Raw genomic sequence first — 72,089 nt, 5'->3', positions numbered from 1 at the left:
CCGGAATTGCTTGGAAACTTACCAGTATAAGTATTTAGAATAAATGACATTGTTCCTCTGGAAATATATCTATTCTCTTTCCAGCCTTAGAAAAAAGTAGATGTAAACAAACCCACCTGATTGCAAGTCAGTCGATGACCGGTGATTGGTTGTTGGTCTCACTGCACTAGTATCCTACCGCAATATAATCCCAACTAAAATAATAATTTTGAATAAAGATACCTGAATTTATCCTGCTTTTGTGATAAGAAACGCAATATATATAATATTTAATAACAGATGTAGCTTTATTTCAACCATACCTGTACTTGGACATATAACATTTACTGCGCATGCGTATGCGTTCGCGCGCTCATTTCAAATTGTAGAATGCAGAGTTTCAGGGCGACCATGAGTGACAATAATCCATCTTCATCTCGTGTTATAGAACATAAAAGAGGACACCAGGAACAGAGGCAATCTCGTTTTATATAACGATGCGAGAAAATACATATTTCCAGCATAGCAGTAGTCAATGTCAGTGCGTTAATTATTTACCAACCAACCGAAGCCTTATACTTCGGAAATTATGTGACGACAATAAGCTAGCAGACGATCTTGCTCTTCACGTCTCTAGCTGCTGAAGCACGTGTACACCGCGGAGCAATACATTTCGCTTTGTTTACGTCTACTTTGTTCTAAGGCTGGAAAAACTTTAGTACTTCCTCTTCCAACTGAGCATTTTGAGATAGTGATTTTCATTTGTTTCTAAGTTTGACCAAGCACGTAATAAGGAGATGATAACAGAAACTATGGGTTATTAAATGTTTCCTTTACAATTATATAAAATAAAATGACTTTTTGTTTATTGCATGACGTCACATAAATTGACACCTGCACCATCTCGAATGCATTAAAATAAGACACTGTCTAAGGTGATAAAAGCAAAATGTTTAGAGGTTATATAAGAATTATTGCTTTGATAAATAGCATGCAAGGGAGTATTTGGCAGAATGGAAGTATATGAGTGGTTACATTTTTCTTTCTTCTTCGTGATAGTGCATCTTTTCGTTTTGTTTTTTATGGAGGCTCCAGGGACTGGAATAACCTGTTTTGTAGCGACCATGACCTCCAGTTACTTTTGGCTCATTTTATTTATTTATTTTAAGACGTGCAGTTCTTCATCGTATTTAATTTCTAACTAAGCCGATTCAATTTTGCAGTTTCATCATGCTGGTTTGAAAAGCCGTTTTGCGGTATAGTCATTATATGTGCATATACGTATGAAAAACTTCGAACAAAATAGACCTGTCCTAACTTGTCCATAGGCTGTATTAATTACCAATATATAGCCTACAGATGAATGTGGTTATAAGATGTTTCGTCATGATCGAAAAGAAAATCTATTGGACAACAAACTAAAACAACTATCCTTGAATCATTTATGCTATATTAGTCATGTGATATAACCTTTTCGTTTCGCAAAACGAAGGAATAGAAGTGGTATATCATTAATAACGTTATTACAGCACTTTCTTTTATTGCTATTATTGATTGCACAACCTTCCACCAAGAAAGGATGTTTCTTCCAATAGATGGTTCGTGGAATAATCGACCTTGAATCATGGAAGCATTATTGTTACAATAGTTGTGTTAGTGAATACAGGATGTCTCTCACAAACTTTTTAAAAAACATTTTTTATGCTTTAGGGACACGATCTGTTGTTTACTATCCCTTTTCCTGGCAATTATATGAACTTGGTAGATCTTATTCCTATCATGTATATTTATTTGTTTATTGTTCGTGGAGTAAAAAAAAAAAAAAATACTGAAAGAAAAAGAAATATTGAAGACGTTATCTATTCTAATTCATATTTATTTTGAAGATAAAACTTACGATCTACAGATCAATCCCAGGGGACTCTTAATTCCAAGGATGTTATAAAATAGAGGATCTGCCCATACAACAAAATCGTGAAGCCATACGTCACAGCTTCGCCACACCTACTCTGCCCACTCCGTGCCACTAAGATCGCAATGTTTCGAACCAACAATCATGGCGGAAACGAGACTAGCCAATCAGACGTGCCGGCTTAGAAGATGCTCAGTTTTTTTTTTTTTTTTGGCTTCATTCAGTTCGTATGATTAAGATAGGTATAGGCAGATCCTCTATTTTATAACATCCTTGCTTAATTCAACCTTTCTGCTTTCATTTTTCCCAGGATACTTTGCGTTCGTCAACGTTACGTGGAGGTATCGCCAAGGATGTTATAAAATAGAGGATCTGCCTTTACTTGTGAAAGGTTATTCCGGGTAATTTTTTCTTACTCCTATTTGTATACCCATACGTGCAACCTGTAACCATTGAATAACATAAATCTGGAGCAACGACTTAAATAAAAATAAACGACAGACACACTACATGTCTACATATGAAGATCGCATTGTGTTTAGAGCCAACTTATATGGTGAAAACGAGAGTAGCTAATCAGATGAGCCAATGTTAGTTTTTTTCTTTTCTTTTTGCTCCATTCAGTGAATAGGATGAAGATACATATGGGCAGATCATCTATTTTATAACATCCTTGGTTATCGCGAGATATCGTTCAAGAGAACAAGTGAAATACTGCATACGCAATTGCGCTAGTTGGTATACTGTTTCAAGATGGGCAAAAATCTCTCCATATGACGTCACGGACAGGGAGCCAATTAGAATGCTAAACGCGAACTAGGGGCTAACTGTTATTTTATTTACCTTGAGATCAATCGTCTCATTTACTATATCAAATAAACTTACATAAATACTGAACATGTTCTGTAATATCACTCCAGTGTAGAGGAAAACTTTCAGAAAAGAGGTGGCTAGTCTTTGACTGGGAAGAGTAGTCTAGTAGCTTAGCAGCATAAAAGGGCCGAATTGTGCAAAATGTGATACCAACATACCACTTTCAGGGATGATAGACCTATTAATAAGAAGTAAATCCTGATATAGACCCAAATCGGCGGGGGTCTTGTTTTAGGTATATGACGTCATCAATATGGCCGCCAATGAATTTCGACTTAACTGAGTTTAAAAATGTATAACTCCATTACCATTGAAGGCAGAAGCTTCCTTTTACCTTTATTTTGCAGAGAATACATTGTACCTTTATTGTCATTATAAATACTTGCCTTATATTGCCGCCATTTTTAAATATGGCGTCTCAAACTGGAAAAATGTTTATTTTCAAAACGATTTTCTATGTTTTATAGCAAATAACTTTGAAACTGCTATGATTATGGGAAAATACTTTGATATAATCGTCAAAGGTCATTTCAATAGCTTTCGAACGCAACCGGAATCATTGATGTATCTCAACAAATAACCGAGATAATCAATTTTTTGTAGGACTAAATGTCGAACTTTCTAGTATAATGTTCGAATGTATCCGTAGATGTAGTTATATGGCATTTGTAGTTCCATTGGCCCTTTGATAATAGGAACATAGTATCGCTACCAGTATGTTCCTTTTAACGTGGAGAATAGCAAATCACAAGTGTTTATCTTTTGTCCGTGCTGAAAACCCTTTATAATGTCATAAATCCAAGATGGCCGCCGCGCTTTATCTCCGGTGAAAATTTCTCGCCACAGAAAAATAATAGAAACATGCAACAAAAGCCAATCTCTTTCTTTGAATGTGAAAAAATCTTGACATAACATGTGATTGACTCTTCTTTGTGTCTAGAAGCCAGTATATGACGTCATAAACACAGTATGGCGCCATGGCTTACATACGGATTATGAAAATTATTTATTTCCCGCATTAGAGAAACGATAGAAACGTACAACTACCAATATCTTTTTTCATATGTAGAATCAAAAAGTAACATAAGTTATTGTGTTTTCTTTGAGGCGAAAGTATATGACGTCATAAACCCAAGATTGCCTTCGACTCTTAAATATGCATGAAGAAAACTGTGCCTTTCTCACCTAAGAAAGGTGATAGAAACGTGCAAAGCAACTATTTTTTCTCCTTAAATAAGTTAAATCATGAAGTAACAGAAAGGTGTATCGTGTTTGCGCCCAAAGGTTAGTATTTGTCTTGTTTAAGTATATGACATCGTTTGAAAAACTAACAAAGCTGAAATTATGCATTATTCGAAAATAAATTTGAAATATATTCTCTTTAATACTAATTGTCCGAAAGTGAATATTTTTCATGTTATTAAACAAAGAATTATGCGCTATATGAAAGTATAAGGCTTGCACTAGTATTTGCGCTAAATGAATATTTCAAGGAATATGGGAACTGTGCATTTCGAAAGACATATTTTACATTTAAAATATTTTTAATTGAATGTAATTGTCCATTGAGAATGTAATTGTCTGAAAATTATGCTTTTCATATTATTTTACAAAATAGCTCGAGGCAAAAGGCGTCACGTTTTCAAACCACCACCCAGCTTAATTTGATATTTTTGGAGTTTGTATTAAAATGTTTATGAAACAGACTTAATGTATAAATTTAACAGTATATCAGCGAGAGATAAATTTGCAACACAATAAACAGTTATACAATTAAATATGTTAAGAATTTGGAAGAGAAAATATTTGTGAGATAGTATGACTATTTCTTAACATCTGAAACGAACTTCAGAGAACTAGGGGAAGTAATTTTTGTTAATAACATTTCTTATTTAGACAAGATCAACTCACAATAAAATGATCTACTCTATCACACTGTCCATCGCAGGTACACAACAAAGTGCACACTAACCCCAAGTTTTGACACTTGCAAGAATATTGACAAGGAGTCTTTGCAACCACAGCGAATAAGTTCCCTACAGTGCGCAGAAACTTCTGGAAGTAAGGACCACAGAGGATAATAACCACGATCTTCCTCCTTCCAACCCGTTTACAAATTTCGGGTATTATGGGCACTTTCTGGAGAGCTTGAGACCAGTAATACCCGGCCTGTAGGGCAGCTCGCAGACAGTGTTGAAATATGGCTGTCTATGTAGGTGCGATCCCTTCGTAAGAACAATTCTTTTTCGTCATTAATCTTTGTCGACAGTCTTTAACATTTAGTAAAGAACTAGAGCGATCGTACAGGAGTACGGTGAAGCGTTGAAGAGCTGCAAAGTCCTGAGCTGAAATTTCAGCAGGAGTAACTGAAAGTTTAATAAATATATCCGTTATTTCAGGGAATTCTTGCCATACCTGCCAAGCTGTCTTCTTGCCATGACCACCAAAAGCGGACACTGTGTCACACCCTGCAAATGCGTACCAAAAGAGCAGGGCTTTTGAGTGAGACTCTCCTAGGCTTGTTGCAATTTCGTGGACAGGAATATATCTCTTATTTTTACCACTCCCATATTCAATCCACAAGAGTTATACATTGAGCTCAAAGAATAAAGCAACGGCAATAACAACATCAGAAGCGACAGTTTTAATTGAGATTTTCTTATGTCCGTGGTTGCTGGCATGCAATGCATGCAAGAACATGCGTGTGTCTGCTTCTTATTATTTGCAGGGCATAAGGCTTATCACGTCCATATTAGAGTTTGCTGATTGCGGTATCATCACATGCACACACAATCTCTCTCTTACCACCAGAATCACTTATGTTCTGTGAGTGTTTACACAGAAGTCAAAATAAATCAGTTTTGTTTTCAGAATTATTCAAAAACAATGCCCATTTTTTGGGAGTCAGTGTGGAGTCTTTCACAAGTATTCTTGGTCCTTTTCCTCGTTGGTCTCATTCTTTTTTTTTCAGACTGTCGGGATCATAATTGTCAAAGACTATGTCTATTCTGACGACATCACTCGCAAACTTTTCTAAAAATGGTCGAAATGTGTTAGTGTAATACATAGAAAACGTCTGTCCCGGAATAGGCTTCAGCATGTGAGCTAATACTGCTTCATCAAATATAACACACGATACACTAGGTACATCGTATTGTGATGTTCCAAGTGGTTCTAAGCAAGAAATAATATCTGATTTTGCTCCCTTGCGCAATTCACCATTTGAAGAGAGTGACGGAGGGTACGAAAGGTTTTCGTGAGCAAAGAAATCTTTGATGTTTCCACCTCGACTTTGACAAGCTATGTATAAGCGAGAAAACAGGTTACAGTAACTCCTTAAAATTGACTCCTTGAGTCCTTTCTTCGTTCCTTCCTTTTGCGATGTGTGAAAAAGCGAAAGTTTATTTCTTTTAATCGGTTCTCTTAAAGGCGTCTGGCATTCGATGAGCCGTTTCCGAACAAATGTTTGTCCTGTTGCTTTACCAATTCTTCTGCTTTGAAGACAGACTCAGCTGCTTTCTCATCCATAACAGCATATGTGGCAACGCATATTACGGCACCATTTTCTTGAGCAAATGTATTTCTGTCATCATCTTCACATGCATTTATTAAAGCTTTCACATGTTTTTTGAACCTAGAGGAAAAAGCGTCTGTATCTTCATGATGACTGTGATAATCTGAATCGTCACTTATTTCTGCCTCTTTCTCAAGTTCGGTTAGTAATCCTGCAAAAACTGGACCCGAAACCATCCAACGCAGAAGAGCACATTCATTATCAAATAGACCAATGGCACCTCCTTCACATTTTAGATCCTTATTACATTGTTCATGTAACAGGTCGTGGGACATGTACGAATATTTACTGTTAGTCTTTCTTTCCACAAAATTACCTTTCTGAAATTCATCATATACTTATGGGTTTCGTACATTCAATTCTCCCAAAGATTTTACGAATACTGACATCCAACGGACATAATTGATATGATCCAAGGCGAACATCCAGGGACAAATCTGATCCAATGCACTACAATAGGAGAAGAATTTCACCGATCGAATAAAATCAATTGTCCAGCAAATAAAAAAGAAATGATTCAAGGTTCATGGCCGTGTAGCAAAATTTGAATTGGGCCGAGAAAAATAAATCATATAATATTATGCATTACACATATTTAAGAGTTGACGGCAATCTTGGGTTTATGACGTCATATACTCGCCTTTCCACTGAAAGAAAAGACAAAACTTATGTCTTTATGATTCTACATATGAAAAAAAATATTGATGGTTGTTGCACGTTTCTATCGTTTCTCTAATGCGAGAAATAAATAATTTTCATAATCCATATGTAAGCCATGGCGCCATACTGTGTTTATGACGTCATATACTGGCTTGTAGACACAAAGAAGAGTCAATCACATGTTATGACAAGATTTTTTCACATCCAAAGAAAGAGATTGGCTTTTGTTGCATGTTTCTATTATTTTTCTGTGGCGAGAAATTTTCACCGGAGATAAAGCGCGGCCGCCATCTTGGATTTATGACGTTATAAAGGGTTTTCAGCACGGACAAAAGATAAACACTTGTGATTTGCTATTCTCCACGTTAAAAGGAACATACTGGTAGCGATACTATGTTCCTATTATCAAAGGGCCAATGGAACTACAAATGCCATATAACTACATCTACGGATACATTCGAACATTGTTCTAGAAAGTTCGACATTTAGTCCTACAAAAAATTGATTATCTCGGTTATTTGTTGAGATACATCAATGATTCCGGTTGCGTTCGAAAGCTATTGAAATGGCCTTTGACGATTATATCAAAGTATTTTCCCATAATCATAGCAGTTTCAAAGTTATTTGCTATAAAACATAGAAAATCGTTTTGAAAATAAACATTTTTCCAGTTTGAGACGCCATATTTAAAAATGGCGGCAATATAAGGCAAGTATTTATAATGACAATAAAGGTACAATGTATTCTCTGCAAAATAAAGGTAAAAGAAAGTTTCTACCTTCAATGGTAATGGAGTTATACATTTTTAAACTCAGTTAAGTCGAAATTCATTGGCGGCCATATTGATGACGTCATATACCTAAAACAAGACCCCCGCCGATTTGGGTCTATATCAGGATTTACTTCTTATTAATAGGTCTATCATCCCTGAAAGTAGTATGTTGGTATCACATTTTGCATGATCCAGTCGCTAAGCTACTAGACTAGAGGGGGAATGGCGCGAAATTTTGGCTCGAATTGATGACCTAACATTTTAGTTTGACAATAGACATTAGCATATTTGCATATGTTAGATCTAGGTGAGAAAAATGGTGACCAGACTGAAAATTTCGAGCCCTCTATACGTAGATATATAAGTAAACAACAGCCTTAAAAGCTACCACCGTAGGCGGGAGATCTGCTACTGAATCCTGGTAGAAACTTCCAGGAGAGCGATCCCATCAGTAACGGATTGTGATAGGAGGGCCGTGGTAATCCACGAATCAGGTGTATCCTGATGAACCACCGCTGTTCCCAATGCTATAATTTTAATGTGAAGAAATTCAAGATGCATATATAGGTGACCAGTAGCGTATTTAAGGTTGCTCCCGGGCTTAAGCCCCCCGGAAATTTTATTTACTATTTTAAAGTAAATGAAATATCTTGCAGAATTCTCACATTTCCAGGAATAAAGTTAACGAAGCCCCCCCCCCCCCCCCCCCGAAACAGAATCGTAAATACTCCACTGTAAGTGGCGGAGGTGTAACCAATATGTGGCAGTGAGGTCATAAATATAAGGTACTCACTGACGAATTAGCTTATGGCTAAAACACAAGGGAGGTCAATGTTTCATACATCCCCTTCAAAATCACAACGAATAGTCTAGTGGCTAGCGAGCGCTTCTTTGGTGAACGGGATTCCGGTGGAAAACCTAGAAATTTGAACGTATTGCTGTGGCTCGAATTCCACTTTAACTATAGGTTCACGTTACATGCAACGTCAGTTCTTTAAAAAAAAAAAAAAAAAAAAAAAAAAAAACGATGCTCAACTGCAATCCATCCAACGGACCACAATATTAACCATTTCCATAGCAACTATAAAGAATGCGGCTCAAAAAGTGATTCCAAACACTTTGCATTCATTTGTTCTGTGCACATCTAATAATAATTTCGGAAGCAAATGAAAGGAAAGGAATGTTACGCTTGGGTCTTATTGTGCCCCAGTAGAGGTTTTTCAGGAAATGTTTAAATTATACCGTTACAAGCTAAAGAAAGAAATCTTATCTATTGTGCTAATTCTTGTAAAGAACATTCGTCCCTTAGCTTAGAGTTATAGTTTAAATTTTTACCGGTTTGACTTCCCTCAAGAACCGCCATTGCTGCATACACTATATTCTAACCGTTATTGTTATGACCAAAAGGATCCAGAGCAGAGCAACCAACTAAAACAAAAGACAAATAAAATTAAAAGACTTTTTTTTTTATTCTTTAACGAAAATCCATTAAAATTTTAATTAATTTCCATGCAGTGACATTTAAGCAAAAAAATAAAAATAAAATAACCATTATTATAAAAGGAAGTTCCATTAGCTAAACCGATACGAATTGTTATTCACCATAAGTAATGATGGAGCCAATAAGTATCTTCTGAAAAACTTAACCATTATCAAAGGACTTTGTTCGTTGAGTGAATTTTGAAGTTCAAGCCTTCCTTGGGATATAGCAACAGAAGAGGAGAAGGGTCTCCCTGAGAAGAAGTTAGTGGAAAAGACAGTTCAGAACAGCAGCTTCTGAGATGAAATCCCAAAGAGAATGAACTTGCAACCTCTTCTGCAGGAAATTCCATTCATCGCTAATTGACTCTCTCTGTCTTCTCCTATTTTGCGTCTATCCTCCATCATACCATCCATTTCCGTAACTCCGGAAAACAAAAGAAAGGAAAAGAGAAAGTAAAAGAAGATCCCGAAAGGCACATGGAAACCTGGAAAGTATTTATTCAAGAAATTTCGGATTTTGAGAAACTCAGTGAAGTGTGAAAATTTCATTAAGTTAGCAAATAACCGCAAAACCCCGCCGCATACGAGCAGTTGCCTTTCAGTTCAGAAATGAGAAAAAGACGTTCAACGCGAGAGAGAGAAAATTGAGGGTTATAGCCAATGGGAATGCAAGGTACCTTCTATCTTGGGTTCTGTTGAATATAATGCAACTTTCTCCTTCAGCCATCTGTTCAAAGCAGAGACGAAAAGCAGTCAGTTAGAAGACAAACGTTAACTTTTAGTGGCAACCGCATTGCAAAGTATGGTTTAGCTCTATACCGGTATTCGAGACGAAAGAATACCTAATTGGTATTCTATGCGAATAATTCATCTCCGTGAATAAACCTTCGCTTCAACTGTTGTGGTCTATGGTTTTTATGCTTACCTAACTTCTCAATCAAGAGATCTTTATACTCATATTAACATGTGGTCTAGCATTAATTTCCTGTGTTCTCTGTATGTATTGCGCCACAAGAGCTCACCGCTGTAGTTAAAACAAGAGGAGTTATTGAAACAATTTGAAACCAAAAATACACACAAGTGTTGCATCTGATATATAATTAACTCCACTATCAACTTGGTTAAATTTATTCCCACAGCAAGAGCTTCCTAGTTATTGTTGTTGCCACGTTACTGTACAAACCTGTAGAATGACCAACAAAAAAAGAAGAGAGGCAAACATTTTTCTGTTGGTCGTAATTAAATAACAGCGATGGGTAACACCATTAACAAAATTGAAAATGCATTTGTTTCACTAGTATATTCTGTAGGCTAAAAGAAACCCGAATAATTAATGAAAGTGAATTGGTGGAATGAGAAAGTGGTTAGAAACGGAAGAACTCCAAGGAAAACCCATGGTGACGATGTTGTCCGCCACAAACGCATGTGGCCCAGGATCGAACCAGAACCCCTCGCACTGAAGTTGAGCGTTCTGCCACTAAGCCATCGTAACCTCTAATAAAATTTATTTTATAAATAAAAAAATCAATACTAGTAGTAATCGATGCTTGTTAATTTAATGCAAATCGTGCTATTCATGTTACGCGTCACTATAATCTTACAGAAAAATTTTCAGCGTGCGTACACAAAGATTCACATTGGTGCCTGAACTGGTAGCATGGTCCTATAATCCAGCTCCTTTGGAGGAACGACCTATATATTGTGAAGCATTATATTGCGCGATCTGTGTATTGGCCAACGACATTAGACTCAAGAGCTGATCGTATTTCGGATATCACGTTAAAAAGTAGGTCTCGTCCTTTATAATCTCGGTGTTGCGTAAAGACACAAAACACAAAAACTTAACTCAAATTGAACTCGCATTGATAAGCAGTCATATGTGAACCGTCCCTTATATTTCAGTGTTGCAAAGGACACAAAACACAAAAATCTAACTCAAACTGAACGCACATTGATCAACAGTCATATGTGAACCGTCCCTTATAATCCCAGTGTTGCATAAGGATACAAAACACAAAAACTAAACTTAAACTGAACGCACATTGATAAGCAAAGTCATATGTGAACCGTACCTTATAATCTCAGTGTTGTATAAGGTTACAAAACACACACACACACAAAAATAACTCAAACTGAACGCACATTGATAAGCAAAGTGTATTTATAAAACAGCAAATATAGTTCTGTGCATGAACATCTAGACGAAAATATATGGACATTCTTAACCCTTATTATGAAAGCAAGACAACTCAGTCACAGTAATTCCTAAATACACAGTCAAAGCTAATAGTTGTCGCTAATTGCGGTGCCTACTACATGACGCCAATAAATATCACTAACATATAGGCAATTTGTAGACGAGCCATAGCCTTGGGTGAATAACTAATTACTTTAAATCCAATTATGCATCATTAGAAAAAAAATAGAACAGTGAACGATGAAAAATTGATAAGGATATATTGTCATTTTTTAAAATTTTTTTTTTGTAATGGAAGATTACCAAGCTAGAGAAATAAACAAATTAACATAATACGTATTATTATCGAATATAATAATACAACGCCACACGTAGAATAGCGGCAGTGGGTAGTAATCATAATATGGAAAATGAGAAACTAAATTTGCTAGGTTTTGTTACGAACCTTGGCAACCATGCTGGTGAAGAAGTAATATGACAGACAAAATAGTGATTCAGTTTAATTACTAGCTATTTCGTTTCAAACGCAACCAAGTTATTAAACCGTAGTGAAGTAAAGACTTTTCCACAAAATTTGAATATACTTACGTAAAGTGGAAAATACACGGCCAAGGCGTATATATAATACTCTATGTTACGTTCATACAATAGATGTTTCATTATTATATTCTCTCCTGTTACGCACCGCTCATTGCCCACTTAACTAGGAAGATTACATTAAATAGCTTCATATTACATTACATGATCTCTGTAGCTCCTCAACATAGGAGTGGTTGTGTACCGTAATTGAGAGTTCGTCTAATTTCGGTGTTGTTCTGTTGCAATATTCACATAAAAGTATATTACATTATTATTCTATTATTTAAAAATACTACTACTACTACTACTACTATAATAATAATAATAATAATAATAATAATAATAATAATAATAATAATAATAATAATAATAATAATAATAATAATAATAATAATAATAATAATTTAATTTAATTTAATTACACGTTTGAAGTGCTAATACAAACATAGCACTGTAATATGCAAGATACTTTTGTGCTCATAACTACAGGGTATTCAGAAAGTAACTATGCAGTTCAATCGTCAGCATGATGACCTGGATCACAATGATGTCACACAAGACGTTGGTCTCCAATCAAACCGGACCTGTAAACAAATACAAATACCTGGTCAAATATGGTTCAAATATGTTAAACAATGGAAAGTGTTGTATTACTAATTGACAATCATATCAGTCATCCCTTAGCACACCACAACATGGCACTGCATAGTTACTTTCTGAACACCCGGTAGTATAAATTAAGGGAGCACGGTGACTCAGTGGTTGAACGCTTATCTTTAGTACACGAGGTCCCTGGTTTTCGAATGCTATAAGTTACGCATCGTGCACGGCATTGAATGGCAAGAAACATCCTCCAGTGTTGACATCTACCGGTCGAAATTGAAATTTCTAGACATGATCCTTTTCCTATCTATCCTGATATTTGTTTACCAAATCGCTCAAATTCAACAGCAGTAATAATAATAATAATAATAATAATAATAATAATAATAATAATAATAATAATAATAATAATAATAATAATAATAATAATAATAATAATAATAATAATAATAATGTGTTTTGGCGTCACTGACACTATTAAGAAGCTCTTACGCACTATTGTCATCCAAATATTCCATTATCTTCAGCTTCGTGGCGAAATGGTTAGCATACGTTCCTTTACGGGAGATCAAGATTCGATTCCCGATGATAACTCGTGTGGTTTGGGTTCCACTTCAAGAAATCTGTCATTTAGCCTCGGTGCTGAAAAAAGGCGTTAAAATTCCTATTAACCAAACTTTTGAGTTGACCAATAGTTATTCTATCTCATGTTAGTGCATTCCATCAAACACGGGTGGTAGTACTAGGATGGGTAGGATGAAAAGCAAGCGTTAATGCAACTGAAATTTCTGGAAAAGTACACTAAAGAGAATTACAATGCTAAAATTATCACATTATGAGAAGAAATTTACTATTTATGCAGGCAAGAGAGTGGAGAGAAAATGGTGGGAGGAAAGTTGAAGAGAAAGGAGGAGACCAAAAAAAAAAAAAAAAAAATTGTGTGAATACGGAATTGAAAGAAAATAAATTCCGGGAAAATGATTCTTAGAACTGAGTAAGGTAGAAACAAATCGTCAGATATGCGTAAGCGACAAATCACACAATGAAAAAGAAAAAGAACAAGTGTCGTCCATCAAGTGTCTAATTCTTCCCTTACCTCTTTTTTCTACGATATCTCCTTCACATCCCTAAGAACAAAATTTGTTCTCAATGTTGAAAGTTCTATTTTTATTTTTTTAAAATTACAAATAAATGGCATCTTATGCAACCCTCCAATCCGTAAACTGTAGAGGGTTGCATAAGTGTTTGTCAGCAATAACCGACAATCAGTTAGCACTTATTTCCTTCATATTTTATTTAGGAATTTGGTTCACTAAAACTCCTATGTTTATACTTGCTACGTTCAAATCGTCCTCAACCGGCTGCCTTTGTACTCAAGCAGAAAGTTTGCCGTAAGCGCATTTATTGATAACACTCCAAACAAGCCTTAAAACAGCACGAATGTGGTGCTCTGACGGTATGTTGTTACTATCGCTAAATATGTTAGAAATGGATGCATTTTGCTCATATGTTTAAAAAAAAAAAAAAACACTAAAGCAGTTCTTTTAAAGTAATCCAACGTATTAAATATGGAGCTATAATGGACAAACAGCGTGTTGGCTAAATTTGTAATCGTTTTCTGTATAAGAGGATTTTAAAAAAATGCAATATCACTTTCTTTTCCAGCATGTCAACCGGAATTTCACTCTAAAATATAAGGCCTTGTTAAAGTATTCCTTTCAAGTAACAAAGAAACATATGAGTTATTTCAATTGCGTTTCGCTTCTTTTGAAGTTCTCTGAGGATCATTTGGCAGCTCTGATTTTACCTCGCGTCTCTCCATGTGTACGTTCGTCCGTTCGGAAGACAAAAACATCTCAATACTTACTTCATGAATCATATTAAATTTTACGCCTGATATAGATCAGAAGTCAGAAATCGAACTCGTTAATGGAAATAATCTGTCCATGAACGAGTTCGATTTCAACCATTTCCGGCTTTAACGTTGATGACTATAGAACAGAAACGGTACGAAATAGCAAGAAGCGGTGTCCTGCTATCGATCAAGGATCTCAAGCAGTGTTCGAATCGGAAAAAAAGCAGAGGTGGTATGTTTTATTACCATTTTGACTCGACCTACCTTCTGTATAAAAATTGAAATACAGTGAGGGTATGTTGCCTGGAATATTGCATTCCTATTTACATAATGACTCAAAACCATGAAACAGTTTTTCCGTAGTTACGGGGGCATGGAGAGTCTTTGAACCCCACTCCCAAATTTCTGAGAAAAATAATTTAAAAAATATCCCCTTATGTTGTATTATAGAAAATTATACAGGAAAAGTATTAAAAAAAACGAGTTTTTATATTAACAATTTTCTGTAGGAGAACTCGCGGATCCCACTCCACTGAAGGTTATTCCAGACCTCCGGAAGGTCCAGCATAACAACAGACAACCCCTAAATCCACCTATGCTCAAAATACGGCAGCTATATGCATTAAGGCAAGAAGGTATATACATACATAAGAAACAATTGAATATGGCATTAAAAATATAAAACGCTTATTGCAAAAGAACAAACAAAAACAAAAGATTTAACATAAACCACTTATCTAAGCAAAACAACAGACTTTTTCATTGCTTAAACTATATTTTTCTCGTAAATACGACACAGTTGCATATTTATCTTTCTGAGACACAAAAAAAGTTCCGGTGAATTCAACAATACTTTCCGATTTCAGTTTAAACGAGTCGCATCTTGAACACACTGTCTTTTATTTGAATTGGGCCCATGACTCATTCATTTTTGTTATGTGGCTCTTATGTGCAAGCAATACAACCAACACGTAGGAGCAAGCAGTGGACTTCTTAGTAGACACCTCATTTTAAAAACAAATTAAAAGTATTAGGAAAAAGAAAATAAAAATGTTAGTGTTGCCCAGTGCCATGCCGTGGAAAATCAGCGCCCGGGGCGAGAGTATACGACGGCGCCCCCATACATATATTCCAAGTAATTTTTCCTTTCTTTTGCCCCTTTTTCTCCCGATTTTTTCGCCCTCCTTACTTAAGCGCCCGGGGCCGTTGCCCCGCTCGCCCCCCTCCACGGCACGGCCCTGGTGTTGCCAACTTAAAATCTTTGGCGTGCAAAGCTATTCGTCAATTACCGTATATAAAAATGGATTTAGTAAAGGTATCGCATATTAGCATGAACTTTCCAGTGTCGGTATGTCTTGATCACCGAAAAATCAGAGGCGCTACCGAAAAATCATTGAAAGCCAAAGGGGGTATGGCATACCATTGCATACCGTCTCACTTTGACCACTGGTCTCAAGCATACATTTCCTATGCATTCTTAACATTTCCTATTAAAACGAGAAGTTATAGAAATGCAATCAGTTAAGCATCCCAAGAATATATTCCATCTACACTGTAATCTCTTCCAATGTAGCACCCCAAGAATATATTCCAAATAGTCACTACCATTTCCTGCTTCAATATTAGTTGAGAAAATATCACACCACACAAACTGAAATTCCTTCACTTGGTGTTCAGACATACTGCTACTTGTTAAACATAGAGCTATCTATGGTAGCGTAGTCGGTAAGGTTTCTATCTGCCAACTGTGATGCTCAGGTTCGTTCCCCGATAGGATGGATTTTTGTAATCGTTACACAGTCGTTCCAATGTGGCTCTTAAGTTTCATTCAGCCTTTTTCAAATAGATGCCTGGGGCAACCTTAGAAAGTAAAAAGAGACCTAAGAATAGTGCTGATTGCATCACCTCCACAGCTGCCAAAGTCAAGAAAGTTGTATATCTTTACCACCATAAATGCCGAAGTGAAGAAAGTTCTGCACCTTTACCTCCATAAATGCCAAAGTCAAGAAAGTTCTATACCTTTACTTTCATAAATAGCCTTTGAGCTTTCATTGTATATCCCGAAAGTGGAAAGACTTATTTTTTTTATGTAGATATTAAATGAATGGCTACCGATTAAGATGACTATTTTCTTACATGAGGCTGTTTGGTTCCCTAGCTTTCTAGACCCAGTTTACTACCTCTTAAATCAAATACTCCCTCAGTTGCCAAATTACTTGCCCTTAACGGGAATCGAACGTAGAACGCTATTGTACGAGAGCACTTTTCACATTCACGTTGGTTTATTGGAGTTGAACCACATGAACTCTCTCCAGGAATCGAATTAAGTTCTCCTGCACCAAATACACATAGAGTGACCATACAGTCACAAAGGAATTCCTTCGACATTCTTGTAGATTATTAAAATATGAACACAAGTTGAATTGATTAAAAATTATTAATATAATATGTCAAAATTAGTTAAGGACATAGAAAATTAACTTTATAACGGATAGTCCTGATACATTCCTGTTACCTCAGTATATTTCTGCACGTGTAACAAAATGTAATGAATCTGTTAATCTTTCTCTGTGCAGTATTTTATACATTTATAAAGCATGCACATCCGTGCGGGTGGATGAGGGCACTTGAACCATAAATTCCCGGACGATGTTACTGGTATTCATGCAGGCTTATTGTTCGTGACATACATATGTATATCTCTTGATTACCTCTGATAATTGTGAAAAACTTTAAAAAAGAAAAAAAGAATGTTCTGTGTTGCAAGCTCTAAAAATAAACCTCCCATAATATATTGATAATATGACTATGCATGTAAAGTCTATCACAATGTAAAAATTCCTTCCGGTCTAGTGGTTAGCGCGGTTTAAGGGGTTCCGGGTTCGATTTCTGGTGGGATAGTCTTGAAATTTGGACGCATTATGGTGGTTTGAATTTCACCTTAAATTGTAGGTAGGATTTCTACCGTTGCTGCTAAAAAGTTCTGAGCTCCAACGAATCAACCAATCAACCAACAGTACAGAAATGATTGGTTAGTGCAGTGGTTCCCAACCTTTTTTTTTTTTTTTGACTGACGATACACTTTGCTGGACTCTCACGTCTTCGCGACACATTTGTTTGATTTTTTTATTAATAATAATATAAATTATAGTAAGTTTCTATAAAATAGTGGCTATGTAGTACTAATCATTGTTACTGCCACTGGAGGCATTGACTGGTACATTCTGTCTTAAAATTGATTTTAAAAATGTTTCATGATTTTTTAGCTCGCAGTGAAAGCGAACGGATCGAGTCTGTGAAGCTTCTAGGATAAAATGGCACAATAGTTCCATGTAAACGACAGATTCTTTAGTGCAAATGTACTATAATTTATTATATTGACAAACGAAACACAGTCAGTGAACCAAACACAGAAACTTCTGGCATGCAAAGCTGTCTAACACAGCCTACCGGGCTACTTCGCCACCAAATTTCGTTTAGATCCGGGCAGTATTTACCGAGAAATAAAGTATCACACACACATACATTTGGAGTAAAATTATAATCCACACATACATATATATGCATATACCGGGAGCTAAAAAGAAACTATTATAAATATAATAAATTACAACTTTAGTATGCTCATGAAACTTTAATCTGTAGAGCTATTTTAACATACCTATCCTATACGTTTAACTATTGTGTCATTATATATCAGGTGTTCGAAAAATGGCGCCCACAAACAACTGAGCGGTATTGTTCAGGTCAAATTAAACTGAAAATCCTATATAATGGCATACACTCCAGGACCTCCTTCAGCCGCTATAGGGAATCAAAATTTCAGTATGTGGCAACGTCGCAGATTAACTTGGAACTATTAGCATTGTTCTACGAATCCACCAGTTACATCGATTGTTATGCTAATAAATGAAGCTAGTGTCAACGTATATCAACTTTAATTTCCATCTCGAAAAAATCGATATAACTATTTAATAGATTGGTAAATATTGTCTGTGATTATTTATTTGCGACGTTGCCACATAGTGCAATTTGCGACTCCAGACGAGGACCCAAAAGATATACAATTATTTATACTTTATTTCGACTTGTAGAATAGTGCTTACGACAACGTTTGGGAGGTGATTCCTGACACCAAGGTAAGACCAAAAGTATAGACCAACCTGGGTGCAGAAATCTGTCATTTCGGAGTTATAGGCTGCCGAAAACATGCAAAAATGAACGGTAAAGGTCCATAGCTTCATGGACTATGAGACCTACCGTAGTCGGGTCAAGACTTCACTTAGGAACTAATATGTGCGCTATTCAAATATCCATGTTTCAGAATCCTTCGGTACTTCCGTAACAATTTTTATAGAGGTAGTTGGTGAGTATTTCAAATTATACGCCCGTAGTTAAACTCCAAGTTGGACTATAGTTTTTGTCGTATCTTGGTGTCAGGAATCACCTCTCAAATATTGTTTTGAGACATCCTATATATATAACTTAGTAGACCCCAAGATATGTAGTGACAAATGTTTATAAGCTATGTTAAATCGAAGGTCGTAATCCATATCTGTTCCCTTTTAACCTTCCTTCTTCTTGCATTTGACATTGTTAATCATAATCAACAGATGAAACAGATTTTGCACCCTTTTCTTTTCATGAGCGAAAAGCTGTTTTTCTTATCACTGTCCTTTTCATTTATGCTAAACCCTTGCCGAGTGGAAGTGACAGCGTCTCGAATTATGATCTTCCAAAACAGCTTCTGTTCTGTACATCGTCTTGTTGTCTTCTTTAGAATTCGCCATTCGTTTGCTTCAACCCTTCGGCTTTGAACTTGTTTACGGATCACAATTCCTGAAGAGAAGCGCCTTCTTATTTTTCATACTTTTTCCCCTCTTTTGCTTTTCTAATGTTCCAACTCTTCTATTAGATTTATTATCTATCGTACCCTTAGATCTCTGTAATTTCATTCTCTTCATGGACATTTAGTTTTGTAGAATGTTTATCTGGCAACCGCAGTCCGTGAATGATGAATTATCCACGTACATAAGTAAGATAGTCAAATGAGAAATAAGAATTTTAAAATTTATCTTTAGTGTGGAATTAACGGAATTTATTCCAAGCTAATTGTTGCGCCTAATCTTTCGACCCTCTGAAGTTAATTATACGCTCTAATTGTTTATTAGGATCACGCGGCTGACGTATGCATTAACCCTCAATCAATCAATCAATCAAGGATCACACAGATTATACTCTATTAGTATATCCGTCCGTTACTCCGCACAATAACAAACGAAGACGAAATAAGATTTGTTCACCGTCAGGGTACGTACATGCCACGGGATCAAACATACGACCACCTTTTATACATGCAAGTGCTCTGACAAACATTACAAGCTTCCAGACGACCTACACTTGCTGCTTGGTGACAGCAATCGTTTTCTCACTGGACTGCTGCATTTTTTACGAGACCTTCAAGTTTTGCATGCAATTTAATTTTAGCTCGTGTATGTGTGTGTGTGTTTTGTATTTTAATCAATTTACTCCTAGTTTTATCATTGCTTTTGTCTTAGTTTGTGTGTGTGTGTGTGTGTGTGTCAAAGCATTAGTTTGTGTGTGTGTGTGTGTGTGTCAAAGCATTAGTTTGTGTGTGTGTGTGTGTGTGTGTCAAAGCATTTGTTTATCGTTTTCTCCGTATGCACTATTTATTTACTTTATTAGATACAATCTGATCTGACTTTTGTTTAATACGTGTTTTTTAACTACTTGAAACTTTCGCATTTTAGTGGGGCCGCGGTAGCTCAGTGGTAGAGCGTTCACCTCTGGTGCTTGGGGTCCCGGGTTCGATCCCAGCCTCCGCCAAGTGAACTTTGTGGTGGACAAACACCGTGTGCGTGGGTTTCTCTGGGTTCTCCCGTTTCCTCCCACGTTCTTCATTCCACCCAGTTTTACGTCCCACGGTTATGCCAAAGGAGACGATGATGATGAGTAATGAATGAAATGGTGGAATAAACGAACTAAAATATACGAGCTAAACTTGAAGGTCTTGTAAAAATTGCAGCAGTCCAGTGAGAATACGATTGTTGTCACCAAGCAGCAAGTGCAGGTCGTCTGGAAGCTTGTAATTTTTGTCAGAGCACTTGCATGTATAAAAGGTGGTCGTGTGTTTGATCCGGTGGCATGTACGTACCCTGACGGTGAACAAATCTTATTTCGTCGTAGATTTTGTTGCGATTATCTACATTGTTAAAGTCATTCGAACTAAAATTGGCCCTATTTTTAATTTTTAAAGTAACTACAAAACAAAGGAAAAGTTAACACTTCTCTTCGATACTATAGTGCCATTTTTGTAAAAATTAGAACATAGTGGTATTTTAATTTTGTTAACACTTCGATACTATAGTGCCATTTTTGTAAAAGTTAAGATATAATGCCATCAGATATAATAAGATATATTATAGTGCCATTTTACTTTTATCCTAAATAACTATAAATATCAGGATTAAAATTTAGAGTAAATTTTATGTAACCAATGTTTTCGAAGTAACTGTAAACGAAAGCAAAAATTAAACTTTGGAATAGAAATAATAAACGTCAAAATTAAAATTTGGAGAAAGAAATCATTTATTTCGTGATAGTTATGAAGAATGAATAGAGAAAGTAAATATGGAATGAAAATTTCCCCAAAGTTTCGTCTTTATTCTGAAATGGACTACCATTTCCAGTTATCTCTCAATATGTTTAAAATTTCTCATTTTTTAACTCAGAAAATTTCCCTTTACCTGAGGTCTCTAATTGTCCTTTTGAAACAAAGGAATCAAACTGGCAACACTTATTATCGGAAAACACTTTAAGGCTCGGTTTCGTTAAGAGTTTTTGTTGTTTTTCGTAGTGTTACTACTACTAGTAGTATTAGTCGTTGTAATGTGATTGCGGTTTCCCGAATTAGATCAACCTGCTACCTTTAATCTTCTCTGATTTCACTCTTGGCATATTGAGCTCTCCATTGATTGGACTGGAAAGATTGTAAACATTCTTTTGTTTGTTTGTTTGTTTGTTCATTCTTTTTATATCTTGGATATATTTCATTTGATAACCTACTTGTTTTTTTTTATAAAGGTATGCAGGGTACATTTTGGAATTTATCAAAGAATCTAAGGAGGTTGGGATTTTTCGTATGGTGTAGTAGTGAGTGAAAGAGCATAGGTGAATTACAATTCAATGTATTAAAGGTAATGTGTAACGTAAGCCCGAGCAGGAAGGATGGTACACTAACAGATATTCATGCACTATGAAATTGTCAATGAAATTATAGTGTATTATGGCAATTGCCCTGTCAGCTGCGTTGACAACTATGTGTCCCATATGCTCTGGCAACTACGTTGTTAGAGCATAATCTAGCAAATTTTGGAACGATATACTAGTTGGAACGAACAACGAAACATAATATTTAATATTATACACCAGTGATGAGCAACTGACGGACCGCGAATATGCTTAATATTGGTTGCGAAAAGAATCTCTATCGCACTGGGAATCGAAGTTGAGACTAAAACACTGCGATATCCAGACTTAAATATCGAAAACTGATATCAATTAAATATCGAAACTTGATCGATATATTGAAATATTGAAAAATATTGGATATTAAAATTTTGAAACATCAAAGAAAATATATATCGAGATAATGAACATTTAAAAAATATCAGAATGAAAAATCGAACAGCAAACTATCGAAATAACAAAAGTATTAAATACTAAAATTCTGAAAAAAAATATCGAAATATTGAACACCAAGACATCGAAATATCGAGGTATTGGATATGTCAAAATATAAAAGAATATCGAAATGAAAATCCAATGCAAAAATATCAAAACATATTGAACATTAAAATATATATATCGAAATGTCACATAGCCCTATTCGAGACATTGTGCACTATAGGCATACGCATTAGCGAGGAGGACATGTGAAACAAGAATGAAAAAAAAATACGACTTCCATCTACACTTTTTATCTGTTTATATTTGCGTTATGTTCACCATAGAAAGAAAGATTTAAAAAAATATTAAAAATGTTGGCTAAATAGCTGTGAAAGAAAGTAGCACTTTTACTGTACCTCCATACTCCGGGGCTACTATAACTCCAAGAAACTTGGTTTAGTTTTTAAAATTACCTCTCTATAGGGCAGTTTTCCTTTGAAAGAAGGTTGCAAAAACTTTTACCGAGACTGTGTGCTATAACTGTTTAAGTTTTCAAAGAAGGTACTGATTAGAGCGGCTACCGAGGCTACTATAACTTCAAGAAACTTCACTTAGTTTTCAAAGAAGCTACTGATTATGGTGGCATTTCTTTGAAAGAAAGCAGCAAATGGTATTACTGAGGCCCAGTGGCGTATTTAAGGGGGGGCTTCCGGACTTAAACCCCCCCGAAATCTCACTTACTATAGTAAAGTATATGAAATATCTAGCAGAATTTTCACATTTTCAGACAAAGCCCCCCCTTCCGAAATAAAATCGTAATTACGCCACTGCTGAGGCCCCTACAACTTCAAGAAACTTCGTTAGTTTTTTAAAAAAAACAATAATTAGGCCGGTATTTCTTTGAAAGAAAATAACAAAAAGAAGTACCGAGGTTGCTATAACTTTAAAGAACTTCGTTTAGCTTTCAAAGAAATGCCACCATAGGGCAGCATTGTTTTGAAAGAAAGTAGCAAAAGGTACTACCGAGGCTAGTATGACTTTAAGAAACTTCTCTTAGTTTTCTAAGAAGCCACTGGTTAATGCAGCATTTGTTAGAAGAAAGTAGCAGAAGGTATTACCGTGGCTGCTACAACTTCAAGGAACTTCTTTTAACTTTCAAAGAATCTACTTAAGAGGGCGGCATTGTTTTGAAAGAAAGTAGCAGAAGTTTTTTTTTTTTTTTTTTTTTTTTTTTTTAATATATAACCGAAGCTGCTGTAACGCCAAGAAACTTAGTTTAACTTTTTAAAAATAGTCACTTAATAGGGCGGTCTTCCTTTGAAAGAAAGTAGGAAGGAGTAGTCCCGAGAATACTACAATTTTAGGGAACTCAGTTCTAGTTTCGAAACAGTGCTGATTGCAGGAACGCCTTTCGAAAGTTTGCTTTAATCCCTGTATTTGTAGTGAATTTCTCATTGATTTCTTGTAGACAACTTCTGACAACGAAAGACGCATAATGAGCATTCTCCCCCCCCCCCCCCCAAGTTACACAGAAATCAGCGTCACTGGTTGATTGGATTAACGGAAAATAAGATTGTAGTGGTGAATGAATTTTGTTTCTACAGTGATGAACCTTCTAGCCCGCAGCTTTAAGTTAGTTATCAATGAGTTGATGAAGACTAGCGTGACTTTTGGGATTTAGCCGAGATGTTTCACGGTCTGAAGACTTAGAGATAGATGGATGTTATTTCATTAGATTTATGGTACAGAAAAGTAGAAGGTACTTTGAGGAATGAAAGAGAACTTGTGTGTATATATATTAAAGAAAGAAAGACTGATTGAGCAGGAGGGAAAAAGTAAATAATTTTTTATATTGTGGGTAAAGAAACTGCAGGGCATGAAAGCGAGGATGCAACGAAGACCAAAGAAAATAAAAGCAAAAAAAGATTACTGTGAAAAGTGCTTGAGGGACTGTATCTTTCCCGTGTGGTAGTTAACTTTCACGAGCATTGTTTTGTTAGAAGTTAAAGGCTTCTGTAGTAAAGTAGACTCTGAGGAACTAAATGGTCAGTTATTTCCCGCGAGACAAAAGGCACTATCTCTTCGGCAAAGAAATAGCTACTTCTGTTCTTCTTCTATACCTCACTTGTGTGCATTGGCTTCTTTTCTTTCCTCTATTTTTTGCTGATAAATGTCTGTTTACTTTGGATCATTTAAAGAAATTGTTGCTTCTCTTTTGTTTCAAACTGCTGAAATGATGTTAGAGTATATTACAGGTAGTGTCTACGTTACTGCTACGACTATGTGTAGGAATATGTGTGTCAGTGTTAAGAACATATGTGTCGCCGTTAGAAGGAAATAAAAATAGATACTCTATTAGATTACAGTCAGGAGTAAAAGTGAGCGGGAACGCGAAGGTATGTCGTTCCGTCACTTCCAGAAAATGTCTGTAGCGCTCCTATACTTCTTAAAAATTACAACGGCCAGAGACGTATGGGAATGACGTGACGTGGTGCGTCCCCCTTACCTTTTCAGATCCACTTTTATCCCTGTTTACAGTGTATTTATTTTTACATTTGTACAGTACATAAATAGAGAACACCGTAGTTTAGTGGCTAGAGCATTGAACTCACGTCCGCATGGTTCGAGATTCGATTCCCGCCCGGTGCTTCCCAATTTGCTACCGAGCGTCGTGAAGCAAATTAGGGAGTCGCGTGAAAACAAGACGTGATGGCTACTAGGGACAGGGCGACATAGCGCGCTAACCAGGTGCATGTCGCTAGACTGGAAGTAGTTCAGCCAGTCGCTAGCAGATGGCGTTGGAGCAAGCTTAGGCCCACAAAATAAACTGTTACGCCAGGTGGGTTTCGTTTTATAGTGCATAAATAAATATTCTGTCGTAGCAAAACAAAAAAAAATCTTATTGACAACGATAGACATACTTTTTAGCGCCAAACGTAAAAGTACATTTTCTCAAAAACTGCGCATCAGAATTTATCCTTAAGCATGTCATTTTTTTTAGCTTGATGTGCTCTATCAATTGGTAAAAGCTATTTCTCATCTTTGCGCAATATTATAATTTAAAAAAAAATGAAAGTTAAAGAGTTAGTGATAATGTTTTGTCTATATCAAATTATAACCATGGATCTACTGTGTACGATCGTCTAGATAGTCATAATTAAAGAAAAAGAAAACTTGGAGAGGGTATACTTTAGTATTAATTGCATCTTAATAGTTGTCGTGGTTGTCACATGGTATCAATTTATTAGGTTTACTCGAAAACTACACACAGTGGCGTATTCAGGGGGTGGGGCTTCCGGGAGTAAGCCCCCCCCGAAATCTTACTATAGTAAAATATATGAAATATCTTGCAGAATTTTCACATTTTCAGACAACCCCCCCCCCGAAAGTTAGCAAAGCCCCCCGAAACAAAATCTTAAATACGCCACTGACTACACATAAGAAGTTAAACTCAGCTATATCATTTTGCTCAGCTGAATGAGCTCTATTGATTGGTATATATCTCTCATTTCTAAACATTTTTTCAGTAAACGCAAATAATTATTGTGTAATTAATACCTTCAGTGTTCTCTTAATGTCAACAGTAAAATGATGCGTAATTTAACAATGATTGAACGACAACTTATTTGTCAATCATTCGTTGCAATATATTTGTATTGTAATCTCTGGTGTGAGATTTATATAGAAAATATCTATCCGTATGAGAAATTCCTTATTTTTCGTATGTATGTATTTGCTAACCCATATTCGTCTGTGCAGTGATGTGTTTGCAAAAGAGCAGATATTCGATTCCAGTTGGAAAATTTTTATTTTCAATGTAACAATAAGTTTACAAAGGCATGTTGAAAGGAAGGAAGAATCCTTCAACAGAGCGTAAAGGGAAGCGGTGAAAAGATTAAACGAAGAGGAAGTTAGATACTTACACATGCGTTGAAATCATTCGTGCAACACATTATGTGATTCGCGACCTTATAATAAAAGAGTGTATGAAATAAAATCAATGCATTGCTCTTTCTCTGTCTCTCTCTGTCTCTCTCTCTCTCTCTCTTTCTCTCTGGTATTATTTTTTAAACTTCAATGAGGATTGTTTGTGTGATAATAGAATTTGATCTAAAATTCACTAAACTGACATTGAGACCAGTTAACAGCATTCTTCAGAGATGTCTGTTTAAATTCGATAAAAACAAAATTATACTCGGTAGTTTTATTAGACTTTCAAACTTTGCTATGCATAAGTATCGCAAATGTTTTAGAGCTGTTATGTTCATCTGTCGATAGGTATGAGAGCCAAAGGTGCCAGTCCTGAGAGCGTAGGTACCCAGGCCACCCAATGATCACTGGGTCCCCTCATGTATTTTCATGAATATGTATTTTTATTGTTATATGTATTCTTTTACGCATATACATACAATATTAGGCATAATTTGAATTCAATTTTTCTTAAAATCCTCATATATGTCTTCTTAAACCCTTATCTGCAACCAAACACACATCTGAATGCCCTCCCGCCCTCAAAGTTACAGAGAAATCGGTGCCCTTGATCAGTGCAAAAACAAAAGAAGGAAAAAAGAAAAGAAAAAAAAACAGTAAGAAAAATGTCAAGAAGCTGTTTTCTGCAATCGTTTCAGCGTCCCAAGAATAGGTTCTCTCTCCTCCGTTAACTGTGTGTCAAGTGAACCGGTTTGATTAAACATTGTTCAAACCGGTTGGAACAAGCCCTAAACGGAAAGCTTTGATATAACTCTTTCGAGTGTTGTCATAGTCAAAACTGGAGTTTGTGGGTGGCCAATAGGGCAACCGCCTCAGGACCCGTGCTTAGGGGATCCCCGCGTTCTGAGCATGTTGACGCTCGGCGATTTTTACCAGTACTCTGGCCCCGCGGAGTCTCATTATTGGCACTAGGCCCCGCGTGCTCCTAACGCCGCCTCTGGTCATAGTAGAGTAACATTTTTCAGAGGATTGATTATTTGTTAGATTTCTTTATGGGTGCACCTTGATATTTACAATGCAAAATACAACATACATTAAATATGGGACTCGAAACCTATTTATATTACATTCTTTCACATTTAAGTTGTTACAGATTTGGAATTCATATCGAAAATTCATGATCTCAATAAATTTCTCTACTGGCAATCAGAAGCCAAATTCTGTTTCGTTTCGTAATTTGCATTACAGTATCTGCGGGGAAAGTTTTGTCTCGTAACATAGATAGGGAGTTTGCGATACGTATACCGTCCATGGTCAACTTTGGTGGCGATAAGCCAGCTCGCTTTATATGTTTTCTGCGCTTGGGGTTGGGTACAGAGAAAGAGAGAGGGCTCCAACACATGATACACACAGATTCGTTCTAACAACAAACACATGGACACTCACAATATTTGCGTATGTGTGTGTGTGAAAGGAAGACTAAATCTATCTTTTGAAAAAAAAAAAAAAAAAGAGCACCAAGAGAAAAAAAGTCAAGATTCCGTACGCCCTCTGTCGTGTCCCTTGTTCATTCATTCTGCAAAATGGGACGATTGCCAATGTTGGAGGTGACAGGAGGCCTCGGGACTTAATTAAACTGGAGTTGGGACTGCTGGAAGGTTGCGCTTCGTCTTTCTGCGAAGGCACAAAAAATATGGGTAGCCAAGTCAGAGACACTGTTTTTCTTGTATCCAAAGTGCTAAATCTCCAATTTAGACTTAAATGAATCAATTTAAGAAAAGATAAATAAACATCTATAGGCAGAAAAAGAGAATTTAATAGTTCGCGTTGGAGAAAAACAGAGGAGGAAATGTTTTTGTTCATTAAATCACAAATACACCGTATTTCTTCTTAAGATTCCATTGTAGAAACGTAAATTGTTTTAGAACCAGTAATTTTCAAATTGGAAACGCTTACTATTGAGGTATTGTGCCGTATAGGCAGTGATGTCATTCAAATCACTATGGGTAGTGTAATAAGTGGATTTAGGATTTAGTGTTAATTGTAATGGACCGTTTCAGCAATGTTCATTTTATTTCAGTGTTTCAATGTTGTTTATGTTTATTCATTATTTTTGTGTATGCCGACATTTTGTCTATCTGTGCTGTTTGTGTTCATTTTATTGCTTGTTAATTACCTTATGTTTATATGCAAATTTTGTAAAATTGACTCTTTGACAGATATAAACAATCTTTGAATTTTTTAAATTAAGATTTTTTTAAAAAAGGACAGTGTGTTGTCTTCAAACAAAAAGTAACTAGCATATAATTTTGGAAAAATCATTTTGTGTTTTAAACATCAAAATAATCAACTTAGAAAATGAATTGCGATTATTTAATTTCTCCTGGGTTCTTAGTTTGCTGAAATTGATTCGTTGCGAGGAGGTTTTAAAAGGAAAATGATGTAGGGGGGACCGGGGTATTCACGAACACTTAAGCTTTTGCACTCTTTTGTTTTTGCAGATGCAATTAAGATTTCTTGTTTAAAGACAACATGGAGATTTTCCTGTTTACTAGAGTGCAGAGGAAACTCAAAAGTAGCATTTTTCAACAAATCAGTCAGATGTTTTAAAAATGTACCTATGTTCGGGATTGCCCGAGTGGTTTACTTTACACACTGTTTAGTATGTAACTCGAACATACTATTTACTTTAAATTTTAAATTTTCCTTTACGAAAGAAGGGAAATTCACTAAAATACATTAAAAATATACCGTAATTTAGTGTTTAAATCTTTAATAAGAATTATAATTACAAACATAACTAATAAATATAGCAAATAATAAATATAGCAAACTATTCTAATTAATGAAACTAATGACGTTTATTACCAAGACATGCTTTTTTCCAAACCAATTTCATTAGCTTATTACTTACTTTTCAATAAAAATAACTATTTAAACATTTTTGATAATTTATTTCACACCATGGGGCAATCCCGAGCACTCCGGGGTAATGGCAAACTTTCTGTCTGACATTTTCCCATGAGACTCCATTTTATTGTTATTGTTGAAACTAATTGTTGACTGCATACAGTGTAGTATAATTGCAAAGAATTAATGTTGAAATATAGGGGAATATATTGTATATAGCTTTATCTCTAACAATATAGATAAGAGCCAACTTATTTTGCCCAGATTGTTGAATCAACTTTATAAGTGAATCGACAAAAACGACAAAACGTCGTCTTCCAGGCAATTCACTCAACTGACTGTCACCAACTTTATGCTACACTTTTCTAGGTCATTTCCCTAGCGTGCAGCAAAATCGTATGTTTTCTAACAAACTTCCTTGGGCAAAAACTTGGGTGTTCGGCATTACCCCAGTGTTCGCGAATACCCCAGTTTCCCCTATATGTGAAATAACGTTCTCCTGGAATCCTACAGGTATCACTAGTTGTATAAAAATACATTGGATATTCACATCTGAAAATTCAAGTTTGCTTCTTATTGGTATTTAGTACAACGTAACTATGTGCACAAATATTCATCAGATTTATTAGCTACATCCAATTAGTCACTTTCTTCCGAGGGTCATACCGTCTTAGTTCCTGAATGTTAATCTCAATATAGTCCTGAATGTTAAAAAAAAGAGATCAGGACTAATTAACTAAATTAACTACTCTCTCCGGCCTTCGTACACGTGAGAAAAAGGAGGAGTGTGTACCACATAATATTGTTACTATATTATTATTATTATTATTATTATTAATTCCAACGATACTAGTAACAGCGATTAGTTACATGTTGTGAAGAATGTTCTCATTCATGCTAGAGATGGGCAAAACGGGCTTTTATATATATATATATATATATATGGGCTGGTTTTAGGCTATTCACTTTGATGGTAGAACTTAGGGGCGGGGGAGGAGGAGGAAGTATAAAAAATAAATAAAACTTAAGAACTCCTGAACCACTCTACCGATCTTGATCAAATTTTCAGCATAGATGAGGTTCAGGCCTGGGATTGGTTTTATGGTTTAAATTTGACGGAGCAACGTAGGAGAGGAGAAGGAGGGTGAAATATATAAAAATCAATTTATATAAGACTGAAAGTCACTACTTTGGTAACTTAATAAATCAATAAATCTTGGACTATTCGACCGATCTCAATCAAATTTTCAAGATACATGAGGTTCGGATCTGGAAACATTTTTGTGATTTCACTTTAACGGTAGATCCTAGGGGAGGGGGAGGGGGACGTATATATAAAAACTAATAACTTTTCAACCATCCAACCAATCTCGATCAAATATTCAACATGTATGAGGGTCAGGTCTTGGGTGTTTTTTATCGTTTCACTTTGACAAGCCAACGTAGGAGAGGGGGAGGGGGAGAAAAATTTTAAAATGATCAAAAATGACCAATATTATTGTTGAATCTATAGTTTTCGGGGTCGATGAGAGAAACAGCGACACTTCTGATACTCTTTCAATCCAAGTTCAGCCCTGATAGTTGGGGAAGGGGAGGGTACAACGTAGGGGAGGGGAATATTCATTTAAAAATGATCGAAAATGACTAATATTAGTGTCGAATCCATAGTTTTAGGAGTAGCTGAGATTAACAGTGACAATTCTGATGCCATGTGCCGCAGCACGGAGGAGGGGGAGAGGAGCTATATATAGTATAATAATAATTGAAAATGACGAATATTAGTGTCTAATCCATAGCTTTCGGGATCATTAAGATGAACAGTGACATTTTCGATCCGGTTTAAATCCAAAATCAGCTCCGCCAATCGGGGGAAGGAGAGAAAGAGATATATAAAAATGATCGAAAATGACCGGTATTTGCGATGAATCCACATTTACTGGGGTCGCTGAGATGAACGGTGACACTTTCGATGCCATGGAAGGGGGATATATATATATATATATATATATATATATATATATATATATATATATGATTGAAAATAACCAATATTAGTGACCATGGTTTTCGGGGTCGCCGAGATGATCAATGATCTTTCCGGTGCTGTTTAAATCGATGCCATTAAAAACGAAAACAGCATATTTCACGGGCACTAAACACATGAGATACGGACTTGTGCATTTAAATTTTCATTTCAACCCAGCGAAGCGGGCAATATATGCTAGTATATATATAACAAGACATAAACCGGTTTTTGATGGAAAATCAAACCGGGTTTGAAACTAGAACTGGTTTTGATTGAAAATCGGTTTTTGTGTCGACCACTAATTGATACTTTGGTGGCAGAACTCACTAAGTTTTCAGATAAGCGTATGAAATTGAATATATATATATATATATATATATATATATATATATATATATATATATATATATATAAGATAGATAGATATTTATCAGCTCAGTTGATGTTAAGAGGCTAAACACACGTTACAGAAACAAACTGTACCTGCACATCGGCATAATTACATTTCCATGGTACTATAGAAAATTAAAGCTTCTAAAAGAGAAGTAGTTGTTCTAATATGTATATATTTTTCGAAACATAACTTTCCGTACACCACAAGTATTTGCTTTTCTATTATAATAATGTTCATAAACATTTTTTTCTATTCCGCATAATACCGTATTCGCATCGAGATACCAAGAATAAGTTAGTATTGTAGTTGTAGCAGCTGAATTATGTTTCAAACTAAGAAACTTGCTGAATTACAAAAATGTCTTTTTCTGAAGAAGGCGGCTCACGTGCTAAGACGGATTTTCCTAATTCTCTTCTTTGTCTTCCACTGAACTTTCTTTTTTCTTTTTAATCCATAGTTTATCCATGAAATTTAAGGTCGAATTTCAGAAGTGTAACTTGTGTATTCTACTTCCCTGTGTCTTGTGTCAGCTTCTCTTTCTCTGTCTGTCTGTCTGTATATATATACCTTTGCTGAGGTGACATTTCAATTAGAAAGCATCGCCAATCCCCTCCTTTATCTGCATTTGCATAAAAGACTATATAGCTACATACGCGGCGGAATGTTCCTTTTGGTGGTGTTTTCTCAGAACTTTGCCTTTTGTGGTTTTGGCGAAGATTATTCTCTCACAGATGTGAATTATAAAGGATGTACAAAATGGAATATATTGTCATTTTGGAAACACCTTTGTACCTGGTAAGTTCTTGTAGTAGAATCCTGTATAAACTTTAGCATTCCTAGTCGACGTTAAAACAAATACTGATTCGTTTCCCCGTTATTAATCTCTTGAGTAATTCATCTTCTTACTACAAAAGTACGAAATTCCCTTTGTGTATTTATCTTTTGCGTATTATGTAAAGTACCTTCTACGTGTCTTTTCAAAGAATAATTATAACGCAAATGGTATGCTCAGCGTTTGAATATAGGGCTTTGGGAATTGGAACTAACAGAATATCTAATTAGCCTTCTAATAACTTTGGCGTGTTAATTTACAAGGATGGTTGTTTCTCCATCCTGTATCACGAAGATTGTATTGAAAATATAGAAGCGTTGTTTTAAACTTGATTATATCAGTAATGCATATGTGGTTTACCAGGGTTTTGTAAAACAAGGACATCACTGCAAAGCCTTTATTTAAAAATTGTCGATGATTAAGTTCGTACTGTGTTGAAACTTAAGTCTCATAAAAGTTACCCTTGCCACTGGAACTGTACATAGGCCTACAGGTACTCAGGATCTGGAAATTGTCAGACCCAATGACTCACTAAGACCTGGATATTACGAAACTACGTCATACCCTCAGAAGACCATGAGTCTACTAACTTGCTTTTAACAAGGAATCAATAGCCTCCTACCATCATCTTCTTATGTATCAACTTTGGTCAGATTAGAAAATATGTTGCTTTTTTTTACATGTATTTTTACTACTGTATATGCACATTTCATCTTGAAATTTACACTACTGTGAACATATGTCAGTGAATCCAGGTTGAATTTAGAATTTTACCTTAGACCCGATTCAATTCTTGGTGGGAATGTTTGTGTTGTCGATTCTAGATTAAGCTATAAGCCCACATCTTAATAAAATCGGTTCAGTAAGGAGACAGACTTTGAACAAATAGACGAAACTGTTTCACATCTTGTCTTGTTGGCAACTACTTCTTAAATATATTGTTATGTAAGAAAAATGCAGAAGTGGAGTAAAAATCAGGATAGATCACGCAGTAGGGGAGATCGCGCAAGGACCAGATCAGAGAGAAGGAATGGGGATGGCGAATTGTAACGAATGGAGAATTGGCAATGGCAACTTTGCAAATAGAATCGTCAGTTAAATTCATGTGTCGATGGAAACTGTTCATTGAGAGATATGTTACACGTTTTGCGTGCGTGGTGTGAAGTTAAGTGCGTAAAATTTCCTAAACGTTCGGTATAAATTCATAGGAAGATTGTGGTGTCAAGTGATCAAAAAGTGATGAGTATCTCTAGTTCATTGTCGAGACTAGATATGCAAGTAGTTTACCGCCAATCTGGAAAATTCCACCTCATTTTCCCTCACCGAAATAGGACAGATCGCGCAATCATGAAGTAGGAGTGACCACACAAACATTCATTGAACGCAATAATAGTACCGATCACTCATGCAGGGTAAGTAACACATGTTTGTGAACTTCATACTAGAAAGAATAATGAGAAAATATGCGATAATTAGTTTTTTTTCTGTAGGTGCATTAGGTTATTAACTAGTGGTGGTTAGGGGGCTGAGATTCCCCTGCGATCACCTTCTGAACCTGAAACTTCCTGTTGTTTGTTGGAATGGTTACTCTGAGGCAAATATTTGTTTCAATTTGTTTTTTATAAATTACACGGAAGCCTAATTCACAATTTTTTAACAAATTATTTTGGTAACACAGCTTATGTTTATAACGATATTACCGGTATACTGATAGTGTCGATATCGTACTGGTAGTATATCGTACAGTATCATACAAATATTCATTTTCAGCTTTGTCATTTTTCTAAAACATATTTCATATTTCCTTCATCATACCAGATTGTTTCACGAGTGTCACCGTCGTGCGCGATCTTCCTTGCCCCAGTGTTAGTTGGTTTTCTTAAGAAAATTTCCCTCGTCTGATACAAAATTTCCCCTAGTTTATTGACAATTCCTATGACAAAAGATATGCCATACTTTAATTTAGCTATATTAACTGAAGTGCCAACCACATTTGTTTTGTTCATATATATGTATACCCAGCCAAGAACGGATACAAATTATGCTACTTTGAAAAGAGGTACGCCATTATTCATTGAAAGAAAACTTTAAACATTTGTATTGGTCAACTAGTCTACGCGAGAATTTCCCTGGACTTTCACGTTTTATCGAACAGATTCCTTTTTCCCTTTTTGTTAAATTTATATAAAAAAAATTCTCTCAAACTACGAACACTGCTTTACCTCTGTAGGAGTGATTGCAAAAAAAATAGGAAGTTTGAAAGAAGGCCACCACGAATAGCACATTCAATTTCAATAATGATTTGTGGATCTAGTATTGTACACAAGATGTCTAACTACATACTGCGTCATTCTTAACAATATTGCTTCAATATTCGCTATTTTACGCATGTTTTTTGAATTGTGCGCGAATTATCCTTACTATACTCTAAATATATAGACATTTTAATAACCACTCATCGCTTTTTCTCATATAGTGTTAAGTTTAGTTTATTACTCATGCTACTAACAATAGAGTAATGATTCATTTTTTATTTATCTTTCAGGTAAGAATTCCATCTTCGTGCGGTTAGAAAGAAAAAAATAGTATTTGTAGTTTACACCCATCAAGATCGTAAGTATTTAGAATATTTTCTGAACATAATTGGTTGGACTTATAGTTTCCCGTCTGTGTTAGCACTGAGTCTGTATGAAACATTGAATGAGCTTCAACTGGGAATCAATTCCTGGCCTCCCGTCTCATAGACGCGTACGCTAACCCAGGGGGTGAAAGTGGATCTGAAAAGGTAGGAATTCGCATGGCATCACGCCGTACCCTGTGCCTATCTTTGCCCATTTTATTGTTTAGGAAGTGGAGGAACTCCTAGATATTTTCTGGAAGTGGGGGAATGACGTATCCCCGCGTTCTCCTTCACTTTTACCCCTGCTCTAACCATATCGTCACGAAAGAGCTTCTTCTATCTGAAGGTGAACTTGGGTTGTTAACTTTTTTCTTTTCTTTTTTTTTTTTTTTTTTGGGTTTTACTCTTTAACAATTGACTAATTATAAACTCTAATTAAATTTGTCTCAAACTGGAATTTTATTACTCTCTGTATGTATCTGTATTTGACAAGAATATTAGTGAATATTGTTGTTTTTGTATGTGATTGATTGACCTTCAGTTTTTTAGTTTTTCTTATTTTAAAGGTATCCTTTTATTCTTTAATCACTGTTATTCACACGTTTATGAATTCTAAAGTTGCACAAGGTTTGGTTTTAGCTTTAATACAATAGGTTAGGGAGCAGTTTTCTTGCCGTTTTAATTAAATACTGGCATAATTTCAAAACACTGCATCAGGTAAAATAATAATAACAATAATGAAAATAGTACTCCTACATAAACGAATCTCAGTTTTCCCTCTACATTATTAAATAAACGAGAGCAAGAAAAAGAGCTTAACGCGATTTATGAAGTTGACATACGGTGACTCAGTGATAGAGTGACTCATCTCTGGTACAGGATTTCCAAGTTTTGATCTCAGACCATACATACAGAGATGGAGTGGGTTGTGGGTCAGCAGGACGTGACCCACTTCGACTCACCATTCACTGTGACCCACTGTAATCTATTGACCCACTCTGCTCAGAGCATTGTAGACAATATCTTCTGAGGGGGCTGCGGTGGCTCAGTGGTAGAGCGTTCACCTCTGGTGCATGGGGTCTCGGGTTCAAACTCTGCTCCCGCCAAGTGAACTTTGTGGTGGACAAACACCGTGTACGTGGATTTTCTCAGGGTTCTCCCGTTTCCTCCCACTTTCTTCATTCCACCATTTCATTCATTTCTCATAATCACCGTCTCCTTTAGCCTAACCGGCATAACCGTGGGACGTAAAACTCAAAGATTTCATTTCATTTTTACAATATCTTCTGAACACTGGTAAATTTATCTACGTTTTACTTTCAAGGCCTCCATTTTTCTTCCTTTTTTTTATTTGTTTCTATTTATTACCTGAGATGAGTATATCTAAGTGAAAAAACAACTTCAGGCAATTTTTGGATATTGATATTTGTAATTGTAATAATAGCAATAGGACTTAGCACTTGGCTTTCGAGAGACAGTCGAATTTTAGTTTTTGTTTCTTTGCGTTCTTTTTTTTTTTCTTGATTTGAGACTCAAATTTCATCCTATTGTTCACTGAAAAGTATCTATAATTCAAGAAGGAAATAATTATAAATGATAATTAAATTGAAATTTATTGTAATATGACCTATGACAAACACTATCATGAAGGTCATATCTATCGGTATTGTAACACAGTGGTGTTTGTCCGATTAACCGTAAGAAATTCAAACTCTAATTAGTGATAATTTCCAGCCTTGTTTTATTACAAAGTGTAAACTCTTTAGTCAGTGGAGAGGAGGGCGTGGATAATGGGTCAGAGTTAATGACGATGGGTTTTGGTGAGTGGTGGGTCAGAATGAGTCATGGTGGGTGGTGGATCAGTATGGGTCATGCTGGGTGGTGAGTCGTGGGTCATGAGGCAAGTTTTCATTGACACACCATATCTGGTGTACAACATCGTCCTTATGGGTTTTCTCTGAGTTCTTCTGTTTCCTTTCTCATTATCTCAAATCATTCACTTTCATTAATAATATGTTTCCTTCAGCGTGTAGGGCATAGCCGAGGGGTTTAAAACTAGACAATTTATATAATTTTTCCTTACATAGAGCAAACATCGTTAGACTCTCATTCTATTCTGCAATATTTAGTCAATACATCGGTAAAACTGAATTGAAATAGAGTATTTCAGAGCCGGATTAAGGGTGGAGCTCAGGGGGCTGTAACCCCGCCTCCAGGTGGACATGGCGCTTCCACTCTGATCAAAATCTCAACTGACTATATCAAAAGAATCATGAAAATACAATCATCATCAATTTACATTTCTAGTACAGGGCGCGAGGGATAGCATGAGCTATGACCTTGAAATTCGCCACCAACACACTTGAAAGGATCAGGCAATCGTAATAGTGTTGCTAACTGCCACAGCGGTGAACTATAATTTGGCGATTTGAAGCATTTCGGGAAGGGATGACAAAGACACTTTGAATCAATCTGCAGCCTGCATTTCTCATCTTCATTTAGAAAAATCTGAACAATAAAGTAACATATTTATTTAATAAGATGTAAAAGTGCACTCGGTCCGTTAAAGGTTTCCTTACTCGTTTATTTTTTTTAATACATGATGATCGTAAAGTAAGCTAAAATAATTAAAAATTATATCACATAACACCACCTATATTTGCAATCCGTTCATTCGGGGGAGCACGACTCATGTCCTAGCCTTAGGGAAATCGTGGCTACAGACCTGTCAACTCCTTCCCCTCTCATACAGGGAAGTTTGTCATTTTCTCTGGTAAAACAAAGTGGTCCTATTGGTACCCTCCCTCCCGGGTGGTTATTTATGACACAGATGGAGGCGTCTTAAGAGACACATGCAGAAGCCGAACTGGACACAGTGTTCTTGTGTTCAGTGAAGAGTGGTTCTTTGTGCATAGTTCTGTGTTGTTTTAGTCTGTGTTGTGTGCTGGTTTGTTCCTTTTTAAAAAAAATCATAATGGAGGGTAAGAAGAGCGGAAAACTTGGAGGATCGAAAGTAATTCACAGCCAAAGCAGAGAGATTTTGGTTAATGTTTATGATTTTATGAAGAGGGAGGCTGACAGTGGAAATCCAATTAATGTAAAACAAGTGCAAAAGCGAGTATCTGAAGCTACCGGTGTTTCAGTAAGTACACTAAAACGTGTTTTAAGTGAGCGGGATAAAAACAAAATCACGGGAATGAGCTTTTCTGCTCCGAATAAAAAGCGAGCACAACGAAAAACAAAAATGATGATGGATGATTTTGACAAATGCGTTATTCGTCGAACAATTAATGAATTTCATATTGTTCACGGTCAACGACCTTCTGTAAAATCACTGTTGCGAGTACTTCGAGAAAAGATTAATTTTAATGGAAGCACTTGGTCTTTACGGAAAATAATCTGTTCCTTAGGATTTAGATGGATTAAGGCTGAAAACAATAGACGACTACTTATTGAAAAAGATGAATTTCGGTCAAAGAGGTTGGCTTATTTGCGAGCTATAGATCATTACAGAACGCAGAACCGCCCCATAATTTACATGGATGAGACGTACTTGCATTCATCGCATACAAAACAACACGCGTAGAGCGATAAGAAGAATACAGGTTTACTCACACCAATTTCTAAAGGACAACGCGTAATAATCATGCATGTTGGCGGAGAAAACGGTTTCATTCCAGACGCGTTAGCCATGTTCAAATCTGGAACGAAATCTGGCGATTATTACGACGACATGAATTATGAAAACTATGAAAAGTGGTTGAAGTCACGGCTAATTCCTAACTTGGCACGTAATTCAGTTCTTGTGATAGACAATGCACCATATCACAATGTCTGATTAGATCCTTCACCGACATCATCATCTCGTAAAGCTGTAATGATCGATTGGCTTGTAAGACACAATATTCCTGTCAGAGAAAATATGTACGAACTAGAACTTTATAATTTAATCGAAGCCAATAAAGCTCGTTTTCGGACATTTAAAGTAGATTCGCTCCTTGCTGAATATGGACGTACAGTTCTTCGTTTGCCCCCGTATCATCCTGATCTAAACCCGATAGAGTTGATTTAGGCTGCAGTCAAAGAATATGTAGCAGCAAGAAATATCACTTTTTCCATTATCGATGCGATGAAACTCGCCGAAGAGAAATTTACAATGATAACAGCGGAAGAGTGGAAGGCTAGGTGTGATAAAGTACGAAGATGTGAACAAACATATTTGCAAATGGAACCTCAGTTAGACGTTCTTACTGAAAACGTTACAATAAACTTAGCCGAGTACAGTGACAGTAATAGTGACTCTTCTGAAGAAAGTGACGACGAGACGGAAGACGATGATGATGAGATGGATTGTATGGACGGTATTGAGCCTTTATAAATACCTGAAGCTACAGGTAAGCCTATCATAATGTATATAAGTTGCGTTAAGTAGTTATTATCCATTGTTGTTACTTATGTTGGAGGTTAGTATCGGCATGGGTTAGAAACACTACCAAAAAATCTTCCCTCTCTCTCTCCGCTGTCACCCTCGCAGCGATTAGCGTTCTTCCTACCTCCCGCTTCTCATAGCTCATGCTATCTCTCGCGCTAAATATGTAACCAAACTATCTAAGTTAGCCCATGTCTAATGTACACACGAAAAACAACGTGGACAACCCCATGCATATACTATATATATGCATATACTATATCCGGAAGTTCTAAAATCAGGCTGACAATGGTAGTTGCGCGGGAGAAACAAACAGTTGTTGTCGTCAGCGTCTCCTGTCATTAGTGTCAGCTCAGTGAAGGAATCAAGGTTAGTCAACTGCAGGGTTAACGCGATCTGCGGAAAATGTCCCCGTGAACCACTAGTAGCTCGCGATCGACGGTTTGGCGATCACTGGAATAGAAGGATAAAGGTGGAAATGAAACCTATTCATTGTAACTTAAATCTATAATAATTTACATGTGTAAAGAATCAAGGATTAATTTTCTTTTATTATATTATTTCTTCAAAAATCTAGATAGGACAAAAATACAGCCATAAATAGCAATAAAAATTATTACATTTTTTTTTTTAAATTCCCCTCAAAAATTATGACTCGAATTTGTTTTTTCTTAAATTGCTTTACTTCTTCTTGAAGTTGTTTGATCAGTTTCATTGAAGAATTAAAAGTAAAGAAAGGAAAGAAGAGGCGGAAAAGAAACTAATGAAAAGTTTGCTGTTGTAAGGTCGTAGTTCTTAGAAGTTGTTAGGCAGCGTTTTAGTTAAATGGAGGCTGCTTGTTCTTCATTAAGATCTAAACTTGTGATATTGCTCTTCCATGCTAACACAAGAAGAATTTCAACCTTCCTTTATATTCTTTGACTTTTTTTTTTTAAAAAAAGGAAAAAGAAAAAAATATTCTTTACTTCATTTTGTGCTGCTATTTCTTTCAAACTTTTACTCTTTCGGGAAATAAAAGAAGAAAAGTAGCGGAAAGTGAACTTTTACAATAATTAAATGCATATGCCGTGTATTCAGTGTTTAAATGGTCTCGTTCAAAAGATATGCTCTCCTTAAGTGTAGAGATCAATGATACTAACATAATTAATTTACCTAGTAATTTATTCGTTCTTTTAATGGGAAGAACAAATATCTATAAAATATATAAAAAGAAATTTTTATCAACACCTAAGCCAAACAGGTTAGAAATTTGAGATTAGGATACTCACTAACTAACTCTATGGCCTATGGAATCCGGAGGTTCCATGCCACATTCACAAAAACTCTCCACTGACTTCTATCCTTAGCCAAGTGGATCCAATTTCTACTTTGTATTCATATTTTTGCGAGATCTATTTTAATATTGTCCTTCCATATGCGCCTAGGTCTTTCGATTCCAGTTCGCGCCAAGTGAACTTCGTGGTAGAGAATCACTGTATGCGTGGATTTTTTCGGGGTTCTCTCGTTTCCTCCCAATGTCTTCATTCCACCGTTTCACTCATTTCTCATAATCACGGTCTCCTTTAGCCTAGCCTACATAATCGTGGGACGTAAAAGGGAAAGATTTAATTTTATTTCATTTTGCACTAAGGTCTCCCTAATGAACGTTTTTTGATTGAATTTGTAGTAAAAGCTTCGAAAGCGTTTCTACTTTCTTCCATTCTGGTTACGAAATTGGGATACTGCATAGCATTAGCAAAGTAATAATAAGGAAGATGTTTTGGAAATTTACCATGAAAGAGAGAGGGGAATTGGAGTTGCAGTTATTATAATTCATAATATGTTCATATCTCGGAATTCCGTAAGGTCAGAAACATGAAATTTGCTAATTGGACTTTTCATTTAGAATCCCTTCAGGTCAGAAATATGAAATTTGCTATTTGGACTTTTCATTTAGAATCCCTTCAGGTCAGAAATATGAAATTTGCTATTTGGACTTTTCATTTAGAATCCCTTCAGGTCAGAAACATGAAATTTGCTAATTGGACTTTTCATTAAGAATCCCTTCAGGTCAGAAATATGAAATTTGCTATTTGGACTTTTCATTTAGAATCCCTTCAGGTCAGAAACATGAAATTTGCTAATTGGACTTTTCATTAAGAATCCCTTCAGGTCAGAAATATGAAATTTGCTATTTGGACTTTTCATTTAAAATAACGAAACACATATTTCAACGTTTTTAGCTGTTGAACATAGAATGGAAGAAAGAGAGACCAAGGTTGTTCACTAAGCAATCATTCTGATACGAATCATTCGAATTTCGACGAATTCTACGTATATGTAAAATGCAGAAGACAAAACGCAAAATATTGTTAGCAATAACACATGGGGGACTTTGTTAGTTGTATAAGAGTTCATGTAACAAATTGTAAATTTTACATTAAAAAAAAAAAAAAACGTTTTAAGTTTTCATGAAAGTTCTACTATTTATATTCTGTAATGTAGATTGTCCATGATCCCCATATGCTTATCGATTATAATCCAGAGCATAATCTGTGAGAAAGAAACAAAGAATAAGGAAAAAAGAACCTCTCCGGTAAAATTTCAAAAATTTGCTACATGAGCCCATATCTAAGTCAACTTTTCATGTTACTTATGATACAGTAGCATAATTTCATGTATTACTACCGAGGAGAGGAAGAGATTTTCTCCGATATAAGCAGAATTTCGAATTTATCATTGATATATTATACTATTGATTAAAATATATCAAACTCAGGAGGTTAGTTGCCTCCTTGTAGTTCGAAATGACGCTCCTGATGTGGTACATTAGTAGTAGAAACTTTACTACTACTTTACAATTAGTAGAAAGTTTAGCTTCCTTTAGTAAAATCTTCTAAATTTTAGACTTCCAAGAAAAAATATATTGTGCATTATAATCTTGCATAAATACTTTAAGGAGTGATCTGTTTATTTTTCTTTATAAACAACAGATGTTTTGTTTTACGAGCTGGAATTCGGAATAAATTTTGCTCCAAATATTTTTTTTTTTTTTTTTTTTTGTTTCCAACTTGAGCTCAATGACCTGAATGAATATTACGTTTTAATAATAATAATTCTAGCTGCTTCCAAACAACGTAATGGTTTGCAATTTCGCCCTTCATACTCATAGTCTTTGGTTCGATACCTGGTACAAATATGGAATTTACCGTGTAGATCTAGTATCACGAACTTCCGTGAAGACAGCACCTCTTACACGAGCAGTAATTGCAATACATACGTTTAAAGAAATTAGTGTTGACGGTACCCCCCACCCCCAAAAAATAGTGTTCTTACCAGAAAGCCAGTATCCCATATTCTTTGTTGGTGGAGCTCTCTTCACGTGAAGACAGCCCCACTCACTTTTAATAATGGAGCACTAACTTTGGAAAGTATGCCAAAAATTAGTGCAGATGCCAACACATGCAATAAAATTAGTGATGCGTATTTCACCATGGAAATGAGGGATCAGTTATTTTCTTTGATAATGGTGCCATTAGAGATTTTCGTATATTTTGGTTTTGTGTTAAGAGCACTAACTTTCTTTTTATGCGATACCGTCAGCACTAATATAACACTGATTTTGAGCATAGTTTCCAAAATTAGTACTTCATTATTAAAAGTGGGTATAGCTGTCTTTTCTCAAAGACAGCTCCGCTTACAAAGAATGTAAAGTTCTGTCTCTCTGATACGAGCACTAATTTTCTTTCTTTGTGATATCGTCAGCATTAATTTAACACTGATTTTTGGCATAGGTATATATGTGATAATTAGTGCTCATGTGAGTGGCGCTGTCTTCACAGAGTGCATCACGAGGCAATTAGAGAGCACTTTGCATCAAAACATGGCTCCAGTTTATGAAGCGAGAAGTGATCTGGGCTGACCACACATCTAGCGTTGCCCACAAAATAAAACAAAAAAAATATATATATATTCACAAGACATTGCTCTTCCAATAGAAACAGTTAGACTACTATCCGAGACAAGATATCACTTTCAGAACACCTTTTCGAGGAAACAATTAGCTACAACGTTTGTCTCGTAGGCAATACGTAATCACCTAGTTGTGAACATCTGTCTGGTCTGGTCATAGTATACCTGTATTACACAACACCATATGGACGTTTTAAAATAAATAAATTTTCTTGACGTAAGATTTGTGACATTTATATCCGAAATATCTAATTTTCTAAAAAATCTGGAGCAATTATTGTGAGATAAATGCATTTTAACATGTTGATCACGATGCGATGGGGGAAAAACAAACACGGCGTACTAGCTTTTAGGATGCGAATAAATGCATATCGAGTGCTTCTCTATAATTCGTTTTCGGGGTTCACGTTAGTAATGATGTATGCAAGAGGAATTGATTGTGAAGTGGATACAATGCTAACTAGCTTCGATTACAGTTTCCAATTACAGTTTGGGTGTCTCCCTCTTGAGTGTGTGTGATACCCTAAATTAATTGCTGATAATTTCATTATCCATTGCGATTATTCCCTTAGGGAATGTTTGTTGTGAGTTTCGTACATATGGATTTGATCCATACTTCTGTTCGCTCCTGTGGTAATGATCATGCTAATAAGCTTGTAGTGAGGAAGGTACCTATGTACGAGTATATATGTATGGCTGACGCTGGCGGAAAATGGTACAGAGTTGTCTAATAATCTCTTTGTCTATCCACGCAGCACATATGGACGTTACCTGGTGTGAACTGATTTTACGAGTCAATTTTGCGTTGTATGTAATTACTAATTTACATACAAAACACAAGGAAATGTTTTCATTCACCGCTTCCATATAAGTAATTTGTATCTAAAGTGCACAATACCATGAATATATATTCACTGCAATAGTTCAATATGCATTAACGTGCTTGGTTGTTTAATTGGGAAGTTCCAGCGTCGAGTCTGGAATATAGCATCTTGGCTGTGCTTTTTTGATAGCTTTTCTCACTTTCGTGATGTAAAAGCCGATACAGTATTTCTACTCTTATTCCTTGTATATGTACAGAGTGAAGCAAGATTAGTAAGTACCTTTCCAAAATTCGTACCGGTAACGGTTTTAACTTCAGTCTTAGATCAACCCAGGGGCGTAATTTAGGAGAAACAGAGGAGGACAATCCCCTCCCTAAGTTTCAGATACGTATATTGTAATCAATAATATAATATACTAATAAAAAAAAATGCGAACTCTTTATACATCAGTGTAGAATCTTACCTCCTAAGCAACACCTGAAATGGACTAACCAATCTTCTTTCTGGAAGCAATACTTACTATGCATTACTTTTGCCTTGTCATGAAAACGCGTACATATATGTCAAATCTTCTGTTTACCACTTTATGTTTACATTTTATTTAGCAAGACCGAGACGCTTCTCTCGATTGTGCCGCAAGATAAGTGGTAACATTGCTGTCAAGATTACGGCAATATTACTGTCAGACTTTGTGGCAATGTTACTGCCAGATTCTCTTTCCCTGCATATATAATGTTTATTTATTTATTTATCACACTTCCACATACGGCCTGGAGGCTAATTTATACTTGGATCTGTAGCAATCATCAATGGTAGCAACAACACGATTCGAAGCAAGAACGCTAACCACTAGTGCACGCCCGCTCATCTATCACACCATCATTATTTACGTTCCTGTTTTCTCCCGTTTTTTCGGCCTACCGAAAGGTCTTTTCCTAGAGACTTCCTGACTATGTTCCATATGAATGACGTTTCTCTCTCATCTGACACGTCTTTACTTAATATACCATACTATATTCCATGAGAAGCATATATTGCGAAATTCCAACTTACGTAACGTTCAATTCACCTGTTCGTTCGTCTCTTCTGAGTTTTGTAACGTTCGATTCACCAGTTTGTTCGTCACTTCCGAGTTACGTAACATTGAATTCACCAGTTTGTTCGCCTCTTCTGAATTACATACCATTGAATTCATTTGTTCGTTTGTTCCTTCCGGGTTATATAACGTTGAATTCATTTGTTTGTTCGTTCCTTCCGAAGTATGTAATATTGAATTCTCCTGTTTGGCTGTCCCTTCCGAGTGATGTAACGTTGAATTCACCTGTTCGTACGTCCCTTCTAAGTTACGTAATGTTGAATTCACTTGTTCTTTCGTTTCCTTCTGTATTAAAAAAAAAAAAAAAAAAAACCTCAAGAATTTATTTTCAAAAACCAGATTGGAATAACATGTTAAGTTTTAGTTCGTTGCTGAATAGAGTATAACATACAGGTTTAACAGTCTGTATCAAAAATATTTCCGTTATTCCGTACTTTTTTCTTTTTTTTAATGGACTTTGTTGGTTTGGAATGTTTTACGGTTCTTTGTTTCGGAACTTTAGAGATGATACATTGTTGATAATATTAATTTATGTCTGAGAGTAACAGAACAAAACTTACAAACCCATATGTCTTAAAGGCGCCAGACCACATCTTGGATTTGCGCCAGGCAATGTTAATACGGCGTGAAAAAGAAAATTTAAAATGCACATATGTAGTACACAATTTAATCAGAATGTATGAATTTAAGATAAGAAATGCGTTATTTCTCGTTTTATTTAGTATTTTTTCATTGGTCTAGATTACTTACCGGTTCATTTTTTGAATCATGTATATTTGATTGAATGCTATTCTCGAGTCTGTTGTAGGGTGTTTATACCAAAGTAAAGTTATATAGTAGGTATGCTTTGTGTTGTTTGTGGTATCAAATTACTGGTGTTGCGGCCTAGCAGGTTGAATGCTTACCGTGATTCAGTTACGTGACTCTGCATCATTAGAAGTTAAAATAACATGTTTAATTGGCTTAATTTACAGAGTCTTCTAAAAGTTCTTTCTAGATTTCAGTTCACTGTAGCTTCATAACAAATATAGCTTTTTTTTTTTTTTAAAGGGAAATAAAGTTTGTATTATAAAACAACCTTTAAAGTTTTACTTGGTAACACTGCCTGTCTGTCGTTCTTGTCGCCGTACCTGCAACTGGGTATCATTCACCTCATTCTGAATGAGCTAACTGGGTGGTGCATTCCTGCAAACTCGTTCTGAAACCTAGAATGGCTCTGCTAATCCGAAATGCTCGTGATGATGCAGATGTCTTTAAGTAGGTCATCTAGATCTCTCGAATTTCCGCGCACATATTCATCTTGATATCTCCACAGCCAAAACATGGAGATAAGTCTGGCGATCTTGCGGACCATTATCTAGGTTAGGTTGTGCACAAGATAAAAAGTTGAGACTGTCTTGTCTCGAAAATGTGTTGTGAAAGTGATGTCTTGTCTTGTAAAATGTCTCAATTTCTATTGAAAGAGTTTTGTCTCTTGTCGAATCTCGTCACGGAACATTTGTCTCGTCCCATATCCACCCCTAATGTAGGTCTCCTGTGACCAATCCACCTACCTCTAAATTTACGCTCCAGAAAGTTTCTGATTGCCAGAGAAAATGGGAAGGAGCTCCATCTTGCTGGAAATTCACGTCATCACAATCTTCATATATTATGGTACATGTGACTCTGAAGATTTTTGCAGAATTAATTTTCTCTGTCCCTTCTCAACACTTTCTTTAATTTGGACTTTGTTTGTCTTTGTCCAGCCACTTCGCGGTAAATCCCCAACCCTTTTCTTGTCTGCAAAAATTTTGCGTGACATTTCTTGTTTTTTACTTCTGAAGCCTACTGTTGATACATGCTGCTGATGTTTCGCCGTACCTTAATACAACGATTTCAGTTCTGTACTTTCCATAGCACGCATTGTCCTGTTTATTTGAATTGACATCATCTCGGTACCATCTGATCACTCGTAGGCACATGATCCTCTCAGGGCGCACTGTTGCGAGGTAAAACTTTAAAGATTGCTTGTGTAATACAAACTTTATTTGATTTATCTATCTCTGTTTGTTACAAAGTTACAGTGAATTAAAAATGTGGGAAGGACTTCTTGAAAACTCAGTATTTTCCATATGCTTTCTTTTTGTATATAAAATATGTCATTTGTGTTGCCTATAATAATTGGTACTTTTTATTTTGCTTTAAGTAATTGCTATTTATTTATTTTTGTACTGCATATGTATTAAAATACACTGTTACCATTATTTTTTCTATCTCTAAGATACCCAAGCTCTTTTAAGTACAAACTACTTGCAATTAAACTGAAGCAATACAGTTTTTAAGATCCAGTTAAGTCATCACAGTTAGTTTTAAGTTTTAAATTGGCAAATTGCTGCAAAGTTGAACACCGGATAGAGCAGCTAGCGACATCTATCAGCGTGAATGTTTATTGTTATGATTTACTTGACATAGACAAAGACGTTTACCGTTGTTATTAGAATGAAAAGTAGTGGCGGATCTACCGGTAGAAGGTAAAAACTCAGGGAGCCTGCCAGAATCCAGACTATGATAGGTATATCATGAGTTTATCATAAACTTTCAAAAATTTATAAATAATAGCTTAATTTATTTTTTTTTCACTCAAAAAACTTGGGAGCCTAGGCCCCCCAACCCCGGGATAGATCCGCCACTGATGAAAATAAAGGAAAATCTGTTTTTTCCTTCTTTTATCTATCTACTTTCCTTCTTCCAAGAGTATTGTGGAATGACAGCATCGCTTGAAACTAGTAGAAATAAATCAATCATCATTCAAAAAAAAATCTGATGCTTTGATCATTTATCTATCCCATTCTCTATTGAACTATTTTATTTTGGCAGTCGCGTGTGTATTCCTTTTGTGTTGTCAATTTTATCCATTAATCATGTAATTTGTAAGCAAATTTCAAAACATGAGATGTCACTAGGACAATATATTATTTAAATTTAATTTCCCATTTTAAAATAAACCGGAGATGGATTTGTAGCCCCCAATGAAATAAAAGAAAAAATATTTGTAGTGCTGTCCAAAATAATCCATCAGACAGAATTTTATATATATCACATGCGATAGGACACACATACACACAAATGATTATACATGAAATATAATACGTACTGGAGTAGTGTGTTATATTATATGGAACTGGCATATTTGGAAAAGCGGGATCAGCGACATATATAATATTGGTGCTACGTTGCATACATAGGTGAAGCTTTCCGCTGCTAAATAAATGCATTATAGATATACGTATGTGATTGCATGTCAAAATGAGATTTTCATTTCGACGCAATGAAAACTCGCATGCGGAAGAGTTTATGGTTTTTGTGGTAAACGAAATGGCTACCTAATTAGAGATGCATATTCTACAAATATTTGATTACATGATACGAAAGTGTCGCTCGGAAATTGGTTGTTGCAACCTTCTCCGCTTTATATATATATATATATATATATATATATATATATATATATATATATATATATATATATATATATATATATATACGCACACTAACACATATTGGTGGCTTTTGAATGTCAGCGAAATGACATATGACGTATCCCATTAAAGCATTCCTTTCGTAAAACCATCATGTTTCACTGGTTAATAAGGGGTGGCGGATCAGGTAAAAGCAGAGTGTTGATGTAATATGTATAAACTATGGTCAAGTGTAATTTCTATAATCTCTCTCTCTGCATACAGATTTATTATCACAAGTACAGAATGCGTTTATATGATATACACGATGAAATGTCAATTCTTTACACATATGATACTAACCATAGTATTTCATATAGGACAACACAGTATCCTTTAGAATTAAGTTCAAATAATACCAGGAAAAAGTAGAAAGAGCGCGAAACATGGCCTCTGTTTTTTTAAAAAGAAAAACAAACATTTATTTAATGTTTATTTGTGGTTGTAAGTTACGTAGGATCTTTATATATATTTGTGGTATTATATATTTAAACTTCCTTCAAGCTTACTACAAAATTAGAAATGCACACAAGTTAGTTTGCGTAAGCTTTCGTGGGCAAATTTTCAGCAACTGAATTAGTTGATTCTAAAGACGGGCTTAAAACCAGCGTAAGTAGGCAATAACAGAGAACCAAACAAATGGCAAGCTAAATTAAGCAGAAGACAAGCAAAAGTCAAGGTAACTTAAGGTAGTAAAATCCTTAAGCTTTAATATTCGCTAAACACAATGCTGCTTGAATATTAAGCCTTCGATTGAAAGAAATTATATGATGATGGATGACATGATTGATTCCTGCTGTTCTCTTTTTGTATGAAATTATACATAGCAAACAATAAATACAGTATATAAACTGATACCATCATTCTATAAAACACACAAATGGACAGGACATGTGCCTTGCCTTTATGCCCATAGCTAAACTCCCTCTATAAAAATTGTTGCGTGACTACCTTGGGATTTTAAAGCATGGATTTTGAATGGGATACATATTGGTTTCTGTGTGGGGTTTTGGCCCGACAACGGTGGGTCCCATTATGTTGGAGGTATGGATCTTGGACGTTCATTTTTTTATGTTTTCGGAATCCTGTGGCTCCGAAAGGAAGCATTCGTGCACATGGGTTGGTTTGTGCTTTTTTGTCTTGTCTTGGTGTCGGGGGCCACCTCCCAAACAACCTATGTATCAAATTCAGGGGTAAAGACAAATACCTTTCTTGCCTTCCCTAAATGACGTCCCTCCAACGGTAGCTGAGTATAGTCAGCATAGTCAAAAGCTACCATTAGTTTGTTGTTATTTGTATTGTTTTTAACTTAACTTGGCTTGTCATTCACTTTCTAATTACCTGTACTAACGATGGACATTTATCATACCAAAAATTATTGCGAATAACAAAAGTAGTTATTCCAAGACTTTTTAATGCACGTAATAGATCTACATAAAACTTCATACGTTTCACATCTTGTGCTGAGTCCAAAACCGGAACTCGAAGCGTTCTGAAATGAGAGAATTTGCACACGAGGACTAAGTAAACATGCTGGCTTTAATACTCATCTACGCAAGAAATGCCACACCACAAAGCACTCGTGGGAATCGTTTAACGTTATGCTGGTATACTGTATATATAGTACATAGGAAGTGTCCCGCAATATTTGTTAAGTGTTTATGCGCTGAGAAATGGAAAGGAGTCAGCTCTAGTGTGTGCTAGTAGTAATTCTTGTTACTTGAAGGTGATGTGATATTACATTTTACCTTGACATCACCTGCTGTATTGTGTACATACTACATATAAATGGCTGCTTCGGGAAACCGACTCTTTGCTTATTTCTATCCCTCCCCTGCTGTGGATCTCTCCAACACATCTACAAAAGGTCACGTTCTCCTTTCTAAAAACTTCCTCACGTTTTTCCTTTTGGCGGGGCGAGGGCGTTCATACAAGCGGGAGGAAAGGGGAATAACATTTTTAGCAGTGTAGTGCTTGCTGTGCGTAGTGCAGAAGAAAGAAAGAAAGAAAGAAAGAAGTAACGTATGTAGGTCGCCATAATTTTCACTAGCACTATTGTTCAGAAGGCGTTGTTATTTTCTTTTACGTGTGTATTTCGTACAACTCAAGACAAAATTTCTTGTAACAATCATTCCTGTACCTTCCTCCGTAAATTTTGCCTTTAATTAAACCGTAGTTACTTAAACAGTTTTCAAGGGATTCCACATATTTTTCTACTTTTATATTTTAAAAGCAGTAGTAACTATTAGCCAGCCTTCTGAGAACTCACACACACAAAAATCCAACTCTTATTTAATGTCTAAGCTGCCGAACAACATAAACTACTATCACAAAGAGCTGTGACACAATCTCAACTGCTTTTCATATCAAATTGTGATTAGTGTTGCTTACAGGATAAGATTTGGGATTATCTTGTCTCGAAAACTTGTCCTGAAAGTACAATCCCGTCCTGAAAAGTACATATGTTTCTATTGCAAGAGTTATGTCTCGTCTCGTGTCTCGACACGAAAATTCTGTATATCTCGTTCCGTGGACAACACTAGTTGTGATATATCCTAAACTATTTTCATATGAAGTAGTGACAACCTTAACTATTTTTTTTTATGAGAAACTGAGACATGTTAAATTATTTTCAAAAGAAGCTATAACACAATTTGAACTATTTTCATTTAAAATATTTTCATAAGGACATGTAACTCAACCTCAAATATTTTCATAATCTGAGACAGCCTAAATTATTTTCTTAAGAAGCTGTAAGACAACCTGAACTATTTTTATAAGAAGCTGTAACACAACCTAAACTATTTTCATAAGGACATGTAACACAACCTGAAATATTTTCATAATCTGAGACAACCTAAATTATTTTCTTAAGAAGCTGTAACACAACCTAAACTATTTTCATAAGAAGCTGTAACACAACCTAAACTATTTTCATAAGGACATGTAACACAACCTGAAATATTTTCATAATCTGAGACAACCTAAATTATTTTCATAAGAAGCTGTAGCACAACCTGAACTATTTCCATAATAAGCTGTAACACAACCTGAACTATTTTCATAACAAGCTGTAACACAACCTAAACTATTTTCATAAGGTCATTTAACACAACCTGAATTTTTTTCATAATCTGAGACAACTTAATTGTTTTCATAAGAAGCTGTAACACAACTTGAACTATTTTCATAAGAAGCTGTAACAACCTAAACTATTTTCATAAGGACATGTAACACAACCTGAAATATTTTCATAATCTGAGACAACCTAAATTATTTTCTTAAGAAGCTGTAACACAACCTGAACTATTTTCATAAGAAGCTGTAACACAACCTAAACTATTTTCATAAGGACATGTAACACAACCTGAAATATTTTCATAATCTGAGACAACCTAAATTATTTTCATAAGAAGATATAACACAATCTGAACTATTTTCATAACAAGCTGTAAGACAACTCAAACTATTTTCATAAGAAGCTGTAACACAACCTAAACTATTTTTATAAGGAGATTAACACAGCCTGAAATATTTTCATAAGAATCTGAGACGTCTTAAATTATTTTCATAAGAATCTGTTATACAACCTGAACTATTTTCATAACAAGCTGTAACACAATCTAAACTATTTTCGTAAGAAGCTGTAACACAACCTAAACTATTTTCATAAGAAGCTGTAATACAATCTGGAGATTAAATTAAAATATGTAGCAGATTCAAAGTAATTGAATCAAATCCAAAAGATTAATATTCAAACTTTGTTCAAAGACAAGTTCAAAACATATAATCTGAGAATGATTTGTGCAGCCAATACCCATCGCCATGAGATTGCCATACAATAGAGAAGTATTGCCTAGCCGTATTTTGATGACGCCGAAACTGGGACGGGTTTATTATGGTTATTTCAAAGCAATCACACGAACAAAATTGTGTTTCGATAATTTTGAGTTTGCTTTTAAAAGATTATAATAAACATAAAATGATTTCATGCAAGTTTTTTTTCGGATGGTTTACTCTCCTTTCTCAAGACCTTTTATCTCTACTTCACCCTTTGCATTCTGAATAAAGATACTCATGCTTTATGAGTAATGAGATGTAAAAGAAAAATTTTTAAAATTGACATATATGGTATTCCAAATTGACAATTTCTTTTGTCAGAAATTTGCGTTTGAAGAGACCTTAAATAACTACAAGTGGCTTATTTAGGGGGGCTATCAGGCTCAAGCCCATCCCAGAATAAATTTGTTGGTTTTTCGCATTCCAAATACAATAATAATCCTTTTTAAGAATTAAGGATTACCATTTCTAAGAATTTCATTGACTTTCCATTTTCTTATACTCTTTGTTCAGATATAGTACTATATTTGTCAAATTTCATTTCATGTAAGAACTGCGTTCTTCTTTTCTTTCTTTCGTCCATTCTACTCTTCTGTTTCTGTTTATTAGTTGCTACTTTCTTTCGTTTCTCCTATCATACTTTCGACCGTTGTTAGTTGTAATTCAAGACGGCCGTCGTCAGTAACATCAAAACTAAGAGGAGCTGATAAGCGAAGCTTGTGTTTCATACCAACTTGCACGGATATCAACATAACGGGACTCTAGTTATTATAGCAAAGGAGTATTTACATCGTTCAGCTATAAAGGTAAATGTTTGAATTAAAGAAAATCAAGAGGAGGGAATAAGTAGCCCAGGAAATTAGGTAGACCAAGAGGATGCTTTCTTTTCTTCTATGAATAGAATAAAATATTAGATTCACTGCTAAATTTTTGTGGGTATCAGATCACATAAGATTCACCAGTATGCAATTCTTGTCATTAAAACTGCTATTTATGCATAAATTAAAATATATTTAATTCTCAAACTCAGGGGGGTAATTGCCCCTCTGCTTTCCCGTGTTGTGCATGTCCCCCCGAAACAAAATCCTAAATACACCACTGGTAACTACGCATGTTTTCGATTAAGTCTGTAATTTGCGTTTGAATGAATTTTATTCCATTTTATATTAATGTAGATGACTTACAATAGGAAAAGATTGTCTTTTAATATTTTGGTTTGAATGTTGTTATTAATATTATGTAAAAGGACCCACAACTCTACAAAGGAAGTGTTTACAACTGGTATGTTATAAACTATTAATGAAATCATAATTGTCTGAACAAACAAGTTGTCACGTAATATTTACTATCTGATTACATTACCCGCAGATGGGAAAACAGATAAAGGTACTTCGGATGTGATATTTTATGACCCCTCACACCTCGAGTTATGGCTTTTCTAATTTTTTTTTTTTTTTTTTCAGAAGTATCAAACACATCTTGTATATTGCATATTCAACGCTTCATTTCGTTGTAGGAAGAACCGATTCTCCATACTGGGAATTGATGTACTCGCCTTTGTGCAGTAGAATGCAGTAGAATCTTTTCTAAGTAAAGTATCTTCAATTCCAGGAAAGTCCCTGAACATCCATCCATTGTGCTCCACTCCTTCCACCTCTTCTAAGTAACAGAATGCCAAAGGCAGCCGTTACTTGAACTGTAACGATTTCGTGTTCTTTAGTCATTATCGTATGTTCAAAGCTTCGTATTTGTGTTTCATAGGATTCTAGTATTTGATGTAACTCACCGCACATTCGACTTTCCCTTCCGACTTCGGAGGTCCTTTGGAAAATTTGTGGAAAAAATATGTTCTGAAGAGGGGAAATCATGTGCATATACGCGAAACTTCTTGATATATTTTTATTATTAAAAATAACACAACCTCTGGAACTCCAATTTCCCCCTCTTCTACTTGGGTCGTTCAATATATAAGTTTGTCTAAGCTGTAAAATATTTTAAGATACATTAGTTAAATATATATACTTCTATAGATGGGTTCTTCCTCACCTTCTCCACATAATTTCCATTGATATTAAGGCATTTGTCTCACCATTGCACAATTTGTCCAAACCCTTTGCAAAAAGTCAGGGTTCTGGCTATTTAGCACTCACGCTTCACTTCTTAATCACCAGTTGACAGGAGACCAGGTTGGTTGTGTCGAACCTGAACTCTTCTTCACGGAAACCCAATTCGACATAAGAGACCTGGTCTCTTCTTCTTGACCATAACACCCAACCCCACTCAACACGCAAACAAGATATAAAATTGTAGAATTAGAGTTGGAACACCTGGTTCATTCTCCATACAGCCTCAATTTAGCACTTCCATCTTTTTCCGGTGCATTGCAAGGTGAACGTTTCCAAACAGATGAAGAAGTGAAGCGGAATGTGAGTATAGTGCTGCCAAAATGTCTTGAGCCATGGCAAAAATGCGAACTAAAGCTCACACCCTCACACACACCCTCGCGTTGAACCAATAATGGTTCAGCTGTTGCTAAGCGAGAGAAAGTGAGTGGAATTCCTTCAGACGATAGCGGCGCTTGCAACAAAAGACTACGGATCAAGTCAATGTGGTATAATAATAGAGTGCTAAATAGCCAGAGATCTAATTTTTTACAAGGGGTTCGGACAAATTGGTGCAGCCAGCGGTAAGACTAATGCCTGAATCTCAATGAGAATGATGTGGAGAAGTGAGGAAAGACCCGCCTACACATGTATGTGTAATTTACAAATGTATCTTAAAATATTTTACAGCTTAGAGGAACTTATATATTGAATGACTTACGTAGAAGAGGGTAAATTGGAGTTCCAGAGGTTGTGTTATTTTTAATAATAAATATCAAGAAGTAACGTATATGCATACGATATCCTCTCTTCAGAACATATTTTCCACAAATTTTGTGAAAGAGAAATGTGCGCATAGCAGCATACCAAGAAAAAGAGATGGAACAGTCACCCAAGAATTCAATAACGATCTCATCCTATCATGTAGCTACAGAGCTCTTGGGGGGAAGTTTTGTTACAAAGAGCGAGAAACCGTCATAAGCCGCCATAGTTTGAGAAAATTTGTCTTGTATATATATATCCCTGGATCGGAAAAAAGAGAAAAAGAACATAGGTGGCCAGTTTTCTGAACGGAAATTGGTTCGCCTGGAGCTTCTTAGACCAAGACGAGAAGAGGATGAAAAAAAGATTTTTGCAGTTTTTAAATGAGGCTTGCTTTTGCGTTGACTGGTATGAGTTTGCGTTTTTTTCTTCTTTTTTTAAACTTAATTCTTTCAATCCGCACGACGCCGCTGTAGTGCACAGGAAATTGTCCCACTAAGGTACAGTTATCCTTCAGCAAGGCGGAATTTAAAACAGAATGATGGTATGTGTGTGTGTGTTCGTCACTGGAAAAACAGAAGAAAGGAAAGAGATACGGGTTTCAGGTCATCAAAGTGACGTCATAGTATGTTATACAAGGCGGAGAATAAAAAGGAAGAGCTGATCCCCGCCCCTTCTTTCTCTTTCTCTCTCTTTGAAGCAATGTTGAATTTTTTTTTTCAGTGTGGATGCTCTTTAGAATAAAAAAGAGTATTATTTTGGAGTAGTATTTGATAACAAGAAAATCAAACAGTCCTAATCCCTCGTAATAGACTAATATACACATGTTTATTCTTTTCTATATTTAATATAGTTTTTCCCAATTAATATGCTGCATATCCTTACGCGTACGTCAATAAGTTTTGGAATTTTGCCATCCATGCGGCCCAGGGCCGGATTTAGAGGGGTACACCGATGCACGTGCATCTCCCCTTTATTGTGAATATACACTATCTAAAATGAGAAGCTAGCAGTGAAAATAACAACACTTTCATAAGGATTTTGTACGATACAAGTGTCCATCATATTTCAAGTGTCCATGACTAAAGAAATTCCCGATCTAAAGCAGCAAGCTAAGTATGTATTGAAAATTTTACAGATATAAAGCGCTCGTGGCTCAGTTGGTAAAGCATTGCCTTTAGATTCGGAAAATCATGAATTCGATTCCCGAGACCAGGCACTGAGAATTTCCAGGGCAGTAAAAAAATTAAATTTAATTCAAATGTACTGGTAGTTATTGGAGCACCCCTCCTCAGAAAACTCTGGATCCGACCCTGATGGGGCCTATAAGTATAGACTTTATATGACGTACTTTATGTTATCAAGAAGCCTTTCAAAATAAATTAAAATAAATTTTGAGATAGACTGTACTAGTCAACGTGCGCAACTATTTTTATGATAAGCTGTGATGATTATTTTTCTAAGCTGTAACATACCTAAAGTAAGTTTCTAATACAGGTTTTTATCTTACATACACTTTCTAATTTAAAGAATAATAAACCTTGAAATGCTAATTAATTTGATATTATACAAACAAACGTTTCAGTATTACAAACAAGAAAGAGAAAAACATGAAATTGCACATTAAATTTAATTTTCTCAAGTGTTAAAGCACAGGGTGTAAGAACTACACCGGTAGTTAAGTACTGCAAACGCGCGCGAGCAGCTATTCTATGCAACTACTGTATATGCAACTCTTTCGATTATGCAGTTGAATGGGTTGCATACATTTCAAGGATAATACCGTACGTTATTCCAATTTCGCAGTGCCTCAGAAATACGTTTCTGAAACGTTGTAAGTGACATTTATGAAACGTAATTGTAACGTTGCATGTTGTAATAGCTGCCATAGATTGGTATAATTACGTATATCGTATTTACCCCACTATAAGCCAAGTTTCTTTCCTCCCCTCAAATTCGTTATTCAAAAAATACGGGGTCGTCTTATTTCAGCAGATTAAGCTTTGGTAGTTGAAGTCCTGTTTTAACTTTGTGCACACGTGTAATAACTTACACTAAACTTTGAAAATAAAAATATAACGAAATCTTTCAATTTAACGTCCCACAATATGCTCGTTAGGCTAAGGTAGACGGATTGAAACTTGAAATATACCCATAGTTGTAGTCGTTCTTTTAGTTTTGAATTTAATAGTTATATTTTCCTTCACCCTTACCGTAAAAATACGAGTACCGTAATCTAATGTGTCTGTTTTTTTTTTTTTACTTACAGTGCCATATTTTATCGGTATTTTTTCTTTTATTACCATAATTTAGGCAACCAATAATTAGCATAAGTTTACAATACGTAATGTTAACTTTTTAATGTATCTTTATCAATAACATAAAGTCATTAATAACATATTTTATATCAATATTTTATTTTGATATAAAGATATTTTATATCAATAACATAATTTGTAATTTTGCTTATTCAGATTTTTTTTTTTTTTTTTAATTTCAGAAAGGCTCTTCAAAATTGAGTGTTCGTCGTATATTTAATGTCGTCTTATAGTCGGGTAAACACGATATGTGCGTACAAAAAAAAAAAAAAAAAAAAAAAAAATTCAATAAAATCATAGTGTTAATGTCCCACAATTATACATTTCTTCTAAAGAGACAATGCTTCATATAAACCGAATGATTTTCTACAGGATGATAAGAAATTTGTTCTCTGGAGTGTTAAAAATGAAAAAAAAAAAAAGAAATGAAATCTTTACGTGTTACGACCTACGGTTATGCAGGCTTGATAATGGTGATAAGAGATGGAGATGATGATAATGAGAAATGAATGCAATAGTGGAATGAAGAAAGTGGGAGGAAACGGGAGAACCCCGAGAAAACCTACGCACACGGTGTTTGTTCACCACAAAGTTCACTTGGCGTGAGCTGGAATTGAACCAAGGACCCCATTTACCAGAAGTAAACGCTCTACCACTGAGCCACCGCGGTCCGTGTGAAAAAAATAAAATACAGTAAGTGTCTAGCTTCTAAATAATAGTAAGAGTACAAGAGGTGAATTTTCTGGTTTTGTGAAGTGGAAAGGGGAGAGAAAGAAAATTTCCTAATTTTTATGGAGATTAGCACAAAAATATCTAATCCTCTACAATAAATATAGCATATCTAAAATAACCCCTTTTTATGGCATAATAACTTGAAAAATGAACATTGTTCCATAGGACCCCTTCCACATAGAGGTGCATATAAGAATCAAACCTAGGAAACGGAAATGGGTGTCGTCCACATTTACTTTTTTTTTTCAAGAATTTTAGATCAGAAGTTAGTATCTGGTGATAAACTTACAATTTCAATAGGCTACTCTAGTAAAGTGGTGGGAAAAAAAACTGTCTTCGATATATTTTATTAGTTCTTTATTATTGTGCTGCCAAAATGTCTTGAGCTGTGGCAAAAATGCGAACTAAAGCTCACACCCTCACACACCCACGCGTTGAGCCAATAAGGGTTCAGTTGTTGCTAAGCGAGAGAAAGGGAGTGGAATTCCGTCAGCTGACAGCAGCGCTTGCAATGTAAGACTAGGGATCAAGTCAATGTGGTACCGGTATATCTTTAGTATCGTCCAGAAGACGAGAAGTATCTTTTTAAATTAGAGACGAGACGGAAAACATAACAATTCTTATCTCGTTTTTGAGACGAGAATCGAGATGAGACAATACATTTCACGAGTCTTGTGGGCAACAATGGTTCACCCAAGTCTTATATCTCAAAACACTGTGCTATAGATATACCACATTGACTTGACACCTAGTCTTCCGGAGCTCCTTCGTGGCTAAGCGGTTAGCGTACGCACCTTTGGCGTGGGAGACCCGGGTTTGTTTCCCGGCGGGAGCTCATGTGGTTCGGATTCCACGTTAATCAGTAGGTCCACGTCTCATATAGCCTCGCTGCTGAACGGGACGTAAATCTCAAGGTCAACTCAACACCTAGTCTTCCGTTCCAAGCGCTGCTATCGACTGAAGAAATTCCACTCCCTTTCGCGTAGATGGCTCCAAAGCTCTCTCACTTAGCAGAAGCCGAACCCTTATTGGCTCAATGCGTGGGTGTGAGCTTTAGTTCGCATTTTTGCCACGACTCAAGACATTTTGGCAGCACTATAGTGTTACGTGATTCATAATATAAATATTATAAATCGACAAAGTGATTGTACGAACACAATAAGGGCATTTATCAACGTTTAAAGATACACAAGTTATTACACAATATACTCTAATAATAAATATTTTTTTAAAATGTTGTTCCTATCACTCTTCATGGACTTCTTGTGAGACGGAAGAATTCTGATAGATTCTAAATAAAGATTAAGGAAAAATCAGAGCATAAATTTTGAACATACATTTTTGAAATAAAACGAGAAAAGCTTTGAGACGAGACGAGAAAACGTTATTTCTCATCTTGTCTCGTGTGCACCCTATTAATCATACAGGGTGTACTAAAGTGCCACCATATATATCAGTGGCTCGGGCGAACAAAATGTTAAGCGCCACTTCTAGTGAATTATTAGACGAAAGGGGTTATCTAGATAAATAGATAGATAGATAGAGGTCTGCACAGATATAACTAATTGCATCCGTTCTGCATCCACTATATCTATCTTCACTCGGATCCTTTACATCCCGATCTGCATTCATAGAGAATGAGATGTATATGAAACTTGTTTCTTCTATGACAATTACAATTTCTGAAAGTAGTTACTACTGTAGCAATTGTAAACAGCTCCTCTATAATTTCATGAATTTCACAGTATAATATCAATAAAATTCAAGCTAAACACTCAATACCATTTTTTCGTATTGTATGTCAATTACGCTAAATAAAATGTATTAAATTCATGCAAATAGAAATACAAAATTAGTGAAAAAAATTACATACTTACTAACTCGGGTTGCCCTCAAGTATATCTGTACTTGTGTGTTAAATTCTTAATGCCATATCTGTCATGTAATTTTAGAGCAAATCCCTTTTCTTCGTTTCTCCTGACTCATAGGATGTAAGTGTCATTCATTACAAACGTAAAATGGAGATAAAAGACTCCTCCCCTCTCTCTCCGAGAAAGAAAACTAAGTCGGCTCACACAAACCTGCATAAAATCGTATTAGCACTTCACATTTGTTGTATGGTTTAAAAACATAGAAAAGGAGAAAATTAACAAAACTCAATTTGGGTTTGGCGATTCCCGAAAGGGTAATCACACTTTATTACAAAATGTAAATAATTAATAAGATAATAAGAATGATCACTATTGTGCTGCCAAAATGTCTTGAGCCGTGGCGAAAATGCGAACTAACGCTCACACCCTCACACACCCACGCTTTGAGCCAATAAGGGTTCAGCTGTTGCTAAGCGAGAGAAAGCTATTGGAATTCCTTCAGCCGATAGCAGCGCTTGCAACGGAAGACTAGGGTTCAAGTCAATGTGGTATATCTATAAAATTCACGAATAGCTGCATGGCGCAGACCTCTCTACAGGACCGGATTTAGAGGGGTGCACCGGAGCACGTGTACCCCCTTCCCTTCGTTGTAAATATACACTATCTACAGAAACTAGCAGTAAAAATAGCAATAATTTTCCGAAAGTTTTATGTCATTTTTCCGTTTCAGGCTTTAAAGAAAGCGGAGATTTGCAAAGCAATAGTTAAGTCAATTTTCTCAAGATTGAAGGAAAAAAGATTTACCGAGAACAGACACTTAGCATTTTCAGAGAAATTCCACATTCATATCACAGATGTCTAAAGTCATTTTAAAAATATAAATTTAATTCAAATGCACTGGTAGTTATTGATACACCCCCCGTCAGAAAATCCTGGATCCGGCCCTCTCTCTCTCTCTGTGTATATATATATATATATATATATATATATATATATATATATATATATATATATATATATATATATATATATATATATATATATATATATATATACTTCAAAGCATTTGTCTCCAGAATTCATTTTCCCTGGATAAAAGAATAGCTGAGCTAACACAAAATGGCCCAGCTGTGAACTTTCGTATTCAGACCCACATGGGAGATGATAAAAAGTATACACTGAATAGTTTCATGCTTAAAAATATCCGTGCTAGTAGATAAGACTCCGGGAGTCGAAATAAGAATTATTCGTAGAACTTTAGCTTCCTTTCTTCAGCGACGAGGCTCTATAAGACGTGGATCTCCAGTTCACGGTAGAACCTGAACCGCCGTAATACATTCAATGTTCTTCCACCGGGAAAATCAAACCCAGGACCCTGTGCAGTAAAGTTGTACGTGTTGGTTATAAGACTAGCAGAAAGGGCTATAATAATAATAATAATAATAATAATAATAATAATAATAATAATAATAATAATAATAATAATAATCGGCCAATAGTACAAAATTCGTCAGACAAAACCCCAACAAAATTATAATGTGAAGTACAAAATTTTACCGGAAGTTTTACCTATTAGGTCAAAAGCAGGGTGAGAAATCCTAAGGTATGATGATTCTTGTAATAAAAATAACTTTTTCCTTTGTAAGTTATTGGGATGAATAATGTGACACTATTGTCAGAGGTTAGCAAATGAATTAGAATAAATTCATATGTAATTAACTTTAATTTCGTGTGTGATTAACAGGTATACTATTGGTTACCGGTATCGCTAATTTTAGTTAGTTTAATAATTAGGAATATTAAAATAAAGGATCTCTCTATGTCGAAGTATAGAGGTAGCTTTCTTTCTCCTCTGTATTCCTTTCCCCCTTCCCATATACACACTTCGATTATGATGATGTCGCACCCTGGTCAAAAGTTCTAATATTCCGATATTGAGTTTCGAATCGATGGAAAATAACCTAACTTTGGATTTTTTTTTTTTTTTTTTTTGCTTGAATGTCTGCGTCAATAGAAAATTAACTAGCCGTAGGTTACACACTCAAAGTGTCCAGAACAGTAATCCAAGTTTCGCATTCGAATATTCCCACTTTCGAAGTAAGGCTCTCTTAATGCGTTAGTACTAATCACAATTGAGTGATGGTCATTTAGTCAAATAGATCTATTTCGGATGAAAAGTTAAAAAAAAAAAAAAAAAGTAACAGATGCTTTTTCCTCTCTAATGCGTCGGAGAGCAAACAACATTTTGCTAAGTTTATTAGCTCATTTTGTTATACTGCAGCAGAAGGTGTACGTAGTGAATATAACTGGAATTTGCAGCCCAAAAATTTTCTTTCTTTTATGTTGAGGCTATTTGTGCTGTGCATAAATATTGTTTTTTATACGCGCTATGGGGGCCTCGTGTTAGTTACATGGAAGAGACGACTTGGAGATTTCTTTTGTTTGTGTTGGATGGCGATGGAATGGAATGGAAAGGAGTGGCAAAAGTAGCGAAGGAACAAGAAGTCATAGTGGACGGGGGAAACAGGCTAAGAAGGAGAACGAGAGGGCCCGTCCGTTCACGCGCGCACAGGTTCTACTCTTGTCGTAAGCGCGTAACTTCCCATTGCCGAGGAGGTTAATGACTCGGAAGCTATGTTGCACGAAACGAGGGAATAAATGAGAAGAGAGGGTTTCAGAGGGAAAACGAGGAGAGAGAGGTAGAAGTAATAAGCACACGATGATGATGATGATCACTAGGAGGAGGAGGGGAGGAATTACAACAACATGCTTTTTTTCTGTATTTATTTCAGAATGAAATGGAGTTTGTATTTACACACACACACACACATCTTTCAGTATAGATACTGTATATACATATAATACTGAAAGTGAAAGTAAGGGAGATACAATTATCCGTGAATTGTACCCCACTTCTTTTCCTCAGGCTATTTAGCAACAGAGTATAAAAGTGTGTGTATACATATCTTTAGTAACCTTTAGCCTTTTCTTTTGGAGTCAGGTCCTCTCCTAGGCGTGTTGTTGTGAACTTTGGCTTTTTATATATCCCTTTTTTTTCAGCGTCTCTTCCGCGCCTGCGTTTGAGTTTTGTTCAGCTAAAAACCGCCGAGTTGTGACCTTTTGAACTATTTTTTTTTAATAAAGAAAGATGTTTATATCATATACTCCAGTATTAATGTTTGCAACTATCTGGTATTGTTAAGGAATACGAGGCGAAAGTTTTATCTTTCTTTTTTTTTTAAAAAAAAAATCAAATTGAGAATTGATACAGAGTTTCTTATTGATGTTCCGGAAGCAATTTTAGAATTTATTGCTTTCTTCTGGTTACTTACTTTATACAGTATATAATTCCCTTTTTTCATCTAGGGAATTTAAGTAATTGTATATATAATATGTTTATGCAATGACTGTAGTTTTATTTCACGGTGCAATCAACTTTTACAAATCTAGATGAAATATTGCATTATATGATATAATACTCTGAAACTTCTGCATACTCATTATTAATAATTACAGCCTACGTGAATTTCAATTCAAGAGTATAAGAGAAGAATGTTGATTAATTGAAATTTAACAATTAAAAATATGGCACTGAGAAAATACGAGACGGGACCTACTGTTTTACTCTTGTTTTGAACCTAGAACCACGCATATAGAAATCAAGCACATTTGCCACTTGGCAGCGATCAAGAGAAAGGACTATTTTTTCACGTTTTCATACAATAATGCCATATGATAATGTAGTTTTAGAAGCTCTTTGCTCGTTTCATTACATGAAAAACAGATTGAGAAAGAAAATTTGTATAGCTAAGATCATGCCAAACGTTTATATGAAATCGTTCTTTTATTTTAGCTTAGATATTCGAAATGGCACAATGTGACCCTTCAGTTGTTAATTCTCTTTAATAACCACTTCCTGAAAATATATTTGTTTTGATTCTATTTATTTGTAATGTAGTTATTTAGTCGCTTACATCCTTTTGTATCTGTATCTATTTGATTATCTGTTTGTATCTATTTTCTTAACCATTTTTATCTGTTTGTGTACCCGTTTGTGTGTAGTTGTTAACCGGTTTGCATCTGTTTGATTGTTTATGTCTATTTGTTGATCCGTTTTTGTCTGTTTGTTTGTATCTATTTGTTCCCGTTGGTGTCTCTTCCTTGATCCTTTGTGTCTGTTATACATTTATTAATATGTATTGTCCATTTATTGGTCTATTTATCTCTATTAATCTGTTTTGTATCTGTTCGTTTACTTGTTTGAGCCTATTTATTCACCCGTTTGTATGTATTTGATTATCTGTTTTTGTATTTATTTATTTATCCTATTTATCTTTTTGTACACTTATTTGTGTCTATTTATTTGTCCATTTGTATCTATTTGTTTATTCTTTTATTTATTCGTTTGTATTTGTATCCATTTCTTCATTTGTTTGTTTATCTGGTCGTATTTTCATATACATTTGTATCTTGCTTGCTCACTAATATCTATTGATAAGTATTTGCCTAAATAATTAAGAAATATCTTCATTCTTCGGTTGAGTTACTGAAAATCTGCTTTCTTCGTTTGTTAGAAACTAGAACTAATTTTACGAGAAGTGTTTAAAATTCGATTGTAATATGCAATTGTAGCGATGGTTACAGTGCAGTGATGACTCTCGAAGCACAAATGAGCTTAACTTACCATGAATCTTCCATTCTTCAATACCATAAGAACGTATTTACCTTTAAAAGAAACAGGCACACTTCTATTTGCGCACTACAGCCTAGTTTCATTCTGAGCAACCTTATAAGTATACTGCGTATAAAGAGAAGGCTGACGCATTTTCTGCCATGCGATTGTTTTATTCCTTGTAGCGTGAACAATGACTCAGATGTATCGCTTTATTCCATGAGTGATGGTTGATGTTCATGAAATGGTGATTATACAGGGTGACCCAAGAAAAGCACCAACATTTGAAAGAATAATAAAACAAAAAAGAATTGCAGAGAAAAACTTGTTTATTCAGATATATATAATGGTAATAACAGTTTGTAATTACTATGTTTTGAAAATGCCTTCTGGTAAGTATCGTCCGCTGCGAGCAATATACATTTCAAGACGATGTCTGAAATCTGTCATCACCCGACGTATCATGTCTTGTCAAACAGCTGCTACCAAAAGTCGGCAAGAGTATGGGGCCGATGTGTGTCTGTAAACCTTAGCAGGATGTTGTCACGTGATTGTAGACGGCACACAAAATCTACTGGTTTAAGTACTTGGACAAGCGTAATTTTATATGAGTGAAAGTACAGGTCTTCGTGTAAAATTCGACTTACACTCTCCCGAGGAAGCCCAACAGCTGCAGTGCTTCCTTGGAGAACGTTTTGGGAACTTCAAAACAGACTGTCATACAGCCTCAATGTTCTCCAACGGCGTACAGATTTTTAGGTCGGCCAGATTTTTTAAAACGCGGAATCCGTTAGAATCTCTCAACTCATTTAGTTTACTCCATTTTATATATATATATATATATATATATATATATATATATATATATATATATTTTAATAAACAAGATTCTATCTGCAATACGTTCTTTGTTTTATTTGCCTTTCAGATGTGGAAAGTTGCTTTGGTTCCCCTTGTACTAGAAACTACAAGTAGAAGTGATACATTTTCTCCACTTAACACGCTTTTTGAAGTGTAATATAGATCATTCTCTGCGTAATTCTATTGAGTGATACAGAGGATTCTCTGTTCAAAGTTTGATTCGTGGTGGATACATAAAGCCTTGGTTAAAAGCCAAAGAAATGGTTCGAATTCCACTTTGAGTATTACATCTCGTATAATATAATCTCACTGTTGAAAAATACGTTAAAATGTTAATAGGACCCGGAACTGATGGAGTAGTCCTGTGATCAAGTGTTCTTGGAGACTAGATAACGCGGTGGGAAACGGCTTCTGCTGTGACGGTCTGCGCTACCGCTACAGCAAATTCAAAACCCCGGCCCTAGTCCCCATGTAGGTACAGCCCCAGGTAGGTAGTTAATAGGTACGGCCCTTCATAACCTCGGTACTACATAGGATTTAAAACCAAAAAAAATCAACTTATTCAGTTAATAGGAAGTTCTCTTAGAAATATATCTTTATTAAATTGGATCTATTTGTACTTAGTTATACATTAAATATCTATTAACTCTTTCTATGCATCTGATATATGTATAGTAAAAGTTCCAAATGCTACTTTAGTTAATTCGTTATTAAGAAGGGTCTGCGGTGGCTCAGAACACTCATGACTGGTACAAAGATTACAGCGGGGTTCCCAGTTTCCTTTCATTTAACAAGTTCAGTGGACAAAGGAATCAAGTCCACTTTTTGGTCATTTTGGACATATTTCATCTTTAAAATCTCTATCTGAAGCTGTTTCAGAGCATATGACTTATGTTCAGATATTGTAAACAATTCTTTTAATGTAAAAAGAACTGTATTAAATTTTCTATGTACTTAAGTGCATCATACAAATTTTATGTCTCTTTTTCCCACATCTTTGATAATTGAACTTGATTCCCTTGTGTTCTGAACTCCCATTTATCAATGTTATAATTGTCTTCTTTATAGGAAGTTAAACTTTGTGTCATTTCATATTTCATTCTTTCGTTAGTTCATATGCTTCTCAGAACACTGTGGAATAGTTGTAAGGCACTTATCTCTTAATGTGAAGGGTCCTTGGTTCGGACTCAGGTCGTGACAATATGGTGTCCATGTGTTATTTATAGTTGTTCTCTCCCCATTTCACCCCCCCCACACACACACACCATTCCCGTCAGTAGCAGTTTGTATCTTTCTTCATCCGTTCCATTTGTTTACTTCCGCCACACAATTGCCATCAATAGCCGTTCGTATATTTCTTTATCCGTTTCATTTGTCTATTCCCGCTACACTAACCCCGTAAGTAGCCGTTTGTATATTTCTTCATTCATTCCATTTGTTTACTTCCGCCACACAACTCCCATCAGTAGCCGTTCGTATATTTCTTCATCCGTTTCGTTTGTCTACTCCCGCTACACTAATCCCGTCAGTAGCCGTTTGTATCTTTCCTCATCCATTCCATTTGTTTATCACTTTGTGTCTACTTGCTGATTCATTTGTGTCTGTATTGCATCTGTTTACCATTTTGTACCTATTTGTTTACAAGTTTGTATCTATTAATTGATCTGTTTGTGTGTATTTATTAGTTCGTTTTGTAGCTCTTTCTCTTTGAGTCTGTTTATTGATCAGTTTGTGTCTATTTATTAACCTGTTTTGTGTCTCTTTAACCTTTTGTGTCTATTTGTTTGATCCGTTTGTATCTATTTGTTAAATCGTTTAGATTTATTTGTTTACATTTTTATTGATCCGTTTCGTGTCTATTAATCCGTTTATATGTATTTATTTACCCGTTTGCATTTATTTGTTGATCCATTTTATCTCACATCTATCATACTTCAGTTACTCTGACGAGCATTATTCAGGGACTAACGATAATTTTGTTCAGTATACGTGGTTATACATTAGCATTTTTTTAAATACACTTTCTTCTATCAATTAATTTGTTCTGTTTGCTCATCTGCGAAAAATGCACAGATGTATACTTACATGTGCAATTTGCTGCCGCCAACACTCATGCATAACCATACTTTATTATCTGGAAATGTTCACGTTTGGCAACCAAACAAGCAATCTTTATTTTTTTCTTCTTCTTTCTTGTTAATTTGGTAACAACTTGAGTATTTGTTTCAGGTTTTCTTGTTACCAATTAAAATGTTTAATATTTTGCGTGAAGATAACAGTAATTAAGAAAAAATGTTTTTACAAGCATGACTAAGTACGAATCGCATTTTTCACAAAACGATTTATTTTCCTTTTTAATCTGCTGAATCAAATTCTATGTTATTATCTTCAACTGACCGCATTTAATGACTACTGTTTCTATATATTTATCTTATGTGGCATTGCAGTGATAAAGAGTTGATACGAGTAATGTAGTGACAACGTAATTTGCGTGTTCCTTTTATATGCATTGCATTTTCGTAATGAAAATATTATCGTGAATACACAGGTGAAGTTGAATATGTGCACTTCCATATATTAATTACACTTCCGTAACGAAAATAATAGCATTAGTGTTGGCAACGAGATGAGACGAGAAATAAGATTTTCTCGTCTAATATCGTAAATATTTGCAGAAATCTCGTCTCGTCTCGTAAATATTTGTAGAATTCTCGTTTCGTCTCGTAAATATTTGTAGGATTCTTTTCTCGTCCCGTAATATTTGCAGAATTTTCTTCTAGTCTCGTAAATATTTGCAGAATTCTCGTCTCGTCTCGTAAATATTTGTAGAATTCTCTTCTAGTCTCGTAAACATTTACAGAATTCTCTTCTAGTCTTGTAAATATTTACAGAAATCTCTTCTAGTCTCGCAAATACTTGCAGAATTCTCGTTTTGTATCGTAAATATTTGTGAAGTACCGTCTCGTCTCGTAAATATTTGTAGAATTCTCGCCTAGTCTCGTAAATATTTGCAGAATTCTCGTTTCGTCTCGTAAATATTTGTAGGATTCTTGTCTCGCCTCGTAAATATTTGCAAAATTCTCTTCTCTAGTCTCGTAAATATTTGCAGAATTCTCGTCCTGTCTCGTAAATATGTCTGGAATTATCGTCTCATCTCGATTCTCGAAGAATTCTTCCTTGTCTTGTCTCGAAATCTTTTCGTCTCGTCTTGGAAAATTGTGTACAAAATTTTAGCTTTGTGGTAGAGCCCTTGCTTCTTTTCTATGGGATCCCTGATTTGATCCCCGGCTAAGTAAGTCTGTGGTAGACAACATCGTGTACTCCCGTTTCGTGTATTTGTGTTTTATCGGGTACTCCCCTATCCTCCCACATTCTTATTCCACCGATTATTCCATCATCATTTACTTGCCTTAATCATCACCTCCCGTAACCTAAAGAGCATAATATTGGGACGTTGAACTGAAACAAAGAAAGATTTTCTCTGAGGGGGAAAGATTGTGCAGTAAAACGGATAGACGTAGGACTAGGCCTATCGTAAGGTTGTGAAGGTACACTACAATCTTCAGTTAAGTTTTCCGATGTCCTGGAAAATGACATCTGGATTAAAAGAGAATATCCCTGTACATTAGAACTCTTTGGTAGCATGAACTGGTGTTCCAAGAGACCATAAATATTTTTCCAACTCAAATTTGTTGATTGTAGCATCAGTAGTGATGAGCAAATGCAAGACCAAGACCAAGACCCCGGTGATCTTGGTCTTGGTCTTGGTCTTGCACACCCAGTCTTGGTCTTGGTCTTCGTCTTGCTTGCAAGAGTCTTGCAAGTCTTGCTCTTAAGAAATCTTATGCTTTTCATAGGTAAATTTTACTCTGGATATAAGAATAATAAATTCTACAATGCGCCAATAGTTACGGAAATATAGTGTATGTTTCGAAATGTAATACTGTATAGTTTACCTTCCTGTACGTATGATGATAGTATACAACATAGGCGATGACCTTTATTTATTTATTTATTTATTTATTTATTTTCAATTGGTGCCCACCCTTCACTACTTATAAGATAAATCTCAACGTTTCGTAGTCTTTTTTATATTTTTAATGAATCCAATATTCCACTGAGTCCCAAACTGGGGAGGCTACCCCTGAGACACATGAAAGATGACACAGATTACTGAAACACCATGAATTGCAAAATTATTTCTATGTTCTAAAGGCGTCAGATTTTTTTTCCAACCACGATTAGCTAGTCTTTGTATTGAACAAACTTCCAATCAAACATTGAAATTTAATTTTTCTGATTTTAATATGTACTCTATAGGGCAGAAACATGTACATTACGCAAAAGCTATTTAAAAAAATGGAGACTATAGAAACGTGGGCATGGAGAAGAAAGGATAGCTATGTTGAACGGAAAACGAATGAGAAGGTGTTAGAAACAGTAGCAGTAGGAAAGAATAGAAGAATTTTAGATGTAATTAAGAGAAGGAAGAGGAACTGGTTGGGATATTGGCTGAGGAGAAACCGTATTATGAGAGACGTGCTAAAGGGTATGGTAGAATGAAAGAGAGGGAGGGAGCGAAGAAGACTCTAGTTGAAGGAAAGTATTAAAACAAAAAAATGCTGTGTCAATACGAAGAGACTAGCTGAGGACCATTGTACATCGAAGCTTCTCAGTTGCAGCAAGTGGCCTGCCAATAATGGCAGAATAGCTATGATGATGATGATGATATGTTTAGCAATATTGGCCAAAAAAGAGAAAAAATTTTAAAATAATAATGATTATAATTACGACCCTTAATGTTTTAGAGGAATTTAAGTGAAAACTGAAAACGACTCAGTTGTCTATTTTTTTTTAAATTCAACTTATGTAAATATTTTTGACCTACTGTATATTAGAAATATAAAATAACGACATCAAACTCCAAGTTATTTGAAAGAACTGTACAAATTCACTCTCATTTGTGAATATGGATTATTTATTGTTGAATAATGTTATATCGCTCAATCCTTGATGTGATGTATACGTAGGGAGGCTAAAAGTTATATTGATAAACAATTATTCAACGTATAAACATCCGCCCATGAAATCAAACTTGCAGTCAGATGCACTAAGTTATTGTCAATGTCATGAAAATGTTATTTCGATATTAATTTTATGAGCACACATTAAAAATTTCCAATGAATGCTTGAGTCTCGGAGCTAAAGCCATACCCGTGTAGTCGGCACCTATGGTGTACGGAATTACTGATGTTCAATACTACATTTCTCTTTAGTTTTGGAAGAACACCACTAATATGTTTAAATATCTAGTTTAACGTCCCACGTTTATGCACCGAGGCTACGGGAGACAGTAATGATGAGAAATTAATGAAATGGTGGAACGAAGAAAGTAGAAGGAAACGGGAAAACCCCGAGAAAACCCACGTGCATGTGTTTGTTCCACCAACAAAGCTAACATGGCGTAAGCTAGGATCGAACCAGAGACTCCGTGAACCCAAGGTTAAAGCTTTACTACTGAGCCGGTACTTGTGCAAGACTCTTGCCCAAGAGTTTTGGTCTTGGTCTTGCACCCCTTGGTCTTGGTCTTGGTCTTGCATGCAAGACTCTTGCAAAAACTGCAAGACCAAGACTCTTGCGCTCATCATGGTTGTGAAGATATACTATTGCAGCGTCATGGTAAAGTGTTTCCATTGGTTTATTTTTTTTTTCTATCTAACGGTTGCAAGACGTTATGTGTGTGATGTACTGTGGGAGACAGTAGTTCTATGTACTACTCAATGCAAAACTCCACACATGGGGTGCGAGCGGTCCCGGGTGCGATTCCCGGTGGGGGCACTCGGACGAAAAAGTGTAAAACGCTTTTCCAGGCCAGCCACCCTGAATGAGGTTTTCCTTATTCACACCAGGCAAATGCCAGCGTGGTACCTAATTTATAGGTCCCAGGCCGCTTCCTTCCTTCTCCAATCCTTTCTTCCTTCCCTTTCCCCGGATAGTGTGTTGGCCGAGGGACGTCATCCCTCAAACGTGACGAGCTAAATGGTCTTAGACGCCGAAAGCCCAAAAGTCTAAATCCTAAATCCTAATCCACATCTGAGACAGAACAGTGTGAGCCATACCCGTATTGAATCAGGAGTCACCTTCCTTGTGCGCGCTTCCTTTGGAAATGCTGAAGCCATAGTAAGAAGATGACTTCACTTATGTAAGGAGTGAAGACATCTTCTTATTCTCCTTCCCCTCCCCGAAA

The sequence above is a fragment of the Thermobia domestica genome, chromosome 18 (genome assembly GCF_964235325.1).
Source record: "Thermobia domestica chromosome 18, izTheDome1.hap1.1, whole genome shotgun sequence".
In the NCBI taxonomy this organism is placed as follows: Eukaryota; Metazoa; Arthropoda; class Insecta; order Zygentoma; family Lepismatidae; genus Thermobia; species Thermobia domestica.
The sequence above is the reverse complement of the archived record's forward strand: the minus strand, read 5'-3'. Positions refer to the sequence as shown.